The 72,089-nt window shown below is 51.4% G+C and overlaps 2 protein-coding genes across 6 annotated transcripts; both read right to left on the reverse strand.

Moving 5' to 3' along the window:
- Nucleotides 1-3,712: 3,712 nt before the first annotated feature.
- On the reverse strand, nt 3,713-43,236 carry PI4KB (phosphatidylinositol 4-kinase beta). Of its 4 annotated transcripts, none has more exons than XM_077463838.1 (12): nt 43,044-43,236; nt 36,682-37,586; nt 26,319-26,363; nt 13,267-13,494; nt 12,070-12,297; nt 11,868-11,977; nt 11,618-11,722; nt 11,392-11,515; nt 7,869-8,134; nt 7,054-7,186; nt 6,117-6,237; nt 3,713-4,860 (listed from the first exon to the last, which is right to left on the reverse strand). In XM_077463838.1, exons 2-12 carry the CDS (start codon nt 37,558-37,560, stop codon nt 4,679-4,681), a joined length of 2,421 nt encoding a protein of 806 aa, XP_077319964.1. In that variant the 5' UTR covers nt 37,561-37,586; nt 43,044-43,236; the 3' UTR covers nt 3,713-4,678. The 4 variants fall into 4 exon arrangements, with proteins under 4 accessions (XP_077319964.1, XP_077319965.1, XP_077319966.1 ...); XM_077463839.1 differs by having other exon boundaries at nt 43,039-43,236; XM_077463840.1 differs by lacking the exon at nt 43,044-43,236 and adding an exon at nt 40,593-40,614.
- On the reverse strand, nt 13,573-18,312 carry LOC143942525 (uncharacterized). Of its 2 annotated transcripts, none has more exons than XM_077463845.1 (2): nt 14,104-18,312; nt 13,573-13,827 (listed from the first exon to the last, which is right to left on the reverse strand). In XM_077463845.1, exon 1 carries the CDS (start codon nt 16,528-16,530, stop codon nt 15,304-15,306), a length of 1,227 nt encoding a protein of 408 aa, XP_077319971.1. In that variant the 5' UTR covers nt 16,531-18,312; the 3' UTR covers nt 13,573-13,827; nt 14,104-15,303. The 2 variants fall into 2 exon arrangements, with proteins under 2 accessions (XP_077319971.1, XP_077319970.1); XM_077463844.1 differs by having other exon boundaries at nt 13,573-13,883.
- Nucleotides 43,237-72,089: the final 28,853 nt, after the last annotated feature.

Raw genomic sequence — 72,089 nt, forward strand, 5'->3', positions numbered from 1 at the left:
ACCAACAGAAGCAACTAGTGAAGGACTACAAGTCCAAGCATTAATGTCCGAGATCCAAGGATGTGACCCCCTCCCCCCCCAACTAGTGAAGGACTACAAGTCTCAATGTGAACCTCGCTCCGCAGCCTCACCGTGTCAGACAAATCCTCATGCCTCTCCCTGATGTGCCCAGAATGTCCTCCTGTTCCGGCACCTGCAGCGGCCTTACAGGGCATCAGATTCGGGGCTGTAGCCCCAGTAGCCCCCCCCCAGCGACGCCACTGATCTGAAGTCAGATGCCTTATCCATTCAGCCACGTGGTCCTTCTTATCCCTCCCGGTAAGTCGCTGCCCACTTCCGGGTTTAGACCCGCCCAGCACCCGCTGTGACTGTACACAGCAGGAACCTGTCAGCAAGTCCACGGCCAGGGACCTCTGCCTGATCGGCTGTCCAATCACAGCCCAGAGCTCCGTACAGAGGGAAACGATCTCTCTGCTTCTTCTCCCTGCAAAGCAAGGATGAGAAACTGAGAGATTACTTATCCCGCAATCACCCCTTACCAGTCAGTGACAGTGCATATTGTCCCTGATCAATGTATTGGTGTCACTGGTGATGTCAGTTAGTCAGACCAAAACCAGTTAGTGTCAGATTGTCCGCCACACTATCAGTCGATGATTGTCGCCATTACTATTATTTAAAAATGTATTTAAAAAAATAAAAAATTAAATCCAGTATATATCTCAGTTTTTAGACGCTCTAACTTTCATTCAAATCTATCAATATATACTTATAGGGATTTTTATTTTAATAGCGGAATACATTGTAAAAAAAAAAAAAAAATTATATCGGATATGTTTTATAGCAGAGAGTAAAAAAAAATTATTATTTTTTTTTATTTTAACATTTTTCGATCCGGTCTCATTTATATATATAGATATATATAAAAAAAAAAAAACCACCCCAGTGGTCAATTACCAACAAAAGTTTTTTTTTTTTCTATTTTGTAAAAAAAAAAAAAAATTATATCGGATATGTTTTATAGCAGAGAGTAAAAAAAAAATTATTATTTTTTTTTTTATTTTAACATTTTTCGATCCGGTCTCATTTATATATATAGATATATATAAAAAAAAAAAACACCCCAGTGGTCAATTACCAACAAAAGTTTTTTTTTTTTTTTTTTACAAAATAGAAAAATACATGCCTTTAAATTCTATGGATGTCTTCACACTGGTTCGTTGCGCTTCCGTTAGGGGGGTTAAAAATCCCGCTTGACATATTTTTGGTGCAGATTTGATCAGTAAAAAAAAAAAAAAAAAAAAAAAAAAAAATTCACCCCAAAAACTCACCTCCCCATTGAAATGCATTAAACGTGCGACAAAAACGCATGAAAACGTGTGTTATTGAAGCATGTTTGTTTTTGTTTTTTGTCACATGACCGATGAAAAACACGCCATGAATGCAATAAAATCACGTTTTTCCAGCAGCCGTTATCGGCACTTTTTTTTTTTTTTTTATCTGCAAATGGTGGATAACCCTTTCTTCAGGTCGTTCATTTTCGGCGGCCGATATTTTGGCGCATCCCTAATATAAGCTTCTGAAATTTTTTATATATATAATAGAGTTGAAAAAAAAAAAAAGTGTGGAAACTTTTAGAAGAATCCTTGTATACAGTATATTCCCAAAAGTATTGTGACACCTGTCTTCTCACACACATGACCTTTAATGGCGCCGTCCCCCCCCCCCCCCAGTCTTAGTCTGGAGGGTTCAATATTGAGTTGGCCCTTTGCAGCTATAGCAGCTTCACCTCTTCTGGGAAGGCCGTCCACAAGGTTTAGGAGTGTCTATGGGAATGTTTGACCATTCTTCCATGAAGAGCGTTTGTGAGGTCAGGCACTGATGTTGGACGAGAAGACCTGGCTCGCAGTCTCCGCTCTAATTCATCCCAAAGGTGTTCTATGGGGGGTTGAGGTCAGGACTCTGTGCAGGCCAGTCAAGTGCCTTCACCCAAAACTCGCTCATCCATGTCTTTATGAACATTGCTCTGTGCACTGGTGGGCAGTCATGTTGGAACAGGAAGGGGCCGTCCCCCAAACTGGTCCCACAAAGTTGGGAGCATGAAATTGTCCAAAATGTCTTGGTATGCCGACACTTTAAGAGTTCCCTTCACTGGGCCAAGCCAAATTCCTTCACCCCATAGTCGCTCATCCATGTCTTTATGGACCTTGCTTTGTGCACTGGTCCAAACCATTTGGTGGTGGAGGGGTGATTATGGTGTAGGGGGGTGGAGTGGGGGGTTGTTTTTCAGGGGTTGGGTTTGGCCCCCTGAGTTCCAACAAAGGCAACTCTTGGTCGGCATACCAAGACGTTTTGGACAATTTCATGCTCCCAACTTCGTGGGAGGAGTTTGGGGGTCTGGGGGGGACGTCCCCCAAACTCCTCCCACAAAGTTGGGAGCATGAAATTGTCCAAAATGTCTTGGTATTCTGAGGCCTTAGGAGTTCCCTTCACTGGAACTAAGGGGCCAAACCAAGTTCCTTCACCCCAAAACTCCCTCATCCATGTCTTTATGGACCTTGCTCTGTACACTGGTAGGGAGCAGTCATGTTGGAACAGGAAGAGGCCGCCCCCCAAACTGATCCCACAAAGTTGGGAGCATGAAACTGTCCAAAATGTCTTGGTATGCCGACGCCTTAAGAGTTCCCTTCACTGGAACTAAGGGGCCAACCCCAACCCCTGAAAAACAACCCCCACACCATAATCCCCCCTCCCCCCACACCATAATCCCCCCTCCACCAAAATGATTTGGACCCCTGCACCAAGCAAGGTCAATAAAGACATGGAGGAGCGAGTTTGGGGTCTTGGTATGGTGACACTTTAAGAGTTCCCTTCATTGGAACTAAGGGCCAAGTTCCTCCACCCCAAACTCCCTCATCCGTGTCTTTATGGACCTTGCTTTGTACACTGGTGGGGCAGTCATGTTGGAACAGGAAGGGGCCGTCCCCCAAACTGTTCCCACAAAGTTGGGAGCATGAAATTGTCCAAAATGTCTTGGTATGGTGACGCCTTAAGAGTTCCCTTCACTGGAACTAAGGGGCCAACCCAAACCCTAAAAAACAACCCCTCACTACAATCCCCCCCCCCCCTCCACCAAATGGTTTGGACCAGTGTACAAAGCAAGGTCCATAAAGACATGGATGAGTGATTTTGGGGCAGAGGAACTTGTCTGGCCTGCACAGAGTCCCGACCTTAGCCCGATAGAACAGCTTTGGGATGAATTAGAGTGGAGACTGCGAGAAGAGCGGAAAAAAAATCCCTCCTGAGAAGTGTGCAAACCTGGAGGCCAACTCCAAGAAACGTCTGACCTCTGTGATCACCAACAAGGGTTTCTCCACCGACTACTAAGGGGGTCAAATACTTATTTTACTCACTGAACTCCATTTATAACATTTGTATTGTGTGATTTTTGGTTGATCTTCTGTCTCCATCATATAAAATACACCTCTGATAACAATTATAGACCCTTCATTTCTATGGAAGGGGGCAAATCTACACCATCTGCAGGGGAGACCATCGTTATTTCCCACCCCCACTGTATGTACCTTGTGTTCATTTCTCACTATACCTCCCCCCCCCCATTACCGATGTTCCCTGACAGACCTACGCGTTTCAGGGGTTTCTTCTTTCATTCACTCTGTAAAAGACGAAATAAAACAGAAGACAAAGGCGGAGAACCTGCTGGATTATCTTATTTTAATACAAAGTAAACATTAAAGCATTCAAGATGTATCTGCTTCTTTAAAAAGGCCCCTCCCACCCCTAAATAAAGACACCCCTCCCACCCCAACAAGCCACGCCTCCACCCTGAACCGGGGAGGGGAGGGAGGGGAGAAGAGTCCCGGTCTGCAGCCTGACGCGGCCTGCTTACCACATCCTGTGCGATCCGTATCGCCACGGAACGGTCAAAGTGCCTTCTTTTTTTTTTTTTTGCGCACACAAAATGGAACGCGACAGAGGATGGCGGACAGATTCCGAGACAGAAGAAGCAAAAAGTTTTCCCCAATAAAACCATTTAAATAAAAATTGGGAAAATAAATTTATAGACAAAAAAAAAAGAAAAAAAGTTGAACTTGATGGTTGAGGGGATCGGCTTAACCCTCGCTGTGCCGGGAAGTGCTGCTCGTTTCCTGATTGGGGGAGGGGAATTAATAAAAACGACGCCATTATACAAACTGTATATGAGAACAGAGTGAGGATGATTTTATACTGCGGACAGAAGGGGGCGTCACAGTAAGAGGTAATGCTCAGAGAGGGGGGGGGGGGGGGTTGTAAACTTGCGCGGGGGGCGGAATTATCGCCATCCTGCCCCGTCTCCATGGTAAGGTTAGGGGGGGGGGGTCCTGATTTGAGGTGTGTAATGTAGTCACGTGATTGCGCAGGGGGGAGGGGTTTGGCGGACTTGTCTGAACACTGTTGATTTCGGAGAGAATACTGAGAGAGACGGGAAGGTGGCTGCATAGTGGTCTGTGAGATGCCAGCGGGGGGGGGCGAAGCTGCCGTCACAGCGCGATACAGTTCTGAGGCGGGGCTGGTGAGGTTGCGCCACCCACTACCCCCCCTCCACCCCCCCATGGCTCTGTTATAAAAGTCAGGAGTTCGGGAGCGGGGGGAGGGCTGCGCCGCGCTCCTCCCCTCCTCTTCACATGATACCGTTGGTCAGGTACTGGAAACCATCGTAGAGTTTGGTGGTTATGGACCTCATGCTGCCGTCCACCATCTGCTCCACCAACAGCTGCAGCTGCTCCTCCGTCATGTTCATGTGGAAGCGTTCCTTCAGGTTCCGGATGGTGCTGGAGCCATGGAAACAGGGCAGATGAGAGCCTGGGGGAGAGAGAAAGGAACATGAGATGGGGGAGGGGGAGAGACGGAGCGGTGGGGAGCGAGGGAGACGGAGCGGTGGGGAGCGAGGGAGACGGAGCGGTGGGGAGCGAGGGAGACGGAGCGGTGGGGAGCGAGGGAGACGGAGCGGGGGGGAGCGAGGGAGACGGAGCGGGGGGGAGCGAGGGAGACGGAGCGGGGGGGAGCGAGGGAGACGGAGCGGGGGGGAGCGAGGGAGACGGAGCGGGGGGGAGCGAGGGAGACGGAGCGGGGGGGAGCGAGGGAGACGGAGCGGGGGGGAGCGAGGGAGACGGAGCGGGGGGGAGCGAGGGAGACGGAGCGGGGGGGAGCGAGGGAGACGGAGCGGGGGGGAGCGAGGGAGACGGAGCGGGGGGGAGCGAGGGAGACGGAGCGGGGGGTAGCGAGGGAGACGGAGCGGGGGGTAGCGAGGGAGACGGAGCGGGGGGTAGCGAGGGAGACGGAGCGGGGGGTAGCGAGGGAGACGGAGCGGGGGGTAGCGAGGGAGACGGAGCGGGGGGTAGCGAGGGAGACGGAGCGGGGGGTAGCGAGGGAGACGGAGCGGGGGGTAGCGAGGGAGACGGAGCGGGGGGTAGCGAGGGAGACGGAGCGGGGGGTAGCGAGGGAGACGGAGCGGGGGGTAGCGAGGGAGACGGAGCGGGGGTAGCGAGGGAGACGGAGCGGGGGTAGCGAGGGAGACGGAGCGGGGGTAGCGGGGGAGACGGAGCGGGGGTAGCGGGGGAGACGGAGGAAGGGGGAGACGGAGGAAGGGGGAGACGGAGGAAGGGGGAGACGGAGGAAGGGGGAGACGGAGGAAGGGGGAGACGGAGGAAGGGGGAGACGGAGGAAGGGGGAGACGGAGGAAGGGGGAGACGGAGGAAGGGGGAGACGGAGGAAGGGGGAGACGGAGGAAGGGGGAGACAGAGGAAGGGGGAGACAGAGGAAGGGGGAGACAGAGGAAGGGGGAGACAGAGGAAGGGGGAGACAGAGGAAGGGGGAGACAGAGGAAGGGGGAGACAGAGGAAGGGGGAGACAGAGGAAGGGGGAGACAGAGGAAGGGGGAGACAGAGGAAGGGGGAGACGGAGGAAGGGGGAGACGGAGGAAGGGGGAGACGGAGGAAGGGGGAACGAGGAAGGGGGGGAAGGGGGAAGATGGGGAAGACAGGGGAAGACAGGGGGAGCGGGGGCGAGGGAGGGAGCGGGCGCGCGGCAGCGGGACATGCACACAGCGACTGGCTTACCTTGCTGCATGATCTCCACAATCTGCACCACGCGATCCATGTGTTTGCGGGCAGCGATCAGTCCCTGCAGCATCAGCATCTTGTAGTAATTGAACATGTCTCCATTCAGTCCTCCCATCACCTGGAGGACAGACAAGGCTGGTCAATCAGCGTAACGTGCGGGAGGAACCGGTGACTGCGCTCCCTTCCCCCCCTTCTGTAATGTACAGCACCCCCTACAGGAGGACAGGCTACTGCACCCCCTTCACTACTGCCCAATGTAATATTTCTATGTAATTTGATTATGAAAACACGAAACATCAGAGGACTATTCCCGGGACGTTCCACTGCACAGACAGGGGGGGGGGGAAATATTAAGATTTGGATATAATAAAGTCTAAAGACAATAAAGAGGCGGCTTCACAAAACAGAGACAGTTGTTTACAGAAGAGAGGAGAACAATAGGGGTGAATGTCGGGAATTCCTCTCCCCCGACCCGTCAGTCTACATTCCTCTGAACGGAAGAAGTTCAGCGATAAGATGGAGAAATACGAAATCCGCCACCATGTTGGCTGATGAAGACAAGTGTCTCCTCCTACTCAGATGGCGGTGGGGGGGCAGGGCTGGAGGCGGCAGTGAAGACCAGATGAAATATTTCCTAATCGGTGAAGCTCCGCCCCCGATCTAGATGGCGGCAGAATCCCCGCCACCCATTAATAACTCCCTACCAATCACATTGCTGCTCCCCGCCCCCCCCGCCCCCATTGACTGCATCTTGCTGCGATCATCTGCCAATAAAAGTCAGTGTGGTCGGTGACCAGCAGCGGATATCGCCAAGAAATCAGCAAGGATCCCCCCACCCCCAAGCTAACAGATCAACCAGACTATACGGACAGACAATGCCCCTCCCCCCATTCTCAGATGGCCCCCCCCCCTCCGGGTTACAAGCTGGACTTACATCCACAAACTCCGACGTCAATTTGAAGGCCGAGGTCTCGAAGCCCAGATTCCTGGGGGAGCTGGACAGGATGAAGCCGAAGTCGATGTGGATGATGTGACCCTCGGCGTCCAGCAGGATGTTCCCGTTGTGCCTGGAGGGAAAGCACATGGGTCGTCAGGGATCTCACACGTGTCACTATGGCAACCGATAATATCTCCCCCCCTCCCCCGAGACAGACAACAGCTTTCTGGCGTGCGACTCTGACCCAAGGCAGGTTTCTCGGTGTGGCTGGGTCTCTGCCAGCTGGAAAATGCAATAGACAACCAAAAATGCTCACCTTTCCTGGAAAAAATGCTGCTCCAGACCCCCCAAGTGATGGTCCCATTACCAAAAACCTAAGACTGGCCATGTGATCTCTACTCAATGGGGGAGGGGGGGAAATCGGAGTTTGGAAAAGCTGATCTTGCAATTTAAGTGCCAAGGGCAACACTGAATGGGGCAACACTGAATGGGGCAACACTGAATGGGGCAACACTGAATGGGGCAACACTGAAGGGGGCAACACTGAAGGGGGCAAGAAGCAGTGGTTTCTCCAGTAAAGGTGAGTTTAAGAGACCACACAACCCAGCAAGCGGTAATAAAGCACGCCGGGGCATATAAACGGCATATGCACACATGTAATCACAATACACGGCACAACGTTCCATGACTGGCCTTTGATGCCGATGCGCAACTCGCAATATAGGGAGGCGGAGCCTGCGACTTCTGAAGGAGCGCACATCCCCCTCATATCCCAAGAGCATATTAGGAGGTGGGCAGCTCTGGTCTCTCACCTGTCTTTGACTTGGAGAAGGTAGCAGACCAGGCAGTAGCCGGCGCAGCTCTGTACAAAGTTGCGTTGTGCGGTCAGGAAGGCTTCGGTGGTGTAGCTGCCGTGTTCCTGGAGGAAATAATCCAGAAGGGACAGCTGGGACTGCTTCTTCACCTGATGGATGGACACGGCATTGACCACCGGCTCAATCATACCGCTGTCCGCCGAGATCACCAGGATCTTGTATGGCCGGATCCACAGCGGAACGCGTTCCGTCTCCCATATCGACTGGGGGGAAAGGAGAGATGAAGATTATAGTCACCGAAATAGTCATTATTTCTGTCCTTGCAATCATCCCCCTCCCTACATTACCACATCTCCCCAGCAGAGGGAGCAATCATCCCCCTCCCTCCATTACCACATCTCTCCAGCAGAGGGAGCAATAATTCCTCTCCCTCCATTACCACATCTCTCCAGCAGAGGGAGCAATCATTCCTCACCCTCCATTACCACAACTCTCCAGCAGAGGGAGCAATCATTTATCACCCTCCATTACCACATCTCTCCAGCAGAGGGAGCAATCATTCCTCACCCTCCATTACCACATCTCTGCAGCAGAGGGAGCAATCATTCCCCTCCCTCCATTACCACATCTCTCCAGCAGAGAGAGCAATCATCCCCCTCCCTCCATTACCACACCTCTCCAGCAGAAGAAGCAATCATTCCCCTCCCTCCATTACCACATCTCTCCAGCAGAGAGAGCAATCATCCCCCTCCCTCCATTACCACACCTCTCCAGCAGAGGGAGCAATCATTCCCCTGCCTCCATTACCGCACCTCTCCAGCAGAGGGAGCAATCATCCCCCTCCCTCCATTACCACACCTCTCCAGCAGAGGGAGCAATCATCCCCCTCCCTCCATTACCACACCTCTCCAGCAGAGGGAGCAATCATTCCCCTGCCTCCATTACCGCACCTCTCCAGCAGAGGGAGCAATCATTCCCCTCCCTCCATTACCACACCTCTCCAGCAGAGAGAGCAATCATCCCCCTCCCTCCATTACCACACCTCTCCAGCAGAGGGAGCAATCATTCCCCTCCCTCCATTACCACACCTCTCCAGCAGAGAGAGCAATCATCCCCCTCCCTCCATTACCACACCTCTCCAGCAGAGGGAGCAATCATTCCCCTGCCTCCATTACCGCACCTCTCCAGCAGAGGGAGCAATCATTCCCCTCCCTCCATTACCACACCTCTCCAGCAGAGAGAGCAATCATCCCCCTCCCTCCATTACCACACCTCTCCAGCAGAGGGAGCAATCACCCCCCTCCCTCCATTACCACACCTCTCCAGCAGAGAGAGCAATCATCCCCCTTCCTCCATTACCGCACCTCTCCAGCAGAGGGAGCAATCATTCCCCTGCCTCCATTACCGCACCTCTCCAGCAGAGGGAGCAATCATTCCCCTCCCTCCATTACCACACCTCTCCAGCAGAGGGAGCAATCATTCCCCTCCCTCCATTACCACATCTCTCCAGCAGATGGAGCAATCATCCCCATCCTCCATTACCACACCTCTCCAGCAGAGGGAGCAATCATTCCCCATCCTCCATTACCACACCTCTCCAGCAGAGGGAACAATCATCCCCCTCCCTCCATTACCGCACCTCTCCAGCAGAGGGAGCAATCATTCCCCTCCCTCCATTACCACACCTCTCCAGCAGAGAGAGCAATCACCCCCCTCCCTCCATTACCACACCTCTCCAGCAGAGAGAGCAATCATCCCCCTTCCTCCATTACCGCACCTCTCCAGCAGAGGGAGCAATCATTCCCCTGCCTCCATTACCGCACCTCTCCAGCAGAGGGAGCAATCATTCCCCTCCCTCCATTACCACACCTCTCCAGCAGAGGGAGAAATCATTCCCCTCCCTCCATTACCACACCTCTCCAGCAGAGAGAGCAATCATCCCCCTCCCTCCATTACCACACCTCTCCAGCAGAGGGAGCAATCATCCCCCTCCCTCCATTACCACACCTCTCCAGCAGAGGGAGCAATCATTCCCCTGCCTCCATTACCGCACCTCTCCAGCAGAGGGAGCAATCATTCCCCTCCCTCCATTACCACATCTCTCCAGCAGAGGGAGCAATCATTCCCCTCCCTCCATTACCGCACCTCTCCAGCAGAGAGAGCAATCATCCCCCTCCCTCCATTACCACACCTCTCCAGCAGAGAGAGCAATCATCCCCCTTCCTCCATTACCGCACCTCTCCAGCAGAGGGAGCAATCATTCCCCTGCCTCCATTACCGCACCTCTCCAGCAGAGGGAGCAATCATTCCCCTCCCTCCATTACCACACCTCTCCAGCAGAGGGAGCAATCACCCCCCTCCCTCCATTACCACACCTCTCCAGCAGAGAGAGCAATCATCCCCCTTCCTCCATTACCGCACCTCTCCAGCAGAGGGAGCAATCATTCCCCTGCCTCCATTACCGCACCTCTCCAGCAGAGGGAGCAATCATTCCCCTCCCTCCATTACCACACCTCTCCAGCAGAGGGAGCAATCATTCCCCTCCCTCCATTACCACATCTCTCCAGCAGATGGAGCAATCATCCCCATCCTCCATTACCACACCTCTCCAGCAGAGGGAGCAATCATTCCCCATCCTCCATTACCGCACCTCTCCAGCAGAGGGAGCAATCATTCCCCTCCCTCCATTACCACACCTCTCCAGCAGAGAGAGCAATCATCCCCCTCCCTCCATTACCACACCTCTCCAGCAGAGGGAGCAATCATCCCCCTCCCTCCATTACCACACCTCTCCAGCAGAGGGAGCAATCATTCCCCTGCCTCCATTACCGCACCTCTCCAGCAGAGGGAGCAATCATTCCTCACCCTCCATTACCACACCTCTCCAGCAGAGAGAGCAATCATCCCCCTCCCTCCATTACCACACCTCTCCAGCAGAGGGAGCAATCACCCCCCTCCCTCCATTACCACACCTCTCCAGCAGAGAGAGCAATCATCCCCCTCCCTCCATTACCACACCTCTCCAGCAGAGGGAGCAATCATTCCCCTGCCTCCATTACCACACCTCTCCAGCAGAGGGAGCAATCATTCCCCTGCCTCCATTACCACACCTCTCCAGCAGAGAGAGCAATCATCCCCCTTCCTCCATTACCGCACCTCTCCAGCAGAGGGAGCAATCATTCCCCTGCCTCCATTACCGCACCTCTCCAGCAGAGGGAGCAATCATTCCCCTCCCTCCATTACCACACCTCTCCAGCAGAGGGAGCAATCATTCCCCTCCCTCCATTACCACATCTCTCCAGCAGATGGAGCAATCATCCCCATCCTCCATTACCACACCTCTCCAGCAGAGGGAGCAATCATTCCCCATCCTCCATTACCGCACCTCTCCAGCAGAGGGAACAATCATCCCCCTCCCTCCATTACCACACCTCTCCAGCAGAGGGAACAATCACCCCCCTCCCTCCATTACCACACCTCTCCAGCAGAGGGAGCAATCATTCCCTCCCCTCCCCCTTACCTGCAGCTGTTTGAGGACCTGATAGGCCAGCAGCTCCTGTCTCAGGTCATCGCCGCATTTCACGATGACGGAGAGCAGTCTCCAGTTGGGGAAGTGCCCATAGGGGGAGCCCTCACGGATCCTCCTGTAATACAGGAAGTCACATTAGACATATATATACACACACACACACACACGACAGTCTGGTGGTCATACATGGAAAACTGGCCCCACCCACAACACGCACCGGACTTTCTCCTCCCAGGGCTCCTTCAGTGCTACGGCGGACGGGTCCTCGGGGTCTCTGCGGAAAGTGGTGGGAGTGTGCGCCAGCTGCTCTGACAGGCGCCTCCTGCAGGAGATACAGAGAATTCTCAGACCACCCATTTACAAGGTGACCCCATAAAAAAGGGGGTTTATGTGAAAAGGGTTCAGAAGTATTCTATAGGTGGAAGCCCCAACGTTGGCCTCCAACCATACAAGCTTGGTTGACTCACCGGATGTCCCCGGCAGCGATGAACACGGGCTCCTTGCTCTCCTGGCTGGTGATACTGTCTACGGAGAACTGGGAGATGTTATCGCAGCTATTGGTGTGGAATTCCGGGAGCTGGAGGACAAGAGAGAGAAGACCCCGGGGGGGTGAGAATCCGATACGGCCAAATCAGAAACATGACAGAAAAAACACGGGAAGACGCTCACCTCCACCTGCAGCTCGCCAATGTCATCCACCGACCAGGCCTCCTCGTCGTTGTCGTAATTGGGCACCGTCGTGAAGCTGCTGGCCCTCTGCTCGTGGGTGATGCCGCACTCCGGAAGGTTCTCCACCGAGCGCGTGCTGCGGATTCGGTTCTCGGGAATGCGGGTTGGAACCATAGACGTCTCGAAGTTCTCGCACTCAAGAACCTCCACGTAGATCAAATATGGAGCCTACAAAGAGAACTTCTAAGTGGTGATCGGCTCTGGGACCTCCTAGGCCCAATTAGGAAAAATCTATCAAAGCATAAAGGTAGTTTGTGTCTCTGCCCCTCCCACAATGGGGAGATTCCCCCCATTAGTTTGTGTCTCTGCCCCTCCCACAATGGAGAGATTCCCCCCATTAGTTTGTGTCTCTGCCCCTCCCACAATGGGGAGATTCCCCCCATTAGTTTGTGTCTCTGCCCCTCCCACAATGGGGAGATTCCCCCCATTAGTTTGTGTCTCTGCCCCTCCCACAATGGAGAGATTCCCCCCATTAGTTTGTGTCTCTGCCCCTCCCACAATGGGGAGATTCCCCCCATTAGTTTGTGTCTCTGCCCCTCCCACAATGGGGAGATTCCCCCCATTAGTTTGTGTCTCTGCCCCTCCCACAATGGAGAGATTCCCCCCATTAGTTTGTGTCTCTGCCCCTCCCACAATGGAGAGATTCCCCCCATTAGTTTGTGTCTCTGCCCCTCCCACAATGGGGAGATTCCCCCCAGTAGTTTGTGTCTCTGCCCCTCCCACAATGGGGAGATTCCCCCCAGTAGTTTGTGTCTCTGCCCCTCCCACAATGGGGAGATTTCCCCCAGTAGTTTGTGTCTCTGCCCCTCCCACAATGGGGAGATTTCCCCCAGTAGTTGTGTCTCTGCCCCTCCCACAATGGGCAGATTTCCCCCCAGTAGTTTGCGTCTCTGCCCCTCCCACAATGGGGAGCTTTCCTGTAGTAGTTTGTGTCTCTGCCCCTCCCACAATGGGGAGATTTCCCTCCAGTAGTTTGTGTCTCTGCCCCTCCCACAATGGGGAGATTTCCCGCAGTAGTTTGAGTCTCTGCCCCTCCCACAATGGGAATTTATCAGCTTACACTGACCCTGATTTTCATATTTGGTGAACACTGTGAGGTATCATACAACAACATTAATGTCCTCCGCCCCTCCCTACCTTGTCCTTGGAGTTCAGAACGACGGCCTGCGTGTGAGGGATTCTCACAACGTGGTGGTCGAAGCCGGCGGTGGGTAGCCAGACGCGGGCCGGCAGTTTGTGGTTAAGCAGGGAGAGTTCGGAGATGAGCCGGTGGGTCTTCTGCTCCTTGGTGGGCAGGGTGGCAAGCCTCTTCCCGATAGACATGAGAGACTTGATGAACTCCCGCTCCGGGGCCAGTCTGACAGGCTGCCGAGGGGGCAAAGGCAAAACGTTTTCAAAAAGCCCCCAACTCAGGTCAGGACCCTTTTATATCTACAACCCCCCCCCCCCCCCACAGCACTGGTCTGTAATATGAACTGTCCGTGTGGCCTGATACAAAGTACTTATATGGGTCCCCACCTTCCCCGACTGAGGCCCATTTTATTCACCCCGCCACAATTTACTACAATGTATCCCCCACATAGGGGAGGACGATCGTTCAGTACCGACTCATACTTGCATAAGACCCTTGTCCTTCAAGCTCAGAAAAACTGCACCCCATTTTAATTAATCACAAAAAAAAAAATAACTTCCTTCGCTCTTACTGTAAAGAACCCCTTCTACTACTCTTATTGTAAAGAACCCCTCCTACTACTCTTATTGTGAAGAACCCCTCCTACTACTCTTATTGTGAAGAACCCCTCCTACTACTCTTATTGTGAAGAACCCCTCCTACTACTCTTATTGTGAAGAACCCCTCCTACTACTCTTATTGTGAAGAACCCCTCCTACTACTCTTATTGTGAAGAACCCCTCCTACTACTCTTATTGTGAAGAACCCCTCCTACTACTCTTATTGTGAAGAACCCCTCCTACCTTACTGTGAAGAACCCCTCCTACCTTACTGTGAAGAACCCCTCCTACCTTACTGTGAAGAACCCCTCCTACCTTACTGTGAAGAACCCCTCCTACCTTACTGTGAAGAACCCCTCCTACCTTACTGTGAAGAACCCCTCCTACCTTACTGTGAAGAACTCCTCCTACCTTACTGTGAAGAACTCCTCCTACCTTACTGCGAAGAACTCTTTGCTATCACTTTTACTGTAAAGGACCTCTTCCGATACCTTACTATATGGAGCTCTCCTCTTCCACTCTTATGGTAAATACTTCCTATTGCTCTTACTGTAAAGAACCCTTCTTATACTGATGGACAGCTGATGACCCCTTTTCCCGTAATGTACGTGGTACCAGTTATTGATCTGCACTGAACGATCTCCTCCCCTATATATGCGGACATTTACCGAAAAATACACCGACACCTACCCACAATCCACCACCCTGCACTCAGGACACACCAATCCAATCAATCAATCACCCACCACCAACTACTGATCGACATCCCATTATCCAATCACACATTTGCAGTGAAACGTGGACAGAGCTGGGGTAGGGTTACAGGGACTGTCCGGGTTCTACTACAGTGTCCCCATTGGGGAGAGGCAACTTCGTTTCCCGTCACGGTGACTATTCAGGAAGTGAGGTCTCCACCAATGGGGACGCGGGCAACAGTACAGATCCCGAAGGTCTAACCTGGCCCAAATCTATCCAGGTTTCGGCTGGAGGCCTCAATGATCTTAGGGGTCAAATCTGAAGAACACCAACACTGATTACACCCGGATTGCCATCACCATTCATAGCCAAGGATTGGTCACATTCAACTGGACTTGTTTTGTAATGGTGAAGATGTTACGTTACTCCTCAAAGCCACTTCTTCAGTTCTACTGAGTCTCCAGAGCGTACCCCAACATTTATATCCACATGGGCAGCACCGCCACCTTTATCCAATCACCATGGAATGTATCAAGGCAGATGCCGATTGTACATGAGGACAACGGGAGGTGTGGAGGTTGTGGAACACCCCTGTCCTAGTTACCTCATCTCATCCTTGGTGTTATGGTCTCTGCATGGGCGTCAACCCTTCTAATCTTGCTGGAGTAGAGAAGATAAATTGGCATTATATGAGGAAGAGTGATGGTGTAGAAGGCTCTCATCATTGGTGAATTGTTCATAGATGGCCTATTTCACGCCCCTTGCAAACAAGTTGTCCTCTGTCCAAAATGTGACTTTCACTGCCCTCAAAAGAATGAAGGGACAAGACTCAGCTGTTCTCCGCCACTTCGAAAAAGAGAGACATTTTTCCGAGGCGTTCTCCGACACTTCGAAGAAAAGAGACATTTTTCCGAGGCGTTCTCCGACACTTCGAAAAAGAGACATTTTTCCGAGGCGTTCTCCGACACTTCGAAGAAGAGACATTTTCCGAGGCGTTCTCCGACACTTCGAAGAAGAGAGACATTTTTCTGAGGCGTTCTCCGACACTTCGAAGAAGAGACATTTTTCCGAGGCGTTCTCCGACACCTCGAAGAAGAGACATTTTTCCGAGGCGTTCTCCGACACTTCGAAGAAGAGACATTTTCCGAGGCGTTCTCCGACACTTCGAAGAAGAGAGACATTTTTCTGAGGCGTTCTCCGACACTTCGAAGAAGAGAGACATTTTTCTGAGGCGTTCTCCGACACTTCGAAGAAGAGACATTTTTCCGAGGCGTTCTCCGACACTTCGAAGAAGAGACATTTTTCCGAGGCGTTCTCCGACACTTCGAAGAAGAGAGACATCTTTCCGAGGCGCTCTCCGACACTTCGAAGAAGAGACATTTTTCTGAGGCGTTCTCCGACACTTCGAAGAAAAGAGACATTTTTCCGAGGCGTTCTCCGACACTTCGAAGAAGAGACATTTTTCCGAGGCGTTCTCCGACACTTCGAAGAAAAGAGACATTTTTCCGAGGCGTTCTCCGACACTTCGAAGAAAAGAGACATTTTTCCGAGGCGTTCTCCGACACTTCGAAAAAGAGACATTTTTCTGAGGCGTTCTCCGACACTTCGAAGAAGAGACATTTTTCCGAGGCGTTCGACACTTCGAAGAAGAGAGACATCTTTCCGAGGCGCTCTCCGACACTTCGAAGAAGAGAGACATCTTTCCGAGGCGCTCTCCGACACTTCGAAGAAGAGACATTTTTCCGAGGCGCTCTCCAACACTTCGAAGAAGAGACATTTTCCGAGGCGTTCTCCGACACTTCGAAGAAGAGAGACATTTTTCCGAGGCGTTCTCCGACACTTCGAAGAAGAGACATTTTCCGAGGCGTTCTCTGACACTTCGAAGAAGAGACATTTTTCCGAGGCGTTCTCCGACACTTCGAAGAAGAGAGACATTTTTCCGAGGCGTTCTCCGACACTTCGAAGAAGAGACATTTTTCCGAGGCGTTCTCCGACACTTCGAAGAAGAGAGACATTTTTCCGAGGCCTTCAACACTTCAAAGAAAAGGGACATTCTTCTGATGCGTTCTCCTACACTTCAAAGGAAAAGGAGATTCTTCTGAGGTATTCTCCAACACTTTGAGGAAAACTGACATTCTTTTGAGGTGTTCTCCAAAACTTCAGGGGAAAAAGGGAAATTTTTGTTGAAGTGTCGTTCGACACTTCAAGGAAAAAGCACATTTTCTATTGTGTGGTTCTCCTACACTAAAGGTAAAAGACATTTTGAGGTACAGATTGTGGACAAAGGAGACAGCTGGTTGACAAGAGGCATGAAAGAGTCCACCCCATGTCAAAATGGGGTTTAGAAAAGCTGGAAATGTCCAAATCAGTCTCACTCCCACAGAGAAACCAATCATCTTCTAACCTCAGCTTGTCCAAATTAAGCTTTGGCAATAAAACGTGAAAGCCGATTGGTTTCTATGAAGAAGTGACGCCAATTTTGAACTCTCCAGCTTTAGTAAATAAACCCCAAACGTAACCACCACCATTGAACAAGGTTGAGGCCTTCAAACCCATGTGTCTTCCACATAAAATGCCATTTTATCATCTCTACTCCGACAATTAGACAATTCACACCTTCAGCCACGTAAATGGTATGGATAACACCTGTGAAGCCTTTATTTCAGGAGGAAGCCCAGATGAATGTGGCCAACTACATGATACACCATGACATGGATCAAGGAGAACCTTCACTAAAATGAAGTGGGATCAATTTTTTCCCCCTCCCAATCATTTCATTAGTGAAGAGAAGAAAATTTTAACAGCATTGACAATGGTGGCCCCTACAGAAAGGGAGGATGAACTAACTTGATTCCACCTATTTTCCCACTTGATTTGCTCCCTATTGAAGAGCACCTCTGTCCATGGAAAGCCTAGGAAGCATCTAAAACTGGCCATCATTCGCCATGCATTCTGTTAGTACAATGTATTTCCGATCCACCAATAGCTAAGTGGTACAAGAGCATGCTAGGATTGGGTCTCCACCACACACACACACAGATTGGGTCTCCACCACACACACACACGCACAGTTTGGGTCTCCACCACACACACGCACAGTTTGGGTCTCCACCACACACACGCACACACAGTTTGGGTCTCCACCACACACACACACACACACACACAGTTTGGGTCTCCACCACACACACACACACAGTTTGGGTCTCCACCACACACACGCACACAGTTTGGGTCTCCACCACACACACACACACACACACACACACACACACACACACAGTTTGGGTCTCCACCACACACACACACACACAGTTTGGGTCTCCACCACACACACACACACACACAGTTTGGGTCTCCACCACACACACACACACACACAGTTTGGGTCTCCACCACACACACACACACACACAGTTTGGGTCTCCACCACACACACACACACACACACAGTTTGGGTCTCCACCACACACACACACACACACAGTTTGGGTCTCCACCACACACACACACACACAGTTTGGGTCTCCACCACACACACACACACAGTTTGGGTCTCCACCACACACACACACACAGTTTGGGTCTCCACCACACACACACACACAGTTTGGGTCTCCACCACACACACACACACAGTTTGGGTCTCCACCACACACACACACACAGTTTGGGTCTCCACCACACACACACACACAGTTTGGGTCTCCACCACACACACACACACACAGTTTGGGTCTCCACCACACACACACACACACAGTTTGGGTCTCCACCACACACACACACACAGTTTGGGTCTCCACCACACACACACACACACAGTTTGGGTCTCCACCACACACACACACAGTTTGGGTCTCCACCACACACACACACACACACACACACAGTTTGGGTCTCCACCACACACACACACACACACACACAGTTTGGGTCTCCACCACACACACACACACACACACACAGTTTGGGTCTCCACCACACACACACACACAGTTTGGGTCTCCACCACACACACACACACACACACACACAGTTTGGGTCTCCACCACACACACACAGTTTGGGTCTCCACCACACACACACAGTTTGGGTCTCCACCACACACACACAGTTTGGGTCTCCACCACACACACACAGTTTGGGTCTCCACCACACACACACAGTTTGGGTCTCCACCACACACACACAGTTTGGGTCTCCACCACACACACACACACACACACACAGTTTGGGTCTCCACCACACACACACACACACACAGTTTGGGTCTCCACCACACACACACACACACACAGTTTGGGTCTCCACCACACACACACACACACACAGTTTGGGTCTCCACCACACACACACACACACACAGTTTGGGTCTCCACCACACACACACACACACAGTTTGGGTCTCCACCACACACACACACACACAGTTTGGGTCTCCACCACACACACACACAGTTTGGGTCTCCACCACACACACACACAGTTTGGGTCTCCACCACACACACACACAGTTTGGGTCTCCACCACACACACACACAGTTTGGGTCTCCACCACACACACACACAGTTTGGGTCTCCACCACACACACAGTTTGGGTCTCCACCACACACACAGTTTGGGTCTCCACCACACACACAGTTTGGGTCTCCACCACACACACAGTTTGGGTCTCCACCACACACACAGTTTGGGTCTCCACCACACACACAGATGGGCCTCCACCACACAGATGGGCCTCCACCACACAGATGGGCCTCCACCACACAGATGGGCCTCCACCACACAGATGGGCCTCCACCACACAGATGGGCCTCCACCACACACTTTTGGTGGATCTGAAAAGGTTGTAGAAGAATTGCACAAACAGATTTTAATGGAGGCTACTAGGTTTAGATCGTTCCGGCTTCTGAAACCCTTCTATTTTGATTGGCTGACGGAAAAAAGGAAATGGTGATCATGGAGAACAGAGCAGTGATGAGGGACAGTTCCATTTACAGTTGTATCTCTTCCAAGAAAAGTTTCAGGAACGGTAGCCTTGGACATGGCGGCCTCTCAACCTTGGCTGGTGGCCATTGGTAAAAAGTATGATTATTAATTTATGATATGGGGCCACCTACAAATAAGGAAATGAACAAAAAATAAAAAGAGGGACAAATGACAGACGAGAAATGGCCACCAGCTGGGCGGACACACACACACAAAGGACGAGACACATCAATGACGGGACACACAGAAGAGAACGGAAGGAGAGGAATTACATCTGGAGGATCATCTGAGACCAAGTCTTCATCATCAGAATCATTGTATTGAAAAAGGAGAAGCAGCATTTCCTCGGAGAGGCCGCCATCTTTGCAGGACATGGCTGGGTTTAGAGCTCGCGGGTTATTGGGGAGGAGTACACAGAGCCAAGGGGACGCACCCAGAGGATGGAAAAATTCTCTTAACTACCAAAAGGGACGAGCTGACCATTACTTGGAGATAACATGGACTTCATGATGTGGCTAAATAAAAACAGGATATAATGGTGAAGGGTGAGGCCATGTTTTTAGGTTGCCCCCCTCCACTCTTGCCCTGGTGACCATTTTCCAGGTGGGAAGAAGAAGTCTAAAATTATGAAGCGGGAAGTGAGGGGGGGGGAATCTACCAATATGTGGAAGGAGAGGGTTCCCTCACTTTGGAGAGACTTTCCCCTCACACTTTCCTGTTGGATCCCCGAGACAGGAAGTCATGGCAAATCTCCCCAAAATGGACCCAGACAGTGGCACCCCGATGGGCGTTTTGACCGTTTTCTGAGCTTGGTTAAGCCGTACTCTGGTCAAAGGGAACTAAACTTTCCACTAAGGCCAAAGTGGAGAAGACGGGTCCACTCTACAGCAATGGGCTCCACACACAACCATGCGCATGGATACAAAGTTTTTTTTTTTTTAACTTTATGAATTACAAATTATAAAAACAGATCGATTTGCCTTCCCACGGCCAAGGTGGTGTCATGCGGTCTTGGCATGCGCAGTGGGCGGGAAAAGATGCGGGAAGGGAGCGCGAGGCAGGAGACACAAAGGCACACAACTTGCAGCGATTGGCCAGAGGGCAGCCATTGTGACACCAGACAAAAAGCGTACAATGAAAGCCGCGGCTTCGGACTCTACGTGCGACCTACTCACTGAATCAGATCCAAAGTTCATTCGCTTTCGTGCCAAATTGGTTCAACGATGAGCCCTCCGCCCCCCCCCCACACTGAGCCACATAACTACGGCTCCCGGAATGCTCTCTGAGTGCCCAGTGGCATAAGAGATAAAACAATTAATGAAAGGAATGGTCAGACTAAGTGAGTAGACACGTAGGACAATGACGGGGCCACATTCACAAATATTGGGGTAAAGTCCCACTGCCATATAGCGATTCCTTCCCACCAGCCCAGTGTGGTTGTATTATGTCCTGGCGCCCCCCTCTGGCTACACAGTGTGGTTGTATTATGTCCTGGCGCCCCCCTCTGGCTACACAGTGTGGTTGTATTATGTCCTGGCGCCCCCCTCTGGCTACACAGTGTGGTTGTATTATGTCCTGACGCCCCCCTCTGGCTACACAGTGTGGTTGTATTATGTCCTGGCGCCCCCCTCTGGCTACACAGTGTGGTTGTATTATGTCCTGGCGCCCCCCTCTGGCTACACAGTGTGGTTGTATTATGTCCTGGCGCCCCCCTCTGGCTACACTGTGTGGTTGTATTATGTCCTGACGCCCCCCTCTGGCTACACAGTGTGGTTGTATTATGTCCTGGCGCCCCCCTCTGGCTACACAGTGTGGTTGTATTATGTCCTGGCGCCCCCCTCTGGCTACACAGTGTGGTTGTATTATGTCCTGGCGCTCCCCACTGGCTACAATGTGTGGTTGTATTATGTCCTGGCGCCACCCTCTGGATGTACTGTGTGGTTGTAGTATGTCCTGGCGCCCCCCTCTGGATATACTGTGTGGTATGTAGTATGTCCTGGCGCCCCCCGCTGGCTACACTGTGTGGTATGTAGTATGTCCTGGCGCCCCCCTCTGGCTACACAGTGTGGTTGTATTATGTCCTGGCGCCCCCCTCTGGCTACACAGTGTGGTTGTATTATGTCCTGACGCCCCCCTCTGGCTACACAGTGTGGTTGTATTATGTCCTGGCGCCCCCCTCTGGCTACACAGTGTGGTTGTATTATGTCCTGGCGCCCCCCTCTGGCTACACAGTGTGGTTGTATTATGTCCTGACGCCCCCCTCTGGCTACACAGTGTGGTTGTATTATGTCCTGGCGCCCCCCTCTGGCTACACAGTGTGGTTGTATTATGTCCTGGCGCCCCCCTCTGGCTACACAGTGTGGTTGTATTATGTCCTGGCGCCCCCCTCTGGCTACACTGTGTGGTTGTATTATGTCCTGACGCCCCCCTCTGGCTACACAGTGTGGTTGTATTATGTCCTGGCGCCCCCCTCTGGCTACACAGTGTGGTTGTATTATGTCCTGGCGCCCCCCTCTGGCTACACAGTGTGGTTGTATTATGTCCTGGCGCTCCCCACTGGCTACAATGTGTGGTTGTATTATGTCCTGGCGCCACCCTCTGGATGTACTGTGTGGTTGTAGTATGTCCTGGTGCCCCCCTCTGGATATACTGTGTGGTATGTAGTATGTCCTGGCGCCCCCCTCTGGATATACTGTGTGGTATGTAGTATGTCCTGGCGCCCCCCTCTGGATATACTGTGTGGTATGTAGTATGTCCTGGCGCCCCCCTCTGGCTACACTGTGTTGTTGTATTATGTCCTGGCGCCCCCCGCTGGCTACACAGTGTGGTTGTATTATGTCCTGGCGCCCCCCTCTGGATATACTGTGTGGTTGTATTATGTCCTGGCGCCCCCCTCTGGATATACTGTGTGGTTGTATTATGTCCTGGCGCCCCCCTCTGGATATACTGTGTGGTATGTAGTATGTCCTGGCGCCCCCCTCTGGATATACTGTGTGGTATGTAGTATGTCCTGGCGCCCCCCTCTGGATATACTGTGTGGTATGTAGTATGTCCTGGCGCCCCCCTCTGGATACACTGTGTGGTTGTATTATGTCCTGGCGCCCCCCTCTAGATATACTGTGTGGTATGTAGTATGTCCTGGCGCCCCCCTCTGGATATACTGTGTGGTATGTAGTATGTCCTGGCGCCCCCCTCTGGCTACACTGTGTGGTTGTATTATGTCCTGGCGCCCCCCTCTGGATACACTGTGTGGTTGTATTATGTCCTGGCGCCCCCCTCTAGATACACTGTGTGGTTGTATTATGTCCTGGCGCCCCCCTCTAGATACACTGTGTGGTTGTATTATGTCCTGGCGCCCCCCTCTGGATATACTGTGTGGTATGCATTATGTCCTGGCGCCCCCCTCTAGATATACTGTGTGGTATGTAGTATGTCCTGGCGCCCCCCTCTGGATATACTGTGTGGTATGTAGTATGTCCTGGCGCCCCCCTCTGGCTACACTGTGTGGTTGTATTATGTCCTGGCGCCCCCCTCTGGATACACTGTGTGGTTGTATTATGTCCTGGCGCCCCCCTCTAGATACACTGTGTGGTTGTATTATGTCCTGGCGCCCCCCTCTAGATACACTGTGTGGTTGTATTATGTCCTGGCGCCCCCCTCTGGATATACTGTGTGGTATGCATTATGTCCTGGCGCCCCCCTCTGGATATACTGTGTGGTATGTAGTATGTCCTGATGCCCCCCTCTGGATATACTGTGTGGTTGTTTTATATCCTGGCGCCCCCCTCTGGATATACTGTGTGGTTGTATTATGTCCTGGCGCCCCCCTCTGGATACACTGTGTGGTTGTTTTATATCCTGGCGCCCCTCTCTGGATATACTGTGTGGTTGTATTATGTCCTGGCGCCCCCCTCTGGATACACTGTGTGGTTGTATTATATCCTGGCGCCCCCCTCTGGATATACTGTGTGGTTGTTTTATATCCTGGCGCCCCCCTCTGGATATACTGTGTGGTTGTTTTATATCCTGGCGCCCCCCTCTGGATATACTGTGTGGTTGTAGTATGGTGCCCTCCTCTGGATATACTGTGTGGTTGTAGTATGTCCTGGCGCCCCCCTCTGGATATACTGTGTGGTTGTTTTATATCCTGGCGCCCCCTCTCTGGATACACTGTGTGGTTTTATATCCTGGCGCCCCCCCTCTCTGGATATACTGTGTGGTTGTTTTATGTCCTGGTGCCCCCCCCTCTGGCTACACTTTTCTCCAGTTTTGGATGGAGTGTGGATGGATTAGACCGGCGGTTGACAACCACCAGGCCGTGGTCACGCTGAGACTGGAGCATCCTCTGGTGGGCCTCTTCCTGTGGCGCCACCTAAAAGGCTGGATTACTGCTATGAAGGTACCCCGACCGCCATTACTCCACGGGAATGGAACGATCTGCACCCGATGGATCTGATATAGTTCCGGTGCTGCTGTGTCTGGGCACAGAATGAGGTCATCAGAAGACAGAGCATTTCATTGGGCAGAGATTCCCCCCTCCCCCCTGTGCACAACAACTTTCCGCCTTACTTTCTACATAAATTTGTAGCTCCTGAACCTTTACCAGCCATATTTGTGAATGTTCCGCGGGGTGGCGGTTGTACGATGCGCCCACTGTGGTGGTGCCGTTATGCAGACATGCAAGGAGGGGGGGCGGGGCATATTTTGGGAGGGGCTATTTTTCATTGCCTCCCTCCCAAACTGTAACTCCACCTGGAACACATTGGCCAGCCGGTACAAATGTCCGCTCTGTAAACTTTTTTTTTTTTTGGTCTGATCTTGGTTTGGGTGTACAGGCTCTGGAAGTATCCGGTGCAGGGAATTCTATTGGGGGAATACAGTCCCGCTTCGAGCAGTTAGGAGGACAAATAGATACTTCAAGAACCTGCACAGAGATAACAGGAAGAAGAAGATAGGCGATCTTCACATTTCACAGAGTGAATGGACTGACGTCACATCAGTGGGCGGAGGAGAAGGTGGAGTTACACTTGAAGAGGCGGATCCGCCCCAAAACTGGAACTTCAGCTCTAAGTGAACGTGGCCTCACCGGATCTTCCGTGGACTCCGGCAGTGAGATCTCCGTCCTCAGGTCCTCTCTTGAAGGGTAGAATGGCCATGGGATGGCCGTGGGGGGTGGCAAGCAAGGCGGCGACCAGTCGGCAGTAGCTGCAAGTGGATGGCCAGGCGGCAGTAGCAGGTGGGCGGCCAGGCGGGAGCCAGGTGTTGGGAGGATGGCCAGGTGGTGGCAGCAGCAAGTGGGCAGCCAGGCAGTGGCTTTAAGTGGGCGGCCAGGCGGTGGGAGCACAGCCAGGTGGTGACGGTAACAAGTGGGTGGCAGGAGGGCAGTCAGGTGGTGGCAGCAGTAGAAAGCGGGCGACCAGGCGGCAGTAGCAGGTGGGCAACCAGGCGGGAGCCAGGTGGTGGGAGGGCAGTCAGGTGGTGGCAGCAGTAGCAGGCAGGCGACCAGGCGGGAGCCAGGTGGTGGGAGGGCAGTCAGGTGGTGGCAGCAGTAGCAGGCAGGCGACCAGGCGGGAGCCAGGTGGTGGGAGGGCAGTCAGGTGGTGGCAGCAGTAGCAGGCAGGCGACCAGGCGGGAGCCAGGTGGTGGGAGGATGGCCAGTTGGTGGCAGTAGCAAGTGGGCGGCCAGGCAGCAGCCAGGTAGAGGGAGGACAGCCAGGTGGTGGCAGTAGAAGGTAGGCAGGCAGGTGGCGGGAGGGCGGCCAGGTGGTAGCAGTAGCAGGTGGGCGTCAGGAGGGCAGCCAAGTGGTGGCAGCAGCAGGCAGGCGACCAGGCAGCAGCTAGGTGTTGGGAGGATGGCCAGGTGGTGGCAGTAGCAGGTGGGTGGCCAAGCGGCGGGAGGGCGGCCAGGTGGCAGCAGTAGCAGGTGGGGGACAGGAGGGCAGCAGCAGGCGGGCAACCAGGTTTTGGGAGGATGGCCAGGTGGTGGCAGTAAAAGGTAGGCAGGCAGGTGGCGGGAGGTCGGCTGGGTGGTAGCAGTAGCAGGTGGGTAACAGGAGGGCAGCCAAGTGGTGGCAGCAGCAGGCAGGCGACAGCTAGCTGTTGGGAGGATGGCCAGGTGGTGGCAGTAGCAGGTGGGCGGCCAGGCGGTAGCCAGGTGGCGGGAGGGCAGCCAGGTGGCAGCAGCAGTAGGTGGGTGACAGGAGGGCAGCAGCAGGCAGGCAACCAAGCAGCAGCCAGATGTCGGGAGGATAGCCAGGTGGGTGGCAGATAGGTGGTCAGGTGGGAGGGCGGCCAGGCAGCATCCAGGTGGTAGGAGGATGACCAGGTGGTGGGAGTAGCAAGTGGACGGCCAGGTAGCGGTGGTAGCAGGCGGTTGGTGGGACAACGGCCAGGTGGTGGAAGTAGCAGGTGGGCAGCCAGGTGGCAGCAGGGCAGCCAGGTGGTGGCAGTAGCAGGAGGTTGGCCAGGCAGCAGCCAGGTGGCACGAGGGCAGCCAAGCGGCAGTATTAGCAGGTGGGCAGCGGGAGGGCAGCTAGATGGCGGGTGGGTGGAGCTGAGAAGACCGGTAAGGGGAGGTCACTGCTGGAGACTTCCAGAGACATACAGGAGGTGGGTGGTGAGGAAACCTTTGAGCGTCCACTTATAACCGGAACCTCCATTGTGGGCGGAGCCGCCCCGAGAATCTCTGCAGAGGAAATGCTGCTATTGGTAGAGACAGAAGCCAGGAAGAGCCCCACCAGCCAACTAAGTAAAACGTGTGTCCACTTACTGAGGTGAACGACCTATCGAGGCTTTCCGAACTGGATGAGAGGTCCTGGGAAGGAGGAGGAGGAGGAGGAGGAGGAGGAGGAGGAGGAGGAGGAGGGTGATGGGTGGGAAGCAGAGGAAGGAGAGGGAGAAAAAGGTAGAGATTTAGCTACTGGTGCGACAATGACATCATCAGCCCCGCCCACATTACAAGCGGCGGGTCGTAGGAAGGTGCGGACGGCGGTGCAGCGTCCCTGCGTCTGTCGGAGGGTAGGAGGTCACAGACAGACTGACCGACAAACAACCCCATAACAGGAACGAGACACTCCCCCTGATTACCGACACCAGGCCCCGCCCCCCCAGAGGTTACCCACCCCCAACACTAGAACAGGAGCACATGGATGAGACACTCCCCCGATTACTGATGGCCACTCCCACCTCAAAACTATGTCCCACCCCCCCCAGGAACAGTAGACTCCGCCCGATTACTGACCGATGGCCACTCCCACCCTCAGAGGTGATACAACCTAACCCTATAACCAGAGAGCATGGAACGAGACACTCCCCCTGATTACCGATGGCCACTCCCACCCAACACCATGCCACACCCCCAGAAAAGCAGACCCCCGCTTCCTAATGGCCACTCCCACCCCAACACCATGCCACACCCCCAGTACAGCAGATATCTTCTGATTACTGACCGATGGCCACTCCCACCCTCAGAGGTTATACAACCCAACCCTATACCAGAAGCATAAGGACGACAGACACTCCCCTGATTACTGATGGCCACTCCCACCCAACACCATGCCACACCCCCAGAAAAGCAGACCACCCCCCCCCCCTGCTTACTAATGGCCACTCCCACCACAACACCATGCTCCGCCCCAAGAAATTACCCAACCTTATCACAGAAGCATAGGAGCAGACACCTCCGATCACTGAATAATGGTAACAAAATACTCCGCCCTCCCTCCCCTCCCCCAAAAAGGGTACTAAACCCAACACTATACTAATAGCACCAGGGCAACAGACTCTCCCTTATTACCACTCCCACCCAATGCCACAGACCCGCCCTTGAGGAACGGCAGACACCCTTTGACCGATGGCCACTCCCACCCCTGCATCACTCTCCCCCAATTACTGATTGGTGGACATGTTATAACATATTCATCACACACATCACATATACATGATATATATATTATCTATATGTATCATTCATACCCGACTACATTTATTGTACTTTATATACTCTATATAGTGCCAACAAATAGTGCAGCAAATAATAAAGGGGTGCATCCGACACAACGTGAATGGAAGCAGAATACTGGGAGGAGCTTACAAGCCAGGGGAAGGCTGTGGTTGGTGGTGACGGGCTGGCCGCTGAGTAAATGATGGAGACCCGGTCACAGTGGCCTCCCCACCCTCCGGGGTGTCACATACGTCACCATGTTAAAGGAGGACCCCGGACCCGGCACGGTTTTTTTCAGCCCCCTGTAAGTGACAGGAATTATGTCCTAAAACTTGACTGCAGCAAACAAACCGAAAGCTAAAATCAGGCCTGCAGGGAGTGGCTTGTGTGTAAGTGGATGAGTAGGAGCGGAAGGAGATGTTACATATTGACTTTTATCTATAGATGTCTATGGAGCCAGGAGGAGACAAGCCCATAGAATGCCACAGGAGCTCCACAGAATGCCACAGAGCTCCACAGAATGCCACAGAGCTCCACAGAATGCCACAGAGCTCCACAGAATGCCACAGAGCTCCACAGAATGCCACAGAATGCCACAGAGCTCCACAGGAGCTCCACAGGAGCTCCACAGAAGCTCCACAGGAGCTCCACAGAAGCTCCACAGGAGCTCCACAGAAGCTCCACAGGAGCTCCACAGAATGCCACAGAGCTCCACAGAATGCCACAGAGCTCCACAGAATGCCACAGAGCTCCACAGAATGCCACAGAGCTCCACAGAATGCCACAGAGCTCCACAGGAGCTCCACAGAATGCCACAGAGCTCCACAGGAGCTCCACAGAATGCCACAGAGCTCCACAGGAGCTCCACAGAATGCCACAGAGCTCCACAGGAGCTCCACAGAGCTCCACAGAATGCCACAGAGCTCCACAGGAGCTCCACAGAATGCCACATAGCTCCACAGAATGCCACAGAGCTCCACAGAGCTCCACAGGAGCTCCACAGAATGCCACAGAGCTCCACATGAGCTCCACAGAATGCCACAGAGCTCCACATGAGCTCCACAGAATGCCACAGAGCTCCACAGGAGCTCCACAGAATGCCACAGAGCTCCACAGGAGCTCCACAGAATGCCACAGAGCTCCACAGGAGCTCCACAGAATGCCACAGAGCTCCACAGGATGCCACAGAGCTCCACAGGAGCTCCACAGAGCTCCACAGAATGCCACAGAGCTCCACAGGAGCTCCACAGGAGCTCCACAGAATGCCACAGAGCTCCACAGAATGCCACAGAGCTCCACAGAATGCCACAGAGCTCCACAGAATGCCACAGAGCTCCACAGGAGCTCCACAGAATGCCACAGAGCTCCACAGGAGCTCCACAGAATGCCACAGAGCTCCACAGGAGCTCCACAGAATGCCACAGAGCTCCACAGAATGCCACAGAGCTCCACAGAATGCCACAGAGCTCCACAGGAGCTCCACAGAATGCCACAGAGCTCCACAGAATGCCACAGAGCTCCACAGAATGCCACAGAGCTCCACAGAATGCCACAGAGCTCCACAGGAGCTCCACAGAATGCCACAGAGCTCCACATGAGCTCCACAGAATGCCACAGAGCTCCACATGAGCTCCACAGAATGCCACAGAGCTCCACAGAATGCCACAGAGCTCCACAGGAGCTCCACAGAATGCCACAGAGCTCCACAGGAGCTCCACAGAATGCCACAGAGCTCCACAGGAGCTCCACAGAATGCCACAGAGCTCCACAGAATGCCACAGAGCTCCACAGGAGCTCCACAGAATGCCACAGAGCTCCACAGGAGCTCCACAGAATGCCACAGAGCTCCACAGGAGCTCCACAGAATGCCACAGAGCTCCACAGGAGCTCCACAGAATGCCACAGGAGCTCCACAGAATGCCACAGAGCTCCACATGAGCTCCACAGAATGCCACAGAGCTCCACAGAATGCCACAGAGCTCCACAGAATGCCACAGAGCTCCACAGAATGCCACAGAGCTCCACAGAATGCCACAGAGCTCCACAGAATGCCACAGAGCTCCACAGAATGCCACAGAGCTCCACAGAATGCCACAGAGCTCCACAGAATGCCACAGAGCTCCACAGGAGCTCCACAGAATGCCACAGAGCTCCACAGGAGCTCCACAGAGCTCCACAGGAGCTCCACAGAATGCCACAGAGCTCCACAGGAGCTCCACAGAATGCCACAGAGCTCCACAGGAGCTCCACAAGAATGCCACAGAGCTCCACAGGAGCTCCACAAGAATGCCACAGAGCTCCACAAGAATGCCACAGAGCTCCACAGAATGCCACAGAGCTCCACAGAATGCCACAGAGCTCCACAGAATGCCACAGAGCTCCACAGAATGCCACAGAGCTCCACAGAATGCCACAGGAGCTCCACAGAATGCCACAGGAGCTCCACAGAATGCCACAGAGCTCCACAGGAGCTCCACAGAATGCCACAGAGCTCCACAGAATGCCACAGGAGCTCCACAGAGCTCCACAGGAGCTCCACAGAATGCCACAGAGCTCCACAGGAGCTCCACAGAATGCCACAGAGCTCCACAGGAGCTCCATAGAATGCCACAGAGCTCCACAGAATGCCAGAGCTCCACAGAATGCCAGAGCTCCACAGGAGCTCCATAGAATGCCACAGAGCTCCACAGAATGCCAGAGCTCCACAGGAGCTCCACAGAATGCCACAGAGCTCCACAGGAGCTCCACAGAATGCCACAGAGCTCCACAGGAGCTCCACAGAATGCCACAGAGCTCCACAGGAGCTCCACAGAATGCCACAGAGCTCCACAGGAGCTCCACAGAATGCCACAGAGCTCCACAGGAGCTCCATAGAATGCCACAGAGCTCCACAGAATGCCAGAGCTCCACAGAATGCCACAGAGCTCCACAGAATGCCACAGAGCTCCACAGAATGCCACAGAGCTCCACAGAATGCCACAGAGCTCCACAGAATGCCACAGGAGCTCCACAGAATGCCACAGGAGCTCCACAGAATGCCACAGAGCTCCACAGGAGCTCCACAGAATGCCACAGAGCTCCACAGAATGCCACAGGAGCTCCACAGAGCTCCACAGGAGCTCCACAGAATGCCACAGAGCTCCACAGGAGCTCCACAGAATGCCACAGAGCTCCACAGGAGCTCCATAGAATGCCACAGAGCTCCACAGAATGCCAGAGCTCCACAGAATGCCAGAGCTCCACAGGAGCTCCATAGAATGCCACAGAGCTCCACAGAATGCCAGAGCTCCACAGGAGCTCCACAGAATGCCACAGAGCTCCACAGGAGCTCCACAGAATGCCACAGAGCTCCACAGGAGCTCCACAGAATGCCACAGAGCTCCACAGGAGCTCCACAGAATGCCACAGAGCTCCACAGGAGCTCCACAGAATGCCACAGAGCTCCACAGGAGCTCCACAGAATGCCACAGAGCTCCACAGGAGCTCCACAGAATGCCACAGAGCTCCACAGGAGCTCCACAGAATGCCACAGAGCTCCACAGGAGCTCCACAGAATGCCACAGAGCTCCACAGGAGCTCCACAGAATGCCACAGAGCTCCACAGGAGCTCCACAGAATGCCACAGAGCTCCACAGGAGCTCCACAGAATGCCACAGAGCTCCACAGGAGCTCCACAGAATGCCACAGAGCTCCACAGGAGCTCCACAGAATGCCACAGAGCTCCACAGGAGCTCCACAGAATGCCACAGAGCTCCACAGGAGCTCCACAGAATGCCACAGAGCTCCACAGAATGCCACAGAACCCCATAAAGCTCCATAGAACTCCATAGAGCTCCACAGAATTCAATGGAACCCCATAGAGCACCACAGAACCCCATAGAGCTCCACGGAAAACCTGTACATGCACAGGGTGGAAAGGAGGAGCCTGTATAGGAGAGGTATACATTGCATTGACAGCTACATCACCTCCACCTGAAGGCTGTCAGTTTCCTTAACAAAAAATTTACACCCCCCCCGACCACTAAAGCAGCCAGAAGTGTTTACAAGCTCCTGACCCCAGTGCTGTCTTAAAATGGCGCTGGAACTCAAGTGGTTAAAAAAAGGGGGGGGGGGGGGTTGGGGGTCTTATGCAATTTACTTTAATCCACCTAGTCTGTATATTTGATTTTCTACCTTAGTGTTGTGTTAGAGCCCCTGAAGACACATATTTTTGACTGACTTTTGAGGAAATCAAAGGCTAAAGCTCGACACATTGTGTCTGTTTGTACAGGAAATGTATCGGAGATTCTTTTGTGGACGATTCCCTTCGTCGGTGATGTTGGAGGAATTGCCCCGGGCAGCTCCTTCGCTCAGCGGATGTCCCCGGTGTGGACAGAAGAGGAAGTGGTCCCCTGGACGCCTCCCGTGCACGGCGTGACACTCACATGTCGGTGACTCAGCCTGGAGCCGCACACACAATCTCTGTGTAAAGGTTACTGCAGACAATGACCCGCTCCCAGCATGCACCTCTATCTTATCACCCGCAGGCAATGGACCCGGCTCAAAGTCTAACCAATCCCCAAGAAGGAAAAGGTCATCTCCTGCAGCTTACTTGTCCTCAGAGGTGGGGGCTGCATCTGGTTATCCTGCCAGTCACGCACTTCCTGTCCTAGGGTGACAACAATCGCTTTCTATACCGTGTCGAAGGAGAAGTGTTGTCACCCCAGAACAGGACTGCAGAACACCCACCACCTCCTCATCTTCCTCCTCATCTTCCTGAAGTTCTCAGAGGGAACCTGAGCAGGATAATAAGACTGCAGAGTACACGGGACGGGGCTCTAGATTCCCCCCCTCTTCATCCACAATGAACCCCCAGAGCCGGACTGCACTTTCCTGCGGAGAACTTCCCCCTCCCCGAGTGTCCGGGCCGCAGGACGAGAGGGGGGCGACTGGCACTGGATGAATGAAGACTCTGACGGTTTATGTATCGGGACTCCGGGAAGCGTCCCACACAGACGCTCCCTGAATGGCACATTGTTCTCGTCAGAGAGCAAGCCGGGGATCGTTATCCCAACAGCCCGGACAAGGACTGTCATATAGCATGGACATGGACCGTTGGGGGGGGGGGATCATTATTCCTACAGCATGGACATGGTTGGTTATTAGAAGGAAGGAGCAAGATGGGGGTTATTACTCCTACAGCATGGATGGTTCTTGGGAAGGGGGGGGGGCAAGATGATAGTCCTTGTTCAACAGCATGGCCATAGAAGTTCTTGTGGGGGGGGGGCGCCAAGCTGAGGGTCGTTATTCTGATAGCATGGCCATGGATGGTTCTTGGGAAGAATGAACAAGCTTAAGGTCAGTATTCCTACACCATTGGCATGGGTGGTTCTTGGGAGGAAGGGGCAAGCTGGGGGTAATTATTCTTACAGCATAGACATGGGTGGTTCTAGGGGGGGGGGGGGGGGTGAACTGAGGGCTGTTTGTCCTACAGCTTGGATGGTTCTTGGAAAGAAGGGGCAAGCTGAGGGTAGGTATTCCTACACCATTGTCATGTATGGTTCTTGGGAGGAAGGGGCAAGCTAGGGGTAATTATTCTTACAGCATGGACATGGATTGTTTTTGGGGTGAAGGAGTGAGCTGAGGGTCGTTTGTAATATAGCATGAACATGGATGGTTCTGGGGGGGGGGCGGGGGCTGGTAAAGGGGACTGAGGGTCTTAATTGCTATAGCATGGACATGGACTGTTCTCAGGATGAAATGGAAAGCTTGGGGGGGTCATCACTCCTAAAGCATGGACATGGTTGGTTATTGGAAGGAAGGGGCAAGCTGAGGGTTGTTGTTCCTACAGCATGGACATGGTTCTTGGGGGGGGGGGGGGGCTGGTGAAGGGGACGGAGGGTCTTAATTGCTATAGCATGGACATGGTTGGTTATTGGAAGGAAGGGGCAAGCTGGGGGTTATTACCTCCTACAGCATGGATGGTTTTGGGAGGAAGGCGTAGGCTGAGGGTCATTGTTCCTACAGTAAGAACATGGATGGTTCCTGGGAGGAAGGGGCAAGATGAGGGTCGGTATTCCTTCAGCATGAACATGGATATTTATTGGGAGGAAGGGGCAAGCTGAGGGTCCTTTTTCCTACAGCATGGATGGTTTTGGGAAGAAGGGGCAAGATGATAGTCCTTGTTCAACAGCATGGCCATAGATGTTCTTGGGGGAGAAGAGGCAAGCTGAGGGTCGTTTTTCCTACAGCATGGAGCATGGATGGTTCTTGGGAAGAAGGGATAAGCTGAGGGTCCTTTTTCCTACAGTATGGATGGTTCTTGGGAAGAAGGGGCAAGATGATAGTCCTTGATCAACAGCATGGTCATAGAATTTCTTGGGGGGGGGGGGGGGGGGGGAGCTGAGGGTTGTTATTCTGATAGCATGCCCATGGATGGTTCTTGAGAAGAACAAACAAGCTGAAGGTCAGTATTCCTACACCATCGGCATGGGTGGTTCTTGGGAGGAAGGGGCAAGCTGGGGGTAATTATTCTTACAGCATAGACATGGGTGGTTCTGGAGGGCGGGGGGGGGGGGGGGGGGGTAAACTGAGGGCTGTTTGTCCTACAGCATGGATGGTTCTTGTAAAGAAGGGGCAAGATGAGGGTCGGTATTCCTACAGCATGGACGGTTCTTGGGAGGGAGGAACAAGCTGAGGGTCGGTATTCCTACACCATTGGCATGTATGGTTCTTGGGAAGAAGGGGCAAGCTGGGGGTAATTATTCTTATTCTTACAGCATGGACATGGATTGTTTTGGGGTGAAGGAGTGAGCTGAGGGTCGTTTGTCCTATAGCATGAACATGGATGGTTCTTGGGAGGAATGGGCAAGCTGAGGGTCATTATTCCTACAACACAGACATGTACGGTTCTTGGGAGGAAGAAGGGGCAATCTGAGGGTTGTTATTCCTACAGCATAGACATGGATGGTTCTTGGGAGGAAGGAGTAAGCTGAGGGTTGTTGTTCCTACAGCATGGACATGGGTGGAGCTTGGGGGAGGGGGCTGGTGAAGGGGCAAACTGAGGATCTTAATGGACTGTTCTCAGGAGGAAATGGAAAGCTGGGGGGGGGGTTCATAATTCCTACAGCATGGACATGGTTGGTTATTGGAAGGAAGGGGCAAGCTGGGGGTTATTACTCCTACAGCATGGATGGTTTTGGGAGGAAGGCGTTAGGCTGAGGGTCATTGTTCCTACAGTAAGAACATGGATGGTTCCTGGGAGGAAGGGGCAAGATGATAGTCCTTGTTCAACAGCATGGCCATAGATGTTCTTGGGGGAGAAGGGGCAAGCATTCTGATAGAATGGCCACGGATGGTTCCTTGGAGGAAGGGACAAGCTTAGAATCGGTATTCCTACACCATCGGCATGGATGGTTTTTGGGAGGAAAGGGCAAGCTGGGGGTTATTATTCTTACAGCATAGACATGGGTGGTTCTTGGGAGTAAGCTGAGGGCCGTTTGCCCTACAGTATGGATGGTTCTTGGGAGGAAGGGGCAAGATGAAGGTTGTTATTCCTACAGCATGGACATGGATGGTTCTTGGGAGGAAGCTGAGGGTCGTTGTCCCTACAGCATGGACATGGTTGGTTCTTGGGAGGAAGGGGCAAGTTGGGTGTTATTTCTACACACAGGAATGGTTTTGTATCCCTTTGGTGACGTTGCTCCTCCCCAATGTACCAATGCAAGGAGCAAGGCACCCCCCCCCCACCAAAACAAGTGGGGTCCTAAAAAGATCCTAAAATGTAAAAAGCAACGAGGGCCCCACACCACTGGTCATACATATCATACACATAGTCCAACAGTGTCTTATCACATGACTAATGCAATAAGAGAGTCAACGCGTTTCGTCAGTTCTAACCCACCCCCATGACATTGGTGAGGCACCCTTATTGCTTCTCACATAAGAAGTTATTTTTGCGGGCTGCGTTTTCCCATCCCAGTGACAACTACCACCGTCGTATCTTGTCCTGGTGTCACAAGGACGGGAAGTGATGTCACGACTCCCAAACAAGGTCAATTAGTTACTATATCCAAATCTATCCAAGGCTAAAATGAATGGTTGGGGAACTCTGATATACACCCCCCCCCCCACCCCCCAGTGGCATTTGGGAATACCCAAAGCATGGCTCTTCTCTACGGGTGAGCCAAATCTGTTCACTACCGTCTCCGCTCTACCGAGAGCAGAGTCGCTGGAACTTCTCTGCCCGCCCATTCACAGAAGCCTGTGTATTATGTGAACTCATTCACATAGAAAGGCTTCTGTGAATGGGCAGCGGAGTGAAGGGGGCAGGCCTAGCTGCTGTGTGTAAGTTTCTCTCCTCTGTATCCTCCAGGGAGTGCAATACTCCGGTCATATATAAAAATAGAGGTAAGTCCCGGAGGTGACATGCACCTACCTGGACTTGGATCATAGCAGTTTTTGCAAAGTTGCTGAATTCCTGCACTTCGGGGGTTAACCCCTTAGCCTCTCCGCGGGTAGGCCTTGACGCAGGGGCGCCACATGAGTTCACATAACACACAGGCTTCTGTGAATGGGCAGTGAAGTGAAGGGGACGGGCCTAGCTGCTGTGTGTAAGTTTCTCTCCTCTGTATCCTCCAGGGAGTGCAATACTCCGGTCATATATATATATATATATATATATATATATATATATATAAATAGAGGTAAGTCCCGGAGGTGACATGCACCTACCTGGACTTGGACCATAGCAGTTTTTGCAAAGTTGCTGAATTCCTGCACTTTCGGGGGTTAACCCCTTAGCCTCTCCGCGGGTAGGCCTTGACGCAGGGGCGCCGCATGAGTTCACATAATACACAGGCTTCTGTGAATGGGCAGTGAAGTGAAGGGGCGCCACATACTCGTGCACCAAACCTGTGCCAAAAGCGTGCGCGCGCGCGCCCAGCATGCTCCCTACTGCGACTTGTGATCGGAGGAGCTTCCCAATCACGTGACCACTGCGACAGCCAATCGCGGTGGTCACATCATCGTAAACCCCTCCTCCAGGATTAGAAACGCCTTAAAGCGCCGGCATTAAAGCAAGGTCTCCTTCCCCACGGGCATTTTGAAACTTAGGCTCCTCGCGGGCAGCACGACAACTCACTCACGCGCACGTGACCCCACCACTCAAAAATGCCCCCAACATCACCAGCAGCCCCCCCCCCCCCCTTACCTCGTCCTCGTTCTCCACCTTGGGATTGCTCGCCGTCCTCTTCAGGTTGCTGCTGAGGCTGATGCTGGCGGTGGCGTCGGACTTGGAGCGCTGGTGCGTCCGCTTGGACGGCGACAGGCCGGTGTCCGGCGGGGTCAGGCTGAGCGGGGTGGGCAGCTCGCGCTTCTTGTGGGCCGGCTTCAGCTCGTCGGAGAGGATGAGCTTGCGCAGCTTGGTGCCCCGGGAGTGGCGCTGGGTGGAGATGTGCATGTCCGAGGAGTAGGCCCCCAGGAGCCAGGCGCACTGCAGGGAGAAGTTGATGCTGTGCCGGCAGCGGTGGACCACGTAGGGCTTGATGGCGTCGCCCACGTCCTCGTCCATGTGGATGTACATGTTGAGGAGCTGGGGCAGGTAGAAGTCCACCTCCTCGTTCTTGAAGTAGAAGAGGCGGTTGCCGATGTAGGCCTGCACGCCGGGCTCCTTGGAGTTGTAAAGGTAGGAGATCCCCATGGAGATGTCGAAGAGCTTGCACTCGAAGAGGCGCAGCAGCCACGACTGCTTGCCGGAGTTCTTCTGCTTCCGCCGAGCGCTCTTCACGCAGTTGATGTCCACCTCGTCCTCCTCGCGGATCCTGGTGACGGCCTCCCCGGCCTCGGGGTCCCCGTTTGGAAGGTGATCGCCGCCGCCCCCTACGCTCTCCAGGTTCTCGGTGGAGCCGTGCATCAGCTTCACCTTCTCCAGGACATCCTGACACGCCTTCAGGGCCACGTCCGGGTCTATCACCAGAGACACGTCCGCCACGCCCTCCGCGATGGCCGAGAGGGGGCTCCCGCCGTTCCCCTGCAGGGCCACCTGACCCGAGAGCTTAGAAGCAGCTGGTTCCACCATGGCGTCACCCATCGTACGATCGCGCCGCAAAACTGGGTCTGCAAAGAGAAGAAGACGATCGTTTAGTGGAACGGAGCGGCTGGAGGAGGTCAATAATCAATAACGGGGGGGGCGGGGGACCTTCAGCGTGCTACACCCCCCCAAAAAAACAGACTTCAGCTACTCCGCCGTCACGCCCCTCTCACATTTGGCGGCAGTTCCCAGCTGTCAAAATGACAGCCAGGAGTTGCTGTGTAAATACAGAAGATACAAACACACCCGATACAATGTCCATAAATATATCCACTAGAGATACAAAGTAACATTGTTTATAAACATTGATCAGACGGGGGATAGAGAGATACAAAGCAACATTGTTTATAAACATTGATCAGATGGGGGATAGAGAGATACAAAGTAACATTGTTTATAAACATTGATCAGACGGGGGATAGAGAGATACAAAGTAACATTGTTTATAAACATTGATCAGACAGGGGATAGAGAGATACAAAGTAACATTGTTTATAAACATTGATCAGACGGGAGATAGAGCGATACAAAGTAACATTGTTTATCCCCTATCTGATCAATGTTTATAAACAATGTTACTTTGTATCTCTCTATCCCCTGTCTGATCAATGTTTATAAACAATGTTACTTTGTATCTCTCTAGGCCACCCTTCTGATCAATGTTTATAAATAATGTTATTTTGCATCTCTGTATCCCCCGTTTGAGCAAAGTAACATTGTTTATAAACATTGCTCAAATGGGTGGGATAGAGAGATACAAAGTAACATTGTTCAATGTTTATAAATAATGTTACTTTGCATCTCTGTATCCCCCGTTTGAGAAATTTTTATAAACAATGTTACTTTGCTCAAACGGGGGATACAGAGATGCAAAATAACATTATTTATAAACATTGATCAGACGGGTGGGATAGAGAGATACAACGTAACATTGTTTATAAACATTGTTCAGACATGAGATGGAGAGATGCAAAGTAACATTGTTTATAAACATTGATCAGACAGGAGATTATTTCTATCTCCCGTCTGATCAATGTTTTATAAATAATATTACTTTGTATCTCTCTATCCCCTGTCTGATAAATGTTTATAAACAATGTTACTTTGTATCTCTGTATCCCCTGTCTGATAAATGTTTATCAACAATGTTACTTTGTATCTCTATCCCACCCATTTGATCAATGTTTATAAACAATGTTACTTTGCTCAAACGGGGGATACAGAGATGCAAAATAACATTATATAAACATTGATCAGACGGGTGGCCTAGAGAGATACAAAGTAACATTGTTTATAAAAATTGCTCAAAAGGGGGATACAGAGATGCAAAGCAACATTGTTTAGATAGGAGATAGAGATACAAATTAACATTGTTTATAAACATTGATCAGACCGGAGATTCTTTATTTCTATCCCCCCTCTGAGCAATGTTTTATAAACAATGTTACTTTGCATCTCTTCATCTCACGTCTGAACATTGTTAAACATTTTTATAAAAACCCCGCGCCAAAAAATATAAAACTAAAAAATGAATGAATCCTCTAATGCTGCTCCCCTGAGAAGACAGCAGTACACTTCCCAACTCAGATTATGGATAACATTGTGGATTGTTAATGAGGGTTATTATTCTCATTGATTCTTATTTTTTTTTTGATAATTAGTGCCCCCTATATGTTATCCATAGAAACAATGTTACTTTTTATCTCTCTATCCCGTCTGAGCAATGTTTATAAACACTGTTTGAGAAGCACAGCACCGGGGGTCACTCAGTGAATACAAAGTGTTCTCTGATTGGGAAGAAATTAAGAAAAGACTTTACAGAAGAATTTCAGTGATAATTTCCATATTTCAGCGTGAGAGTGCGGGTCATGTGATGACCCCCCCCCCCCGTGCGGGTCATGTGATGATTTCCCCCCCTCCCCCCTCCTCTGTACACCCCCCGGGGACAAAACTGACATTTTCTACACTCTATAGTGACACGAGACGCCGTCACATGTCAATCACACCAGATAAAGAAATAAGATGAACAGTTCACTCCGCGAGCAGAGGGGGGCACCAGGAGGGCGGAAGGGCCCACCACCACAGGGGGGGGCACCAGGAGGGCGGAAGGGCCCACCACCACAGGGGGGGGCACCAGGAGGGCGGAAGGGCCCACCACCACAGGGGGGGGCACCAGGAGGGCGGAAGGGCCCACCACCAGAGGGGGGGCACCAGGAGGGCGGAAGGGCCCACCACCACAGGGGGGGGGCACCAGGAGGGGGGGCACCGGGGGCCGCATTACCACAGGGGGGCACCAGGAGGCCGGGCCACACCACCACAAGGAGGGCGGAAGGGCCCACCACCAGAGGGGGGGGCACCAGGAGGGCGGAAGGGCCCACCACCACAGGGGGGGGCACCAGGAGGGGGGCACCGGGGGCCGCATTACCACAGGGGGGCACCAGGAGGCCGGGCCACACCACCACAAGGGGGGCACCAGGAGGGCGGAAGGGCCCACCACCACAGGTGGGGGCACCAAGAGGGGGGGGGGGACCGGGGGGCCGCACCACCACAAGGGGGGCACCAGGAGGCCGGGCCGCACCACCACAAGGGGGGCACCAGGAGGCCGGGCCGCACCACCACAAGGGGGGCACCAGGAGGCCGGGCCGCACCACCACAAGGGGGGCACCAGGAGGCCGGGCCGCACCACCACAGGGGGGCACCAGGAGGACAGGCCCCACCACAAGGGGGGCACCGGGGGCGGGGGCACCAGGAGCACGGGCCGCACCACCACAGGGGGGCACCAGGACTGGCCGCACCACAAGGGGGGCACCGGGGGGCGGGGGGCACCAGGAGGACGGGCCGCACCACCACAGGGGGGCACTAGGAGGACGGGCCGCACCACCACAGGGGGGCACCACCACAAGGGGGGCACCAGGAGGCGGGGCGAACCACCACAGGGGGGCACCAGGAGGCAGGGCGCATAGTCTGCCACCCTCGGTACCCCCTTCCCTACACTTGGCAGAAGACCCCCTCTCCCGTCTCCAGAAAAGTACCTGCACTGATGTGGCGCCCCGTCCATCCCGGCGCCCGGGTGGTGAGCAGGGACGTGGACGCTCACGCCCGGGTGGGTGGGTGCGGGGGATGGGGATGTTGGTTCAGTCTCACTGTGTGGAGAACAAAGCCGGCGGAGTTGAGTTACACGGAAACTTTCAGCCGACACCCGAGACCTCGGAGTGCATCATCCTCCGTATCCAGGAGATGGGGGGAGGGGCCACTGACGTCCTCCACTAGAGTGTCAGCTCCTCGGCCCGGACTCCCAGCAAGGGGAGCAGAGTGAGGGGGGGGGCAGAAAAGGCATAAGATGAGGCTTCCTATTCCACCAGATTGTAGTCCCCCCTACACCCGGGGCAGGCTGGGAGTCGTAGTCCCCCCCCTACACACGGGGCAGGCTGGGAGTCGTAGTCCCCCCCCTACACACGGGGCAGGCTGGGAGTCGTAGTCCCCCCCCTACACACGGGGCAGGCTGGGAGTCGTAGTCCCCCCCCTACACACGGGGCAGGCTGGGAGTCGTAGTCCCCCCCCTACACACGGGGCAGGCTGGGAGTCGTAGTCCCCCCCCTACACACGGGGCAGGCTGGGAGTCGTAGTCCCCCCCCTACACACGGGGCAGGCTGGGAGTCGTAGTCCCCCCCCTACACACGGGGCAGGCTGGGAGTCGTAGTCCCCCCCCTACACACGGGGCAGGCTGGGAGTCGTAGTCCCCCCCCTACACACGGGGCAGGCTGGGAGTCGTAGTCCCCCCCCTACACACGGGGCAGGCTGGGAGTCGTAGTCCCCCCCCTACACACGGGGCAGGCTGGGAGTCGTAGTCCCCCCCCTACACACGGGGCAGGCTGGGAGTCGTAGTCCCCCCCCTACACACGGGGCAGGCTGGGAGTCGTAGTCCCCCCCCTACACACGGGGCAGGCTGGGAGTCGTAGTCCCCCCCCTACACACGGGGCAGGCTGGGAGTCGTAGTCCCCCCCCTACACACGGGGCAGGCTGGGAGTCGTAGTCCCCCCCCTACACACGGGGCAGGCTGGGAGTCGTAGTCCCCCCCCTACACACGGGGCAGGCTGGGAGTCGTAGTCCCCCCCCTACACACGGGGCAGGCTGGGAGTCGTAGTCCCCCCACTACACACGGGGCAGGCTGGGAGTCGTAGTCCCCCCCCTACACACGGGGCAGGCTGGGAGTCGTAGTCCCCCCACTACACACGGGGCAGGCTGGGAGTCGTAGTCCCCCCCCTACACACGGGGCAGGCTGGGAGTCGTAGTCCCCCCACTACACACGGGGCAGGCTGGGAGTCGTAGTCCCCCCACTACACACGGGGCAGGCTGGGAGTCGTAGTCCCCCCACTACACACGGGGCAGGCTGGGAGTCGTAGTCCCCCCACTACACACGGGGCAGGCTGGGAGTCGTAGTCCCCCCACTACACACGGGGCAGGCTGGGAGTCGTAGTCCCCCCCCTACACACGGGGCAGGCTGGGAGTCGTAGTCCCCCCCTACACACGGGGCAGGCTGGGAGTCGTAGTCCCCCCCTACACACGGGGCAGGCTGGGAGTCGTAGTCCCCCCACTACACACGGGGCAGGCTGGGAGTCGTAGTCCCCCCCTACACACGGGGCAGGCTGGGAGTCGTAGTCCCCCCCTACACACGGGGCAGGCTGGCAGTCGTAGTCCCCCCCCTACACACGGGACAGGCTGGCAGTCGTAGTCCCCCTACACACGGGGCAGGCTGGGAGTCGTAGTCCCTCTACACACGGGACAGGCTGGGAGTCGTAGTCCCCCTACACACGGGACAGGCTGGCAGTCGTAGTCCCCCTACACACGGGACAGGCTGGCAGTCGTAGTCCCTCTACACACAGGACAGGCTGGGAGTTGTAGTCCCTCTACACACAGGACAGGCTGGGAGTTGTAGTCCCTCTACACACAGGACAGGCTGGGAGTTGTAGTCCCTCTACACACAGGACAGGCTGGGAGTCGTAGTCCCTCTACACACAGGACAGGCTGGGAGTCGTAGTCCCTCTACACACAGGACAGGCTGGGAGTCGTAGTCCCTCTACACACAGGACAGGCTGGGAGTCGTAGTCCCTCTACATACAGAACAGGCTGGGAGTCGTAGTCCCTCTACATACAGGACAGGCTGGGATTCGTAGTCCCTCCTACATACAGGACAGGCTGGGAGTTGTAGTCCCTCTACATACAGGACAGGCTGGGAGTTGTAGTCCCCCCTACATACAGGACAGGCTGGGAGTTGTAGTCCCCCCTACATACAGGACAGGCTGGGAGTTGTAGTCCCCCCTACATACAGGACAGGCTGGAAGTTGTAGTCCCCCCTACATACAGGACAGGCTGGGAGTTGTAGTCCCCCCTACATACAGGACAGGCTGGGAGTCGTAGTCCCTCTACACACAGGGCAGGGTGGGAGTCGTAGTCCTCCAGGCCTTCCCCTCTCCTCACCTCACCTCCTCGGGCGGTCACTCGCTCTCCTCTCTCCCGGTGAGGCCGCTCACATCTTCGGGCCGGGCCGCTTCCTCCGCCATCCCGGCTCTTCCCAGCTACTTACACCATAGAGACTGACAACAACCGGCCAGAGCGCCCTACCATAGAGAAGGCGGCCCTCCGCACTGACAGCGCTGCCTAGAGCGGCTCTCGGAACCAGCGAGACGGAGGGCAGCAGGGCAGAGCGTCACCCGGAAACCACAGAGACAGCTGAGCGGAGATAGAGCGGTGCGGTGCTGGAAGTCTGATCTGGTCACAAGACCCCGGATCCCGCCTGCCCTCTGCTGGCCAAAGAGAGGAATGACGGAGAGCAGCTGACAGAGCTCAGGAAACACCCAAATCCCCCCAACGCCAGAGACCCCGGAGAATACAATGGTGGGAGTTCTATATATTCCTGAGGGAAGAGACCCCGGAGAATACAATGGTGGGGGTTCTATATATTCCTGAGAGCAGAGACCCCGGAGAATACAATGGTGGGGGTTCTATATATTCCTGAGGGAAGAGACCCCGGAGAATACAATGGTGGGAGTTCTATATATTCCTGAGAGGAGAGACCCCGGAGAATACAATGGTGGGGGTTCTATATATTCCTGAGAGCAGAGACCCCGGAGAATACAATGGTGGGGGTTCTATATATTCCTGAGGGAAGAGACCCCGGAGAATACAATGGTGGGAGTTCTATATATTCCTGAGAGCAGAGACCCCGGAGAATACAATGGTGGGGGTTCTATATATTCCTGAGAGCAGAGACCCCGGAGAATACAATGGTGGGAGTTCTATATATTCCTGAGAGGAGAGACCCCGGAGAATACAATGGTGGGGGTTCTATATATTCCTGAGAGCAGAGACCCCGGAGAATACAATGGTGGGAGTTCTATATATTCCTGAGAGGAGAGACCCCGGAGAATACAATGGTGGGAGTTCTATATATTCCTGAGAGGAGAGACCCCGGAGAATACAATGGTGGGAGTTCTATATATTCCTGAGAGGAGAGACCCCGGAGAATACAATGGTGGGGGTTCTATATATTCCTGAGAGCAGAGACCCCGGAGAATACAATGGTGGGAGTTCTATATATTCCTGAGAGGAGAGACCCCGGAGAATACAATGGTGGGGGTTCTATATATTCCTGAGAGCAGAGACCCCGGAGAATACAATGGTGGGAGTTCTATATATTCCTGAGAGGAGAGACCCCGGAGAATACAATGGTGGGAGTTCTATATATTCCTGAGAGGAGAGACCCCGGAGAATACAATGGTGGGAGTTCTATATATTCCTGAGAGGAGAGACCCCGGAGAATACAATGGTGGGGGTTCTATATATTCCTGAGAGGAGAGACCCCGGAGAATACAATGGTGGGAGTTCTATATATTCCTGAGAGCAGAGACCCCGGAGAATACAATGGTGGGGGTTCTATATATTCCTGAGAGCAGAGACCCCGGAGAATACAATGGTGGGAGTTCTATATATTCCTGAGAGCAGAGACCCCGGAGAATACAATGGTGGGAGTTCTATATATTCATGAGAGGAGAGACCCCGGAGAATACAATGGTGGGGGTTCTATATATTCCTGAGAGGAGAGACCCCGGAGAATACAATGGTGGGAGTTCTATATATTTCTGAGAGGAGAGACCCCGGAGAATACAATGGTGGGAGTTCTATATATTCCTGAGAGGAGAGACCCCGGAGAATACAATGGTGGGAGTTCTATATATTCCTGAGAGGAGAGACCCCCGGAGAATACAATGGTGGGGGTTCTATATATTCCTGAGAGGAGAGACCCCGGAGAATACAATGGTGGGAGTTCTATATTCCTGAGAGGAGAGACCCCGGAGAATACAATGGTGGGAGTTCTATATATTCCTGAGAGGAGAGACCCCGGAGAATACAATGGTGGGAGTTCTATATATTCCTGAGAGGAGAGACCCCGGAGAATACAATGGTGGGAGTTCTATATATTTCTGAGAGGAGAGACCCCGGAGAATACAATGGTGGGAGTTCTATATATTCCTGAGAGGAGAGACCCCGGAGAATACAATGGTGGGAGTTCTATATATTCCTGAGGGAAGAGACCCCGGAGAATACAATGGTGGGAGTTCTATATATTCCTGAGAGCAGAGACCCCGGAGAATACAATGGTGGGAGTTCTATATATTCCTGAGAGGAGAGACCCCGGAGAATACAATGGTGGGGGTTCTATATATTCCTGAGAGCAGAGACCCCGGAGAATACAATGGTGGGGGTTCTATATATTCCTGAGAGCAGAGACCCCGGAGAATACAATGGTGGGAGTTCTATATATTCCTGAGAGCAGAGACCCCGGAGAATACAATGGTGGGAGTTCTATATATTCCTGAGAGGAGAGACCCCGGAGAATACAATGGTGGGAGTTCTATATATTCCTGAGGGAAGAGACCCCGGAGAATACAATGGTGGGAGTTCTATATATTCCTGAGAGCAGAGACCCCGGAGAATACAATGGTGGGGGTTCTATATATTCCTGAGAGGAGAGACCCCGGAGAATACAATGGTGGGAGTTCTATATATTCCTGAGGGAAGAGACCCCGGAGAATACAATGGTGGGAGTTCTATATATTCCTGAGAGCAGAGACCCCGGAGAATACAATGGTGGGAGTTCTATATATTCCTCAGAGCAGAGACCCCGGAGAATACAATGGTGGGGGTTCTATATATTCCTGAGAGGAGAGACCCCGGAGAATACAATGGTGGGAGTTCTATATATTCCTGAGAGCAGAGACCCCGGAGAATACAATGGTGGGAGTTCTATATATTCCTGAGAGGAGAGACCCCGGAGAATACAATGGTGGGAGTTCTATATATTCCTGAGGGAAGAGACCCCGGAGAATACAATGGTGGGAGTTCTATATATTCCTGAGAGCAGAGACCCCGGAGAATACAATGGTGGGAGTTCTATATATTCCTCAGAGCAGAGACCCCGGAGAATACAATGGTGGGGGTTCTATATATTCCTGAGAGGAGAGACCCCGGAGAATATAATGGTGGGGGTTCTATATATTCCTGAGAGCAGAGACCCCCGGAGAATACAATGGTGGGGGTTCTTTATATTCCTGAGAGCAGAGACCCCCGGAGAATACAATGGTGGGAGTTCTATATATTCCTGAGAGCAGAGACCCCGGAGAATACAATGGTGGGAGTTCTATATATTCCTGAGGGAAGAGACCCCGGAGAATACAATGGTGGGAGTTCTATATATTCCTGAGAGGAGAGACCCCGGAGAATACAATGGTGGGAGTTCTATATATTCCTGAGAGGAGAGACCCCGGAGAATACAATGGTGGGATTTCTATATATTCCTGAGTAGTGATGGACGAACTTCCGACGGGACGTTTCGCGAAAGCGAAATGCGAACGGACCCAAACGTTCGCGAAACCGAACGTTCGCCGCGGGCCCCATTGACTTCAATGGGAGGCGAACTTTGCAAACCTTCATGTCGAATTTGCGGCCACGTGGTAATTATTAGGGGGTAAAACGTAGTCCCACCATCTGGACAATGACATAATACATGTATGAGGTGAATTTGGGATCGATAACTACAAGCATTTTTATTTTATTTGGGAAATTGTTCTAACAATTCAGGACTATGGAGCTAATGAAGGCAATGGAGGAGAGGGAAGGTCAGGGACCAGGGTAGGCAAAGAAGAGGGTGCAGGAGATGATCACCAGCAGCGTGACATACCGGAATGACAGCAGCACCGTGATAGAGGCATCTGACAGCAGCACCGTAATACAGAGCACTGACAGCAGCACCGTGACATACAGCGCTGACAGCAGCACCGTGACATACAGCGCTGACAGCAGCACCGTGACATACAGCGCTGACAGCAGCACCGTGACATACAGCGCTGACAGCAGCACCGTGACATACAGCGCTGACAGCAGCACCGTGACATACAGCGCTGACAGCAGCACCGTGACATACAGCACTGACAGCAGCACCGTAAGCAGCCCCAGGAGGAAGTCAGCACAGCACAGGGATGGTGTGATCCCCTCATAATAAGAACCCCCAGGAGGAAGTCAGCACAGCACAGGGATAGTGTGATCCCTTCATAATAAGAACCCCCAGGAGGAAGTCAGCACAGCACAGGGATAGTGTGATCCCTTCATAATAAGAACCCCCAGGAGGAAGTCAGCACAGCACAGGGATAGTGTGATCCCTTCATAATAAGAACCCCCAGGAGGAAGTCAGCACAGCACAGGGATAGTGTGATCCCTTCATAATAAGAACCCCCAGGAGGAAGTCAGCACAGCACAGGGATATCATAAGCAGCCCCAGTAGAAATATGACACCGCTCAACCTCTTCAAAGAGGAGGGTAGGGGCATATAGTACGGTGTGCTTTTTTGGGTCAAGGAAGTGAGCAGACTGTACGTCAGTCCCTATACCGCTGAAGGACTGCTGCAGTATAGGGCAGCGGTCAGCAGTGGTGCACGTCAACCCTATCTATTGTGGACCTATAGCGGTCCTTACAGAACAGCAGACTGTACCGCACTCAACCCTATGTACCGTAGCACCCTATACCAAGTTACCAGTCCTTATAAGAACTTTTGTGGACCAAGCAGGTTGTGTATTAGTGTTTAGCAGACTGTACGTCAGTCCCTATACCGCTGAAGGACTGCTGCAGTATAGGGCAGCGGTCAGCAGTGGTGCACGGCAACCCTATGTATTGTAGACCGATACCAGTCCTTATAAGAACTTTTGTGGAACAAGTGAGTTGTGAATGTTTAGCAGACTGCAGCAGAAGGGCAGCAGTCAAGTATAATATCCTTTCTATATTTGGAAGAAAGAATATTATACATGTACAAGCCTATTACTGTACCACTGATACCAGTCCTGAAAAGAACCTTTGTGGAACTAATAATAACAGCAAGTCTTTAAAATTACCCTCACTGCCTGACAACACTGCTTCCTTCCTGTCCCTATACAAATTGGCAAAAAAAGAGAACGATTAGTGGTTACTGGAACAGCTCTTTTGTGGACCTTGATAGTAACAGCTAATGATGATGATGATGATGATGATGATGAAAGACTAATCTGGCTGTCCCTGTAGCATACACCGTCCTTTCCCTTTCTCTAAACTAACAAAAGACACTCAGGCTGCTGCAAGAATCAGCAGCACAGCAAACCTATCAACACCTAACACCTATACCAGTCCTGAAAAGAACTTTTGTGTACCAAATAGCTAGTGGTTTATCTCTCCCTACTCCACACAGGAACCTGTCCCTATCGTAACAGAAGAAAGAATGTAAAATGGCCACCGGATCGGGTGTATTTATAGGTTAGGGGGAATGTACAAGTGTCCATGAGCTGTCATGTCTCAATTGGCTGTCCTGTATCACATGATAAACGTGTCACCAAAGGTTAAAGTTCTTGTATACATTAAACACGTAAGTCCGCCGCGGCGAACGACGGAAAAAGGCGTTCGAACGTGCGGACCGCGAATGTCGGAAATTCGCCGCGAAACGACCGCCGGGCGAAACGTTCGTCCATCACTATTCCTGAGAGCAGAGACCCCGGAGAATACAATGGTGGGGGTTCTATATATTCCTGAGAGGAGAGACCCCGGAGAATACAATGGTGGGAGTTCTATATATTCCTGAAAGCAGAGACCCCGGAGAATACAATGGTGGGAGTTCTATATATTCCTGAGAGGAGAGACCCCGGAGAATACAATGGTGGGAGTTCTATATATTCCTGAGAGGAGAGACCCCAGAGAATACAATGGTGGGGGTTCTATATATTCCTGAGAGGAGAGACCCCGGAGAATACAATGGTGGGAGTTCTATATATTCCTGAGAGCAGAGACCCCGGAGAATACAATGGTGGGGGTTCTATATATTCCTGAGAGCAGAGACCCCGGAGAATACAATGGTGGGAGTTCTATATATTCCTGAGAGCAGAGACCCCGGAGAATACAATGGTGGGGGTTCTATATATTCCTGAGAGCAGAGACCCCGGAGAATACAATGGTGGGAGTTCTATATATTCCTGAGAGGAGAGACCCCGGAGAATACAATGGTGGGAGTTCTATATATTCCTGAGAGCAGAGACCCCGGAGAATACAATGGTGGGGGTTCTATATATTCCTGAGAGCAGAGACCCCGGAGAATACAATGGTGGGGGTTCTATATATTCCTGAGAGCAGAGACCCCGGAGAATACAATGGTGGGGGTTCTATATATTCCTGAGAGCAGAGACCCCGGAGAATACAATGGTGGGGGTTCTATATATTCCTGAGAGCAGAGACCCCGGAGAATACAATGGTGGGGGTTCTATATATTCCTGAGAGCAGAGACCCCGGAGAATACAATGGTGGGAGTTCTATATATTCCTGAGAGCAGAGACCCCGGAGAATACAATGGTGGGAGTTCTATATATTCCTGAGAGGAGAGACCCCGGAGAATACAATGGTGGGGGTTCTATATATTCCTCAGAGCAGAGACCCCGGAGAATACAATGGTGGGGGTTCTATATATTCCTGAGAGCAGAGACCCCGGAGAATACAATGGTGGGGGTTCTATATATTCCTGAGAGGAGAGACCCCGGAGAATACAATGGTGGGAGTTCTATATATTCCTGAGAGGAGAGACCCCGGAGAATACAATGGTGGGGGTTCTATATATTCCTGAGAGCAGAGACCCCGGAGAATACAATGGTGGGAGTTCTATATATTCCTGAGAGGAGAGACCCCGGAGAATACAATGGTGGGATTTCTATATATTCCTGAGAGGAGAGACCCCGGAGAATACAATGGTGGGAGTTCTATATATTCCTGAGAGGAGAGACCCCAGAGAATACAATGGTGGGAGTTCTATATATTCCTGAGAGGAGAGACCCCGGAGAATACAATGGTGGGAGTTCTATATATTCCTGAGAGGAGAGACCCCGGAGAATACAATGGTGGGAGTTCTATATATTCCTGAGAGGAGAGACCCCGGAGAATACAATGGTGGGATTTCTATATATTCCTGAGAGGAGAGACCCCGGAGAATACAATGGTGGGAGTTCTATATATTCCTGAGAGGAGAGACCCCGGAGAATACAATGGTGGGGGTTCTATATATTCCTGAGAGGAGAGACCCCGGAGAATACAATGGTGGGGGTTCTATATATTCCTGAGGGAAGAGACCCCGGAGAATACAATGGTGGGAGTTCTATATATTCCTGAGAGGAGAGACCCCGGAGAATACAATGGTGGGAGTTCTATATATTCCTCAGAGCAGAGACCCCGGAGAATACAATGGTGGGGGTTCTATATATTCCCTGAGAGGAGAGACCCCGGAGAATACAATGGTGGGAGTTCTATATATTCCCTGAGAGGAGAGACCCCGGAGAATACAATGGTGGGAGTTCTATATATTCCTGAGAGCAGAGACCCCGGAGAATACAATGGTGGGAGTTCTATATATTCCTGAGAGCAGAGACCCCGGAGAATACAATGGTGGGGGTTCTATATATTCCTGAGAGCAGAGACCCCGGAGAATACAATGGTGGGAGTTCTATATATTCCTGAGAGGAGAGACCCCGGAGAATACAATGGTGGGGGTTCTATATATTCCTCAGAGCAGAGACCCCGGAGAATACAATGGTGGGGGTTCTATATATTCCTGAGAGCAGAGACCCCGGAGAATACAATGGTGGGAGTTCTATATATTCCCTGAGAGGAGAGACCCCGGAGAATACAATGGTGGGAGTTCTATATATTCCTGAGAGGAGAGACCCCGGAGAATACAATGGTGGGAGTTCTATATATTCCTGAGAGGAGAGACCCCGGAGAATACAATGGTGGGAGTTCTATATATTCCTGAGAGCAGAGACCCCGGAGAATACAATGGTGGGAGTTCTATATATTCCTGAGAGGAGAGACCCCGGAGAATACAATGGTGGGAGTTCTATATATTCCTGAGAGCAGAGACCCCGGAGAATACAATGGTGGGAGTTCTATATATTCCTGAGAGGAGAGACCCCAGAGAATACAATGGTGGGAGTTCTATATATTCCTGAGAGGAGAGACCCCGGAGAATACAATGGTGGGGGTTCTATATATTCCTGAGAGCAGAGACCCCGGAGAATACAATGGTGGGGGTTCTATATATTCCTCAGAGCAGAGACCCCCGGAGAATACAATGGTGGGAGTTCTATATATTCCTGAGAGGAGAGACCCCGGAGAATACAATGGTGGGAGTTCTATATATTCCTCAGAGCAGAGACCCCGGAGAATACAATGGTGGGAGTTCTATATATTCCTCAGAGCAGAGACCCCGGAGAATACAATGGTGGGGGTTCTATATATTCCTGAGAGGAGAGACCCCGGAGAATACAATGGTGGGAGTTCTATATATTCCTCAGAGCAGAGACCCCGGAGAATACAATGGTGGGGGTTCTATATATTCCTGAGAGCAGAGACCCCGGAGAATACAATGGTGGGAGTTCTATATATTCCTGAGAGCAGAGACCCCGGAGAATACAATGGTGGGGGTTCTATATATTCCTCAGAGCAGAGACCCCGGAGAATACAATGGTGGGAGTTCTATATATTCCTGAGAGGAGAGACCCCGGAGAATACAATGGTGGGAGTTCTATATATTCCTCAGAGCAGAGACCCCGGAGAATACAATGGTGGGAGTTCTATATATTCCTCAGAGCAGAGACCCCGGAGAATACAATGGTGGGGGTTCTATATATTCCTGAGAGGAGAGACCCCGGAGAATACAATGGTGGGAGTTCTATATATTCCTGAGAGGAGAGACCCCGGAGAATACAATGGTGGGGGTTCTATATATTCCTGAGAGCAGAGACCCCGGAGAATACAATGGTGGGGGTTCTATATATTCCTCAGAGCAGAGACCCCGGAGAATACAATGGTGGGGGTTCTATATATTCCTCAGAGCAGAGACCCCGGAGAATACAATGGTGGGGGTTCTATATATTCCTCAGAGCAGAGACCCCGGAGAATACAATGGTGGGAGTTCTATATATTCCCTGAGAGGAGAGACCCCGGAGAATACAATGGTGGGAGTTCTATATATTCCCTGAGAGCAGAGACCCCGGAGAATACAATGGTGGGAGTTCTATATATTCCTGAGAGCAGAGACCCCGGAGAATACAATGGTGGGAGTTCTATATATTCCTGAGAGGAGAGACCCCGGAGAATACAATGGTGGGAGTTCTATATATTCCTGAGAGCAGAGACCCCGGAGAATACAATGGTGGGAGTTCTATATATTCCCTGAGAGGAGAGACCCCGGAGAATACAATGGTGGGAGTTCTATATATTCCCTGAGAGCAGAGACCCCGGAGAATACAATGGTGGGAGTTCTATATATTCCTGAGAGGAGAGACCCCGGAGAATACAATGGTGGGAGTTCTATATATTCCTGAGAGGAGAGACCCCGGAGAATACAATGGTGGGGGTTCTATATATTCCTGAGAGCAGAGACCCCGGAGAATACAATGGTGGGAGTTCTATATATTCCCTGAGAGGAGAGACCCCGGAGAATACAATGGTGGGAGTTCTATATATTCCCTGAGAGCAGAGACCCCGGAGAATACAATGGTGGGAGTTCTATATATTCCTGAGAGGAGAGACCCCGGAGAATACAATGGTGGGGGTTCTATATATTCCTGAGAGCAGAGACCCCGGAGAATACAATGGTGGGAGTTCTATATATTCCTGAGAGGAGAGACCCCGGAGAATACAATGGTGGGAGTTCTATATATTCCTGAGAGCAGAGACCCCGGAGAATACAATGGTGGGGGTTCTATATATTCCTGAGAGGAGAGACCCCGGAGAATACAATGGTGGGGGTTCTATATATTCCTGAGAGGAGAGACCCCGGAGAATACAATGGTGGGGGTTCTATATATTCCTGAGAGGAGAGACCCCGGAGAATACAATGGTGGGAGTTCTATATATTCCTGAGAGCAGAGACCCCGGAGAATACAATGGTGGGAGTTCTATATATTCCTGAGAGCAGAGACCCCGGAGAATACAATGGTGGGAGTTCTATATATTCCTGAGAGGAAAGACCCCGGAGAATACAATGGTGGGAGTTCTATATATTCCTCAGAGCAGAGACCCCGGAGAATACAATGGTGGGGGTTCTATATATTCCTGAGAGGAGAGACCCCGGAGAATACAATGGTGGGGGTTCTATATATTCCTGAGAGGAGAGACCCCGGAGAATACAATGGTGGGAGTTCTATATATTCCTGAGAGGAAAGACCCCGGAGAATACAATGGTGGGAGTTCTATATATTCCTGAGAGGAGAGACCCCGGAGAATACAATGGTGGGGGTTCTATATATTCCTCAGAGCAGAGACCCCGGAGAATACAATGGTGGGAGTTCTATATATTCCTCAGAGCAGAGACCCCGGAGAATACAATGGTGGGAGTTCTATATATTCCTGAGAGGAGAGACCCCGGAGAATACAATGGTGGGAGTTCTATATATTCCTGAGAGGAGAGACCCCGGAGAATACAATGGTGGGGGTTCTATATATTCCTGAGAGCAGAGACCCCGGAGAATACAATGGTGGGGGTTCTATATATTCCTCAGAGCAGAGACCCCGGAGAATACAATGGTGGGAGTTCTATATATTCCTGAGAGCAGAGACCCCGGAGAATACAATGGTGGGGGTTCTATATATTCCTCAGAGCAGAGACCCCGGAGAATACAATGGTGGGAGTTCTATATATTCCTGAGAGGAGAGACCCCGGAGAATACAATGGTGGGGGTTCTATATATTCCTCAGAGCAGAGACCCCGGAGAATACAATGGTGGGAGTTCTATATATTCCTGAGAGGAGAGACCCCGGAGAATACAATGGTGGGAGTTCTATATATTCCTGAGAGGAGAGACCCCGGAGAATACAATGGTGGGAGTTCTATATATTCCTGAGAGGAGAGACCCCGGAGAATACAATGGTGGGGGTTCTATATATTCCTGAGAGGAGAGACCCCGGAGAATACAATGGTGGGGGTTCTATATATTCCTGAGAGCAGAGACCCCGGAGAATACAATGGTGGGAGTTCTATATATTCCTGAGAGCAGAGACCCCGGAGAATACAATGGTGGGGGTTCTATATATTCCTGAGAGCAGAGACCCCGGAGAATACAATGGTGGGGGTTCTATATATTCCTGAGAGCAGAGACCCCGGAGAATACAATGGTGGGGGTTCTATATATTCCTCAGAGCAGAGACCCCGGAGAATACAATGGTGGGGGTTCTATATATTCCTCAGAGCAGAGACCCCGGAGAATACAATGGTGGGGGTTCTATATATTCCTGAGAGGAGAGACCCCGGAGAATACAATGGTGGGAGTTCTATATATTCCTGAGAGGAGAGACCCCGGAGAATACAATGGTGGGGGTTCTATATATTCCTCAGAGCAGAGACCCCGGAGAATACAATGGTGGGAGTTCTATATATTCCTGAGAGGAGAGACCCCGGAGAATACAATGGTGGGAGTTCTATATATTCCTGAGAGCAGAGACCCCGGAGAATACAATGGTGGGGGTTCTATATATTCCTCAGAGCAGAGACCCCGGAGAATACAATGGTGGGAGTTCTATATATTCCTGAGAGGAGAGACCCCGGAGAATACAATGGTGGGAGTTCTATATATTCCTGAGGGAAGAGACCCCGGAGAATACAATGGTGGGGGTTCTATATATTCCTGAGAGCAGAGACCCCGGAGAATACAATGGTGGGAGTTCTATATATTCCTGAGAGGAGAGACCCCGGAGAATACAATGGTGGGAGTTCTATATATTCCTGAGGGAAGAGACCCCGGAGAATACAATGGTGGGGGTTCTATATATTCCTGAGAGGAGAGACCCCGGAGAATACAATGGTGGGAGTTCTATATATTCCTGAGAGGAGAGACCCCGGAGAATACAATGGTGGGGGTTCTATATATTCCTCAGAGCAGAGACCCCGGAGAATACAATGGTGGGGGTTCTATATATTCCTGAGAGCAGAGACCCCGGAGAATACAATGGTGGGAGTTCTATATATTCCTGAGAGCAGAGACCCCAGAGAATACAATGGTGGGGGTTCTATATATTCCTGAGAGGAGAGACCCCGGAGAATACAATGGTGGGAGTTCTATATATTCCTGAGAGCAGAGACCCCGGAGAATACAATGGTGGGAGTTCTATATATTCCTGAGAGCAGAGACCCCAGAGAATACAATGGTGGGGGTTCTATATATTCCTGAGAGGAGAGACCCCGGAGAATACAATGGTGGGAGTTCTATATATTCCTGAGAGCAGAGACCCCGGAGAATACAATGGTGGGAGTTCTATATATTCCTGAGAGCAGAGACCCCGGAGAATACAATGGTGGGAGTTCTATATATTCCTGAGAGCAGAGACCCCGGAGAATACAATGGTGGGAGTTCTATATATTCCTGAGAGCAGAGACCCCAGAGAATACAATGGTGGGGGTTCTATATATTCCTGAGAGGAGAGACCCCGGAGAATACAATGGTGGGAGTTCTATATATTCCTCAGAGCAGAGACCCCGGAGAATACAATGGTGGGAGTTCTATATATTCCTGAGAGGAGAGACCCCGGAGAATACAATGGTGGGAGTTCTATATATTCCTGAGGGCAGAGACCCCGGAGAATACAATGGTGGGAGTTCTATATATTCCTGAGAGGAGAGACCCCGGAGAATACAATGGTGGGAGTTCTATATATTCCTGAGAGGAGAGACCCCGGAGAATACAATGGTGGGGGTTCTATATATTCCTGAGAGCAGAGACCCCGGAGAATACAATGGTGGGGGTTCTATATATTCCTCAGAGCAGAGACCCCGGAGAATACAATGGTGGGAGTTCTATATATTCCTGAGAGCAGAGACCCCGGAGAATACAATGGTGGGGGTTCTATATATTCCTCAGAGCAGAGACCCCGGAGAATACAATGGTGGGAGTTCTATATATTCCTGAGAGGAGAGACCCCGGAGAATACAATGGTGGGGGTTCTATATATTCCTCAGAGCAGAGACCCCGGAGAATACAATGGTGGGGGTTCTATATATTCCTCAGAGCAGAGACCCCGGAGAATACAATGGTGGGAGTTCTATATATTCCTGAGAGGAGAGACCCCGGAGAATACAATGGTGGGAGTTCTATATATTCCTGAGAGGAGAGACCCCGGAGAATACAATGGTGGGGGTTCTATATATTCCTGAGAGCAGAGACCCCGGAGAATACAATGGTGGGAGTTCTATATATTCCTGAGAGCAGAGACCCCGGAGAATACAATGGTGGGGGTTCTATATATTCCTGAGAGCAGAGACCCCGGAGAATACAATGGTGGGAGTTCTATATATTCCTCAGAGCAGAGACCCCGGAGAATACAATGGTGGGGGTTCTATATATTCCTCAGAGCAGAGACCCCGGAGAATACAATGGTGGGGGTTCTATATATTCCTGAGAGGAGAGACCCCGGAGAATACAATGGTGGGAGTTCTATATATTCCTGAGAGGAGAGACCCCGGAGAATACAATGGTGGGGGTTCTATATATTCCTCAGAGCAGAGACCCCGGAGAATACAATGGTGGGAGTTCTATATATTCCTGAGAGGAGAGACCCCGGAGAATACAATGGTGGGGGTTCTATATATTCCTCAGAGCAGAGACCCCGGAGAATACAATGGTGGGAGTTCTATATATTCCTGAGAGGAGAGACCCCGGAGAATACAATGGTGGGGGTTCTATATATTCCTGAGAGCAGAGACCCCGGAGAATACAATGGTGGGGGTTCTATATATTCCTCAGAGCAGAGACCCCGGAGAATACAATGGTGGGGGTTCTATATATTCCTGAGGGAAGAGACCCCGGAGAATACAATGGTGGGGGTTCTATATATTCCTGAGAGCAGAGACCCCGGAGAATACAATGGTGGGAGTTCTATATATTCCTGAGAGGAGAGACCCCGGAGAATACAATGGTGGGAGTTCTATATATTCCTGAGAGGAGAGACCCCGGAGAATACAATGGTGGGAATTCTATATATTCCTGAGAGGAGAGACCCCGGAGAATACAATGGTGGGAGTTCTATATATTCCTGAGAGGAGAGACCCCGGAGAATACAATGGTGGGAGTTCTATATATTCCTGAGAGGAGAGACCCCGGAGAATACAATGGTGGGGGGTTCTATATATTCCTGAGAGCAGAGACCCCGGAGAATACAATGGTGGGGGTTCTATATATTTCCTGAGAGCAGAGACCCCGGAGAATACAATGGTGGGAGTTCTATATATTCCTGAGAGCAGAGACCCCGGAGAATACAATGGTGGGAGTTCTATATATTCCTGAGAGGAGAGACCCCGGAGAATACAATGGTGGGAGTTCTATATATTCCTGAGAGGAGAGACCCCGGAGAATACAATGGTGGGGGTTCTATATATTCCTGAGAGCAGAGACCCCGGAGAATACAATGGTGGGGGTTCTATATATTCCTGAGAGGAGAGACCCCGGAGAATACAATGGTGGGGGTTCTATATATTCCTGAGAGGAGAGACCCCGGAGAATACAATGGTGGGGGTTCTATATATTCCTGAGAGGAGAGACCCCGGAGAATACAATGGTGGGAGTTCTATATATTCCTGAGAGGAGAGACCCCGGAGAATACAATGGTGGGAGTTCTATATATTCCTGAGAGGAGAGACCCCGGAGAATACAATGGTGGGGGTTCTATATATTCCTGAGAGCAGAGACCCCGGAGAATACAATGGTGGGAGTTCTATATATTCCTGAGGGCAGAGACCCCGGAGAATACAATGGTGGGAGTTCTATATATTCCTGAGAGGAGAGACCCCGGAGAATACAATGGTGGGGGTTCTATATATTCCTGAGAGGAGAGACCCCGGAGAATACAATGGTGGGGGTTCTATATATTCCTGAGAGCAGAGACCCCGGAGAATACAATGGTGGGGGTTCTATATATTCCTCAGAGCAGAGACCCCGGAGAATACAATGGTGGGAGTTCTATATATTCCTGAGAGCAGAGACCCCGGAGAATACAATGGTGGGGGTTCTATATATTCCTCAGAGCAGAGACCCCGGAGAATACAATGGTGGGAGTTCTATATATTCCTGAGAGGAGAGACCCCGGAGAATACAATGGTGGGGGTTCTATATATTCCTCAGAGCAGAGACCCCGGAGAATACAATGGTGGGGGTTCTATATATTCCTCAGAGCAGAGACCCCGGAGAATACAATGGTGGGAGTTCTATATATTCCTGAGAGGAGAGACCCCGGAGAATACAATGGTGGGAGTTCTATATATTCCTGAGAGGAGAGACCCCGGAGAATACAATGGTGGGAGTTCTATATATTCCTGAGAGGAGAGACCCCGGAGAATACAATGGTGGGGGTTCTATATATTCCTGAGAGGAGAGACCCCGGAGAATACAATGGTGGGGGTTCTATATATTCCTGAGAGCAGAGACCCCGGAGAATACAATGGTGGAAGTTCTATATATTCCTGAGAGCAGGAGACCCCGGAGAATACAATGGTGGGGGGTTCTATATATTCCTGAGAGCAGACCCCGGAGAATACAATGGTGGGGGTTCTATATATTCCTGAGAGCAGAGACCCCGGAGAATACAATGGTGGGGGTTCTATATATTCCTGAGAGGAGAGACCCCGGAGAATACAATGGTGGGGGTTCTATATATTCCTCAGAGCAGAGACCCCGGAGAATACAATGGTGGGGGTTCTATATATTCCTCAGAGCAGAGACCCCGGAGAATACAATGGTGGGGGTTCTATATATTCCTGAGAGGAGAGACCCCGGAGAATACAATGGTGGGAGTTCTATATATTCCTGAGAGGAGAGACCCCGGAGAATACAATGGTGGGGGTTCTATATATTCCTCAGAGCAGAGACCCCGGAGAATACAATGGTGGGAGTTCTATATATTCCTGAGAGGAGAGACCCCGGAGAATACAATGGTGGGGGTTCTATATATTCCTCAGAGCAGAGACCCCGGAGAATACAATGGTGGGAGTTCTATATATTCCTGAGAGGAGAGACCCCGGAGAATACAATGGTGGGAGTTCTATATATTCCTGAGAGGAGAGACCCCGGAGAATACAATGGTGGGGGTTCTATATATTCCTCAGAGCAGAGACCCCGGAGAATACAATGGTGGGGGTTCTATATATTCCTGAGGGAAGAGACCCCGGAGAATACAATGGTGGGAGTTCTATATATTCCTGAGAGGAGAGACCCCGGAGAATACAATGGTGGGAGTTCTATATATTCCTGAGAGGAGAGACCCCGGAGAATACAATGGTGGGAATTCTATATATTCCTGAGAGGAGAGACCCCGGAGAATACAATGGTGGGAGTTCTATATATTCCTGAGAGGAGAGACCCCGGAGAATACAATGGTGGGAGTTCTATATATTCCTGAGAGGAGAGACCCCGGAGAATACAATGGTGGGGGTTCTATATATTCCTGAGAGCAGAGACCCCGGAGAATACAATGGTGGGGGTTCTATATATTTCCTGAGAGCAGAGACCCCGGAGAATACAATGGTGGGAGTTCTATATATTCCTGAGAGCAGAGACCCCGGAGAATACAATGGTGGGAGTTCTATATATTCCTGAGAGGAGAGACCCCGGAGAATACAATGGTGGGAGTTCTATATATTCCTGAGAGGAGAGACCCCGGAGAATACAATGGTGGGGGTTCTATATATTCCTGAGAGCAGAGACCCCGGAGAATACAATGGTGGGGGTTCTATATATTCCTGAGAGGAGAGACCCCGGAGAATACAATGGTGGGGGTTCTATATATTCCTGAGAGCAGAGACCCCGGAGAATACAATGGTGGGGGTTCTATATATTCCTGAGAGCAGAGACCCCGGAGAATACAATGGTGGGGGTTCTATATATTCCTGAGAGGAGAGACCCCGGAGAATACAATGGTGGGAGTTCTATATATTCCTGAGAGGAGAGACCCCGGAGAATACAATGGTGGGAGTTCTATATATTCCTGAGAGGAGAGACCCCGGAGAATACAATGGTGGGGGTTCTATATATTCCTGAGAGCAGAGACCCCGGAGAATACAATGGTGGGGGTTCTATATATTTCCTGAGAGCAGAGACCCCGGAGAATACAATGGTGGGAGTTCTATATATTCCTGAGAGCAGAGACCCCGGAGAATACAATGGTGGGAGTTCTATATATTCCTGAGAGGAGAGACCCCGGAGAATACAATGGTGGGAGTTCTATATATTCCTGAGAGGAGAGACCCCGGAGAATACAATGGTGGGGGTTCTATATATTCCTGAGAGCAGAGACCCCGGAGAATACAATGGTGGGAGTTCTATATATTCCTGAGAGCAGAGACCCCGGAGAATACAATGGTGGGGGTTCTATATATTCCTGAGGGAAGAGACCCCGGAGAATACAATGGTGGGGGTTCTATATATTCCTGAGGGAAGAGACCCCGGAGAATACAATGGTGGGAGTTCTATATATTCCTGAGAGCAGAGACCCCGGAGAATACAATGGTGGGAGTTCTATATATTCCTGAGAGCAGAGACCCCGGAGAATACAATGGTGGGGGTTCTATATATTCCTGAGGGAAGAGACCCCGGAGAATACAATGGTGGGGGCTCTATATATTCCTGAGAGCAGAGACCCCCGGAGAATACAATGGTGGGGGTTCTATATATTCCTGAGGGAAGAGACCCCGGAGAATACAATGGTGGGGGTTCTATATATTCCTGAGAGCAGAGACCCCGGAGAATACAATGGTGGGGGTTCTATATATTCCTGAGAGGAGAGACCCCGGAGAATACAATGGTGGGAGTTCTATATATTCCTCAGAGCAGAGACCCCGGAGAATACAATGGTGGGAGTTCTATATATTCCTGAGAGGAGAGACCCCGGAGAATACAATGGTGGGGGTTCTATATATTCCTCAGAGCAGAGACCCCGGAGAATACAATGGTGGGGGTTCTATATATTCCTGAGAGGAGAGACCCCGGAGAATACAATGGTGGGAGTTCTATATATTCCTCAGAGCAGAGACCCCGGAGAATACAATGGTGGGGGTTCTATATATTCCTGAGTGGAGAGACCCCGGAGAATACAATGGTGGGGGTTCTATATATTCCTGAGAGCAGAGACCCCCGGAGAATACAATGGTGGGAGTTCTATATATTCCTCAGAGCAGAGACCCCGGGCAATACAATGGTGGGAGTTCTATATATTCCTGAGAGCAGAGACCCCGGAGAATACAATGGTGGGAGTTCTATATATTCCTGAGAGCAGAGACCCCGGAGAATACAATGGTGGGAGTTCTATATATTCCTGAGAGGAGAGACCCCCGGAGAATACAATGGTGGGAGTTCTCTATATTCCCTGAGAGCAGAGACCCCGGAGAATACAATGGTGGGAGTTCTATATATTCCTGAGGGCAGAGACCCCGGAGAATACAATGGTGGGAGTTCTATATATTCCTGAGAGGAGAGACCCCGGAGAATACAATGGTGGGAGTTCTATATATTCCTCAGAGCAGAGACCCCGGAGAATACAATGGTGGGAGTTCTATATATTCCTGAGGGCAGAGACCCCGGAGAATACAATGGTGGGGGTTCTATATATTCCTGAGAGCAGAGACCCCGGAGAATACAATGGTGGGGGTTCTATATATTCCTGAGGGCAGAGACCCCGGAGAATACAATGGTGGGGGTTCTATATATTCCTGAGAGCAGAGACCCCGGAGAATACAATGGTGGGAGTTCTATATATTCCTGAGAGGAGAGACCCCGGAGAATACAATGGTGGGAGTTCTATATATTCCTGAGAGCAGAGACCCCGGGCAATACAATGGTGGGAGTTCTATATATTCCTCTGAGAGGAGAGACCCCGGAGAATACAATGGTGGGAGTTCTATATATTCCTGAGAGCAGAGACCCCGGGCAATACAATGGTGGGGGTTCTATATATTCCTAGAGGAGAGACCCCGGAGAATACAATGGTGGGGGTTCTATATATTCCTCAGAGCAGAGACCCCGGAGAATACAATGGTGGGGGTTCTATATATTCCTGAGAGCAGAGACCCCGGAGAATACAATGGTGGGAGTTCTATATATTCCTGAGAGAAGAGACCCCGGAGAATACAATGGTGGGGGTTCTATATATTCCTCAGAGCAGAGACCCCGGAGAATACAATGGTGGGGGTTCTATATATTCCTGAGAGCAGAGACCCCGGAGAATACAATGGTGGGAGTTCTATATATTCCTGAGAGCAGAGACCCCGGAGAATACAATGGTGGGGGTTCTATATATTCCTGAGAGAGAGACCCCGGAGAATACAATGGTGGGGGTTCTATATATTCCTGAGGGAAGAGACCCCGGAGAATACAATGGTGGGGGTTCTATATATTCCTGAGAGCAGAGACCCCGGAGAATACAATGGTGGGAGTTCTATATATTCCTGAGAGCAGAGACCCCGGAGAATACAATGGTGGGGGTTCTATATATTCCTGAGAGGAGAGACCCCGGAGAATACAATGGTGGGAGTTCTATATATTCCTGAGAGGCAGAGACCCCGGAGAATACAATGGTGGGAGTTCTATATATTCCTGAGAGCAGAGACCCCGGAGAATACAATGGTGGGAGTTCTATATATTCCTGAGAGGAGAGACCCCGGAGAATACAATGGTGGGAGTTCTATATATTCCTGAGAGCAGAGACCCCGGAGAATACAATGGTGGGAGTTCTATATATTCCTGAGAGGAGAGACCCCGGAGAATACAATGGTGGGAGTTCTATATATTCCTGAGAGGAGAGACCCCGGAGAATACAATGGTGGGAGTTCTATATATTCCTGAGAGCAGAGACCCCGGAGAATACAATGGTGGGAGTTCTATATATTCCTGAGAGGAGAGACCCCGGAGAATACAATGGTGGGGAGTTCTATATATTCCTCAGAGCCAGAGACCCCGGAGAATACAATGGTGGGAGTTCTATATATTCCTAGAGCAGAGACCCCGGAGAATACAATGGTGGGAGTTCTATATATTCCTGAGAGCAGAGACCCCGGAGAATACAATGGTGGGAGTTCTATATATTCCTGAGAGGAGAGACCCCGGAGAATACAATGGTGGGGGTTCTATATATTCCTGAGAGAAGAGACCCCGGAGAATACAATGGTGGGGGTTCTATATATTCCTGAGAGCAGAGACCCCGGAGAATACAATGGTGGGGTTCTATATATTCCTCAGAGGAAGAGACCCCGGAGAATACAATGGTGGGGGTTCTATATATTCCTGAGAGGAGAGACCCCGGAGAATACAATGGTGGGGGTTCTATATATTCCTGAGGGAAGAGACCCCGGAGAATACAATGGTGGGAGTTCTATATATTCCTCAGAGCAGAGACCCCGGAGAATACAATGGTGGGAGTTCTATATATTCCTGAGAGCAGAGACCCCGGAGAATACAATGGTGGGAGTTCTATATATTCCTGAGAGGAGAGACCCCGGAGAATACAATGGTGGGAGTTCTATATATTCCTGAGAGCAGAGACCCCGGAGAATACAATGGTGGGAGTTCTATATATTCCTGAGAGGCAGAGACCCCGGAGAATACAATGGTGGGAGTTCTATATATTCCTGAGAGGAGAGACCCCGGAGAATACAATGGTGGGAGTTCTATATATTCCTGAGAGCAGAGACCCCGGAGAATACAATGGTGGGAGTTCTATATATTCCTGAGAGGAGAGACCCCGGAGAATACAATGGTGGGGGTTCTATATATTCCTGAGAGGCAGAGACCCCGGAGAATACAATGGTGGGAGTTCTATATATTCCTGAGAGCAGGAAGAAAGACCCCGGAGAATACAATGGTGGGAGTTCTATATATTCCTGAGAGGAGAGACCCCGGAGAATACAATGGTGGGAGTTCTATATATTCCTGAGAGCAGAGACCCCGGAGAATACAATGGTGGGAGTTCTATATATTCCTCAGAGCAGAGACCCCGGAGAATACAATGGTGGGAGTTCTATATATTCCTGAGAGGAGAGACCCCGGAGAATACAATGGTGGGAGTTCTATATATTCCTTCAGAGCAGAGACCCCGGAGAATACAATGGTGGGAGTTCTATATATTCCTCAGAGCAGAGACCCCGGAGAATACAATGGTGGGAGTTCTATATATTCCTGAGAGGAGAGACCCCGGAGAATACAATGGTGGGAGTTCTATATATTCCTCAGAGCAGAGACCCCGGAGAATACAATGGTGGGGTTCTATATATTCCTGAGAGGAGAGACCCCGGAGAATACAATGGTGGGAGTTCTATATATTCCTGAGAGCAGAGACCCCGGAGAATACAATGGTGGGGGTTCTATATATTCCTGAGAGCAGAGACCCCGGAGAATACAATGGTGGGAGTTCTATATATTCCTGAGAGGAGAGACCCCGGAGAATACAATGGTGGGAGTTCTATATATTCCTGAGAGGAGAGACCCCGGAGAATACAATGGTGGGAGTTCTATATATTCCTGAGAGGCAGAGACCCCGGAGAATACAATGGTGGGAGTTCTATATATTCCTGAGAGGAGAGACCCCGGAGAATACAATGGTGGGGGTTCTATATATTCCTGAGAGCAGAGACCCCGGAGAATACAATGGTGGGGAAGTTTTATATATTTTCCTGAGAGCAGAGACCCCGGAGAATACAATGGTGGGAGTTCTATATATTCCTGAGAGGAGAGACCCCGGAGAATACAATGGTGGGAGTTCTATATATTCCTGAGAGCAGAGACCCCGGAGAATACAATGGTGGGGGTTCTATATATTCCTGAGAGCAGAGACCCCGGAGAATACAATGGTGGGGGTTCTATATATTCCTCAGAGCAGAGACCCCGGAGAATACAATGGTGGGAGTTCTATATATTCCTGAGAGCAGAGACCCCGGAGAATACAATGGTGGGAGTTCCTATATATTCCTCAGAGCAGAGACCCCGGAGAATACAATGGTGGGAGTTCTATATATTCCTGAGAGGAGAGACCCCGGAGAATACAATGGTGGGAGTTCTATATATTCCTGAGAACCAGAGACCCCCGGAGAATACAATGGTGGGAGTTCTATATATTCCTGAGAGCAGAGACCCCGGAGAATACAATGGTGGGGGTTCTATATATTCCTGAGAGAGAGACCCCGGAGAATACAATGGTGGGAGTTCTATATATTCCTGAGAAGGAGGAGACCCCGGAGAATACAATGGTGGGGGTTCTATATATTCCTGAGAGGAGAGACCCCGGAGAATACAATGGTGGGAGTTCTATATATTCCTGAGAGGCAAGGAGAACCCGGAGAATACAATGGTGGGAGTTCTATATATTCCTGAGAGCAGAGACCCCGGAGAATACAATGGTGGGAGTTCTATATATTCCTGGAGAGGGGAAAGAGAAAACCCCGGAGAATACAATGGTGGGAGTTCTATATATTCCTGAGAGCAGAGACCCCGGAGAATACAATGGTGGGAGGTTCTATATATTCCTGAGAGCAGAGACCCCGGAGAATACAATGGTGGGAGTTCTATATATTCCTGAGAGGAGAGACCCCGGAGAATACAATGGTGGGAGTTCTATATATTCCTGAGAGGCAGAGACCCCGGAGAATACAATGGTGGGAGTTCTATATATTCCTGAGAGCAGAGACCCCGGAGAATACAATGGTGGGGGTTCTATATATTCCTGAGAGGAGAGACCCCGGAGAATACAATGGTGGGGGTTCTATATATTCCTGAGAGGAGAGACCCCGGAGAATACAATGGTGGGAGTTCTATATATTCCTGAGAGCAGAGACCCCGGAGAATACAATGGTGGGGGTTCTATATATTCCTGAGAGGAGAGACCCCGGAGAATACAATGGTGGGAGTTCTATATATTCCTGAGAGGAGAGACCCCGGAGAATACAATGGTGGGAGTTCTATATATTCCTGAGAGGAGAGACCCGGAGAATACAATGGTGGGAGTTCTATATATTCCTGAGAGCAGAGACCCCGGAGAATACAATGGTGGGAGTTCTATATATTCCTGAGAGCAGAGACCCCGGAGAATACAATGGTGGGAGTTCTATATATTCCTGAGAGCGAGACCCCGGAGAATACAATGGTGGGAGTTCTATATATTCCTGAGAGGAGAGACCCCGGAGAATACAATGGTGGGAGTTCTATATATTCCTGAGAGCAGAGACCCCGGAGAATACAATGGTGGGAGTTCTATATATTCCTGAGAGGAGAGACCCCGGAGAATACAATGGTGGGAGTTCTATATATTCCTGAGAGGAGAGAACCCCGGAGAATACAATGGTGGGAGTTCTATATATTCCTGAGAGCAGAGACCCCGGAGAATACAATGGTGGGAGTTCTATATATTCCTGAGAGCAGAGACCCCGGAGAATACAATGGTGGGAGTTCTATATATTCCTGAGAGGAAGAGACCCCGGAGAATACAATGGTGGGAGTTCTATATATTCCTGAGAGCAGAGACCCCGGAGAATACAATGGTGGGGGTTCTATATATTCCTCAGAGCAGAGACCCCGGAGAATACAATGGTGGGGGTTCTATATATTCCTGAGAGGAGAGACCCCGGAGAATACAATGGTGGGGGTTCTATATATTCCTGAGAGGAGAGACCCCGGAGAATACAATGGTGGGAGTTCTATATATTCCTGAGAGGAGAGACCCCGGAGAATACAATGGTGGGAGTTCTATATATTCCTGAGAGGAGAGACCCCGGAGAATACAATGGTGGGGGTTCTATATATTCCTGAGAGGAGAGACCCCGGAGAATACAATGGTGGGGTTCTATATATTCCTGAGAGGAGAGACCCCGGAGAATACAATGGTGGGAGTTCTATATATTCCTGAGAGCAGAGACCCCGGAGAATACAATGGTGGGGGTTCTATATATTCCTGAGAGCAGAGACCCCGGAGAATACAATGGTGGGAGTTCTATATATTCCTGAGAGCAGAGACCCCGGAGAATACAATGGTGGGAGTTCTATATATTCCTGAGAGGAGAGACCCCGGAGAATACAATGGTGGGAGTTCTATATATTCCTGAGAGCAGAGACCCCGGAGAATACAATGGTGGGGGTTCTATATATTCCTCAGAGCAGAGACCCCGGAGAATACAATGGTGGGAGTTCTATATATTCCTGAGAGGCAGAGACCCCGGAGAATACAATGGTGGGAGTTCTATATATTCCTGAGAGCAGAGACCCCGGAGAATACAATGGTGGGGGTTCTATATATTCCTCAGAGCAGAGACCCCGGAGAATACAATGGTGGGAGTTCTATATATTCCTCAGAGCAGAGACCCCGGAGAATACAATGGTGGGGGTTCTATATATTTCCTGAGAGGAGAGACCCCGGAGAATACAATGGTGGGGGTTCTATATATTTCCTCAGAGCAGAGACCCCGGAGAAATACAATGGTGGGGGTTCTAGATATTCCTCGAGAGGGCAGAGACCAGAGGAGAGACCCCGGAGAATACAATGGTGGGGGTTCTATATATTCCTCAGAGCAGAGACCCCGGAGAATACAATGGTGGGAGTTCTATATATTCCCTGAGAGCAGAGACCCCGGAGAATACAATGGTGGGAGTTCTATATATTCCTGAGAGGAGAGACCCCGGAGAATACAATGGTGGGAGTTCTATATATTCCTGAGAGGAGAGACCCCGGAGAATACAATGGTGGGAGTTCTATATATTCCTGAGAGGAGAGACCCCGGAGAATACAATGGTGGGGGTTCTATATATTCCTGAGAGGAGAGACCCCGGAGAATACAATGGTGGGGGTTCTATATATTCCTGAGAGCAGAGACCCCGGAGAATACAATGGTGGGGGTTCTATATATTCCTCAGAGCAGAGACCCCGGAGAATACAATGGTGGGAGTTCTATATATTCCTGAGAGGAGAGACCCCGGAGAATACAATGGTGGGGGTTCTATATATTCCTCAGAGCAGAGACCCCGGAGAATACAATGGTGGGAGTTCTATATATTCCTGAGAGGAGAGACCCCGGAGAATACAATGGTGGGGGTTCTATATATTCCTCAGAGCAGAGACCCCGGAGAATACAATGGTGGGAGTTCTATATATTCCTCAGAGCAGAGACCCCGGAGAATACAATGGTGGGAGTTCTATATATTCCTGAGAGGAGAGACCCCGGAGAATACAATGGTGGGAGTTCTATATATTCCTGAGAGGAGAGACCCCGGAGAATACAATGGTGGGGGTTCTATATATTCCTGAGAGCAGAGACCCCGGAGAATACAATGGTGGGGGTTCTATATATTCCTGAGAGCAGAGACCCCGGAGAATACAATGGTGGGGGTTCTATATATTCCTCAGAGCAGAGACCCCGGAGAATACAATGGTGGGGGTTCTATATATTCCTGAGAGCAGAGACCCCGGAGAATACAATGGTGGGGGTTCTATATATTCCTGAGAGGAGAGACCCCGGAGAATACAATGGTGGGAGTTCTATATATTCCTGAGAGGAGAGACCCCGGAGAATACAATGGTGGGAGTTCTATATATTCCTCAGAGCAGAGACCCCGGAGAATACAATGGTGGGAGTTCTATATATTCCTGAGAGGAGAGACCCCGGAGAATACAATGGTGGGAATTCTATATATTCCTGAGAGGAGAGACCCCGGAGAATACAATGGTGGGAGTTCTATATATTCCTGAGAGGAGAGACCCCGGAGAATACAATGGTGGGAGTTCTATATATTCCTGAGAGGAGAGACCCCGGAGAATACAATGGTGGGGGTTCTATATATTCCTGAGAGCAGAGACCCCGGAGAATACAATGGTGGGGGTTCTATATATTTCCTGAGAGCAGAGACCCCGGAGAATACAATGGTGGGAGTTCTATATATTCCTGAGAGGAGAGACCCCGGAGAATACAATGGTGGGAGTTCTATATATTCCTGAGAGGAGAGACCCCGGAGAATACAATGGTGGGGGTTCTATATATTCCTGAGAGCAGAGACCCCGGAGAATACAATGGTGGGAGTTCTATATATTCCTGAGAGGAGAGACCCCGGAGAATACAATGGTGGGAGTTCTATATATTCCTGAGAGGAGAGACCCCGGAGAATACAATGGTGGGGGTTCTATATATTCCTGAGAGCAGAGACCCCGGAGAATACAATGGTGGGAGTTCTATATATTCCTGAGAGCAGAGACCCCGGAGAATACAATGGTGGGGGTTCTATATATTCCTGAGGGAAGAGACCCCGGAGAATACAATGGTGGGGGTTCTATATATTCCTGAGGGAAGAGACCCCGGAGAATACAATGGTGGGAGTTCTATATATTCCTGAGAGCAGAGACCCCGGAGAATACAATGGTGGGGGTTCTATATATTCCTGAGGGAAGAGACCCCGGAGAATACAATGGTGGGGGTTCTATATATTCCTGAGAGCAGAGACCCCGGAGAATACAATGGTGGGGGTTCTATATATTCCTGAGAGGAGAGACCCCGGAGAATACAATGGTGGGAGTTCTATATATTCCTCAGAGCAGAGACCCCGGAGAATACAATGGTGGGAGTTCTATATATTCCTGAGAGGAGAGACCCCGGAGAATACAATGGTGGGAGTTCTATATATTCCTGAGAGCAGAGACCCCGGAGAATACAATGGTGGGAGTTCTATATATTCCTGAGAGGAGAGACCCCGGAGAATACAATGGTGGGGGTTCTATATATTCCTGAGAGCAGAGACCCCGGAGAATACAATGGTGGGAGTTCTATATATTCCTGAGAGCAGAGACCCCGGAGAATACAATGGTGGGGGTTCTATATATTCCTGAGAGCAGAGACCCCGGAGAATACAATGGTGGGAGTTCTATATATTCCTGAGAGGAGAGACCCCGGAGAATACAATGGTGGGAGTTCTATATATTTCTGAGAGGAGAGACCCCGGAGAATACAATGGTGGGGGTTCTATATATTCCTGAGTGGAGAGACCCCGGAGAATACAATGGTGGGGGTTCTATATATTCCTGAGAGCAGAGACCCCCGGAGAATACAATGGTGGGAGTTCTATATATTCCTCAGAGCAGAGACCCCGGGCAATACAATGGTGGGAGTTCTATATATTCCTGAGAGCAGAGACCCCGGAGAATACAATGGTGGGAGTTCTATATATTCCTGAGAGGAGAGACCCCGGAGAATACAATGGTGGGAGTTCTATATATTCCTGAGAGGAGAGACCCCCGGAGAATACAATGGTGGGAGTTCTCTATATTCCCTGAGAGCAGAGACCCCGGAGAATACAATGGTGGGAGTTCTATATATTCCTAAGAGCAGAGACCCCGGAGAATACAATGGTGGGAGTTCTATATATTCCTGAGAGGAGAGACCCCGGAGAATACAATGGTGGGAGTTCTATATATTCCTCAGAGCAGAGACCCCGGAGAATACAATGGTGGGAGTTCTATATATTCCTGAGGGCAGAGACCCCGGAGAATACAATGGTGGGGGTTCTATATATTCCTGAGAGCAGAGACCCCGGAGAATACAATGGTGGGGGTTCTATATATTCCTGAGGGCAGAGACCCCGGAGAATACAATGGTGGGGGTTCTATATATTCCTGAGGGCAGAGACCCCGGAGAATACAATGGTGGGAGTTCTATATATTCCTGAGAGGAGAGACCCCGGAGAATACAATGGTGGGGGTTCTATATATTCCTGAGAGCAGAGACCCCGGGCAATACAATGGTGGGGGTTCTATATATTCCTGAGAGGAGAGACCCCGGAGAATACAATGGTGGGGGTTCTATATATTCCTGAGAGGAGAGACCCCGGAGAATACAATGGTGGGAGTTCTATATATTCCTGAGAGGAGAGACCCCGGAGAATACAATGGTGGGGGTTCTATATATTCCTGAGAGGAGAGACCCCGGAGAATACAATGGTGGGGGTTCTATATATTCCTCAGAGCAGAGACCCCGGAGAATACAATGGTGGGGGTTCTATATATTCCTGAGAGCAGAGACCCCGGAGAATACAATGGTGGGATTTCTATATATTCCTGAGAGAAGAGACCCCGGAGAATACAATGGTGGGGGTTCTATATATTCCTCAGAGCAGAGACCCCGGAGAATACAATGGTGGGGGTTCTATATATTCCTGAGAGCAGAGACCCCGGAGAATACAATGGTGGGAGTTCTATATATTCCTGAGAGGAGAGACCCCGGAGAATACAATGGTGGGGGTTCTATATATTCCTGAGAGCAGAGACCCCGGAGAATACAATGGTGGGAGTTCTATATATTCCTGAGGGAAGAGACCCCGGAGAATACAATGGTGGGGGTTCTATATATTCCTGAGAGCAGAGACCCCGGAGAATACAATGGTGGGGGTTCTATATATTCCTGAGAGCAGAGACCCCGGAGAATACAATGGTGGGAGTTCTATATATTCCTGAGAGCAGAGACCCCGGAGAATACAATGGTGGGGGTTCTATATATTCCTGAGAGGAGAGACCCCGGAGAATACAATGGTGGGAGTTCTATTTATTCCTGAGAGCAGAGATCCCGGAGAATACAATGGTGGGAGTTCTATATATTCCTGAGGGAAGAGACCCCGGAGAATACAATGGTGGGGGTTCTATATATTCCTGAGAGCAGAGACCCCGGGCAATACAATGGTGGGGGTTCTATATATTCCTGAGAGGAGAGACCCCGGAGAATACAATGGTGGGGGTTCTATATATTCCTGAGAGCAGAGACCCCGGAGAATACAATGGTGGGGGTTCTATATATTCCTGAGAGGAGAGACCCCGGAGAATACAATGGTGGGAGTTCTATATATTCCCTGAGAGCAGAGACCCCGGAGAATACAATGGTGGGAGTTCTATATATTCCTGAGAGCAGAGACCCCGGAGAATAC

This window comes from Lithobates pipiens, unplaced genomic scaffold (assembly GCF_037356315.1).
Source record: "Lithobates pipiens isolate NorthernLeopardFrog02 unplaced genomic scaffold, aLitPip1_a1.2 Scaffold_30, whole genome shotgun sequence".
Taxonomy (NCBI): Eukaryota; Metazoa; Chordata; class Amphibia; order Anura; family Ranidae; genus Lithobates; species Lithobates pipiens.

What these genes read in the sequence shown, in the direction of transcription:
- LOC143942525 (XM_077463845.1), bottom strand. Translation starts at nt 16,530, where the DNA reads ATGTCTCTTCTTCGAAGTGTCGGAGAACGCCTCGGAAAAATGTCTCTC.
- PI4KB (XM_077463838.1), bottom strand. Translation starts at nt 37,560, where the DNA reads ATGGGTGACGCCATGGTGGAACCAGCTGCTTCTAAGCTCTCGGGTCAG. An exon ending in TTCTGAACTCCAAGGACAAG is followed by an intron (nt 12,298 to 13,266) that starts GTAGGGAGGGGC and finishes TTCTCTTTGTAG; the next exon opens with GCTCCATATTTGATCTACGT. An exon ending in CCCTGGGAGGAGAAAGTCCG is followed by an intron (nt 11,516 to 11,617) that starts GTGCGTGTTGTG and finishes CCTGTATTACAG; the next exon opens with GAGGATCCGTGAGGGCTCCC.